At 45.7% G+C, this 72,089-nt stretch overlaps 2 protein-coding genes across 3 annotated transcripts; both read left to right on the forward strand.

Annotated features, from left to right (window-relative positions):
- The first annotated feature begins 24,514 nt into the window (after positions 1-24,514).
- LOC123164478 (transmembrane protein 230) lies at positions 24,515-30,262 on the forward strand. Its single transcript, XM_044581990.1, has 3 exons — positions 24,515-24,893; positions 28,773-29,032; positions 29,796-30,262. Exons 2-3 carry the CDS (start codon positions 28,774-28,776, stop codon positions 29,873-29,875), a joined length of 339 nt encoding a protein of 112 aa, XP_044437925.1. The 5' UTR covers positions 24,515-24,893; position 28,773; the 3' UTR covers positions 29,876-30,262.
- Positions 30,263-31,677: 1,415 nt separating this feature from the next.
- Positions 31,678-34,919, forward strand: LOC123164477 (tryptophan synthase beta chain 2). 2 transcript variants are annotated; one of them, XM_044581988.1, is made up of 5 exons: positions 31,678-31,979; positions 32,783-33,107; positions 33,193-33,947; positions 34,023-34,121; positions 34,288-34,919. In XM_044581988.1, exons 1-5 carry the CDS (start codon positions 31,946-31,948, stop codon positions 34,536-34,538), a joined length of 1,464 nt encoding a protein of 487 aa, XP_044437923.1. In that variant the 5' UTR covers positions 31,678-31,945; the 3' UTR covers positions 34,539-34,919. The 2 variants fall into 2 exon arrangements, with proteins under 2 accessions (XP_044437923.1, XP_044437924.1); XM_044581989.1 differs by having other exon boundaries at positions 32,786-33,107.
- The last annotated feature ends 37,170 nt before the right edge of the window (positions 34,920-72,089 follow it).

The following is a 72,089-nucleotide window of genomic DNA, read 5'->3' on the forward strand; positions in this document are numbered from 1 at the left end:
TATACGATATGCATCAAACAATTTCAGATTCATAATACTCAATCCAACACAAAGAACCTCAAAGAGTTCCCCAAGATTTCTACCCGAGAAACAAGGACGAAAACATGCATCAACCCCTATGCATAGATTACCCCAATGTCACCTCAGGAATTCACGAGTTGAGTGCCAAAACATATATCAAGTGAGTCAATATGGTACCCCATTGTCACCACGGGTATTCATAGCAAGATATACATCAAGTGCTCTCAAATCCATAAAAGTATTCAGTTTGATAAAACGAAATCTTAAAGCGAAAAACTCAATTCATCACAACAAGATAGAGAGGGAGAAACACCATATGATCCAACTATATTAACAAAGCCCGCGATACATCAAGATTGTGCCAACTCAAGAACACGAGAGAGAGAGAGAGAGATTAAACACATAGCTATTGGTACAAACCCTCAGCCCCGAGGGTGGACTACTCCCTCATCGTCATGGTGGCCGCCGGGATGATGAAGATGGCCACCGGTGATGATTTCCCCCTCTGACAGGGTGCCGGAACGGGGTCTAGATTGGTTTTTCGTGGCTACAGAGGCTTGCGGCGGCGGAACTTCTGATCTAGGGTTATTTCTAGAGGTTTATGAATATATAGGATTTTTGGGCATTGGTTTCACGCGAAGATGGGCCACGAGGGGCCCATGAGACACCAGGGCGCGTCTGAGGGGTCTGGCGCGCCCTGGTGGGTCATGGCCCCCTCGTGGCTCTTCTGGCCCTCCCATGAAGCTTCTAGTGCCTCTTTTGTTCCAAAAAAATCATCAAAAAGTTACGTTGCATTTGGAGAACTTTGATTTCTACGCAAAAAACAACACCACGGTAGTTCTGCTGAAAACAGCATCAGTCCGGGTTAGTTCCATTCAAATCATACCAAAACTATATAAAATTGTTGTGACCATGGAATGAATACTTCATAAATTATAGATACGTTGGAAACATATCAAGACTCCAAGAAACTATATTCCCGCCAGCGACGACTGAAAACACGCCAATGGCGACTCCAAGGTCACCCGCCACACCCCGGCCACCTAGCCCTTTGATCCAAATGAAGAACGCCCAAGCGGTTGTGTGTGTGGGGGGGAGGGGGCGGGGCACCCAGTCGGTTGGGCGGCCATCCTCATCATATGCCCTATAGAATGAGCCTGGCAATGCACATGAGCACCGAGAAAACAACAATTTTACATTATAAACGCACCGGGACTACTTGTCAGCGACTACAGAGGAGCTGACTGGAGAAGGACATGCACGCCAAAACAGCCCGACAACGGCTACACAACCATCAGCAAGGCATGCCCGGGCTACAAACCTCGAAAACAGAAGCATATGTGAGAAAGCATAAAAAGCGTGACCTGCACAACCATGCATACCAAAAGCGATTGCATCGACCAAGTAGTCCCAAGTGGTGCACCCCACACCCACCAAGTGGAAGGAAAACAATGCCTTTATGGGCAAGTACCTTGGAGACAAAGAGTGGGGCCAACCCTAGGGGTAGGGCTGCCTATAGAGAGATATTGCCTGCCTAGTTACCCGACATAGCTTCACATGGCCAGCCGGCTACGTGTTTGGCATACCTACCTAGATTTGGGTGGTTGGATTGCCGGTCATGATGAGTCAGAGAATTTACCAAGGGAGGAGGGTTAATCCGACCGAAATCGTCTGGTGGGTGTGGGATTGAACGTGCAACATTTGCTTTAGCTTATTCTTACAATGTACTCGGCGAGCAGAGTAAGATGAGAGGGGTAACCGCCTGCTTTGTAATCCATGAGTTGGGTAGGCACACTTTCTGGCCTGCCTGCCCAGCTTGTTCATGCTACACAACCCTTAAAAGAAGTAAAGAACACAATATGAAACCAAAAGATTGGATACCATCTACAATTTCAGGTCTGGTCGTCGTAGTTGCTTCCTAAAAACAACTGCCCCATTGACAAAGACATAAACAGAGCCGCCGGCGCAACACCCTATGCCTGGCCACTTTTCAACAAGACATTGATAACTTGCGTCGATGGCACCTCATCCGCGTTGCCCCCCATGCCCCCAAAATTGAACTCATCACTGTCACCGTCATGATCGAAGTAGCGGCGGGTCGAGAACCCATGCTGGTACTCCACCGACCGCATCTCTTCCTCCTCTTGAGGCACACACAGTTCCTCCACCTCGCACTCCTTGATGCCTGCCGCCTGCATCTCCAGCTTGTGCTCCTCGGTCCCATAGGAAAGGAGCTCCATCGCCTCCATCACCACCTTGCCGACGACCGTAGTACCAGCCAGTGGCCAAGAACAAGAATAAATGGCAGAGGATGACAAACAAAGCACGAGCTGAGAGAAAATCAGAAGACGCACGACAACAACGCAAAGAGATCGGTGTGGGAGGTGAGGGAAGATGGCACCCCCATATATACTGTCGTAGAGCATGCGAAGGGCCTGCGGCAAACTGACATGGCACAACGTGCCCATACACACATGTGTACATGCTAAAACAAATAGTGTACATGAGCACACAATAGCCGCAAGGCCCGGGCACAACCGACTGAACAGGCGTCCACATGGCTGGCTAGAGCATGGCCGGCTAAATGGGCGTCCGCACGATTGGCTGAAGCGTGGCCGTCTAGGCTACACTCCAAACAGCCGGGTGGCTGCAGAGCCACTGTACGCGGGCGACGCACCACGAACGTTGCACGCATTTGGTCATGTGGAGCCAACGAAATAGCTCGCAATGAGTCCCACGTGAGAGCCGCCACTCTGACCGTGACCCAGCTCACGTGCACGTCCATAACCCGAGATCCTCAAAAATGCGAGATGTGATATCAGAGGCTATGAAAATGCCATGACTATTCCAAACACTCGACCATTGTGTTGCTTCCATAAACTCCAGTAGACAATTGCGGTCAAGGAGTCGAATCCCTTCCAATGCAGCTTGCGCAGAACTTTTGATCATTGCACCACCGATCTCCAATGTAATCCTCGTCCGATGGCAATAGTGATATATCAGTCCATGCCAAGGTGAAGCATTGGAACCAAACCTGCCAAGTGTACACACATTGTAGGAGGATGTGATCCACAATGTCCTCCTCTTGGTCACATATGAAGCAAGGCGAGATTTGATCCTACAGTCTATGACGCAATCTCCTATCTCAGGTCCATAGTCAATATTGAAATGCCAACCACACGAAGATCTTGCAAGATAACGGGGCCCATCATTTCCATATGGCATTGGCATTGGCACATGTGATACTCCTAGCCCACAACATTGCATAAGTGGAAGCCAAATTGTACACTCCCATCACTACAAAAAAATACACTTCCATGATGATACGTGTTTGTCACAGTAGGTCACGTTTTCTGTCATGCATGTACATCCATGACAAATTTATGACAGAATCAAGATAGTCATACATGTGCTGTCGTAGAAGTGTTCCATGACATTACCAAAATTATCATCACGGAAGTGTCCACTTCCATGACGATAAATCGCGCGTCACAGAAGTGCTTTCATCAAGGGTGACCGACACGTGGCATCCACCATAACGGAACGTCGTTAAGCTATCGGGTCCGGTTTTGGATCCAATAACCCGTTAACAGCCTAGACCAATGGGGATTTTCCACGTGTAAAATCATCATTGGCCGGAGGAAACACGTGTTGCCTCACCGTTGGGACATATGTCATCCACTCATTGGACAGGAGGCGCCTATGATAGGTCGACACGTGGCACGACCCAACAGTGGCCCATTCCGGTGAAAAAGGTCAGCCCAGTAAAAATAGCAGGCCGGCCCATATAAGGCCTACTTGTGTCAGGTCCATTTAAGCTCACGGCCCATACGAGATGTGCCAATTCGGCCCGTCAACGGCCCGTTAAAGATTTGACACCATTGTAGCCCATCGTCAGTTCGAGCCCGTTAACAGCCCGCTATATATTTGGGCTCAATATCGGTCCGATGAGATTTCGGCCTGTTAACGGCCCATTCAGTGGATGGGCCAATTTTCATGATGTACATCTTTCGACCTTTTAGCGACCCATTTAAATGTTGGGCTAATTTCCGGCCCGGTGTGTCTTTCAGCCTGTTGACGACCCATAAATCAGTTGGGCCATTTGTAGTCGGACCTGAGTTTCGGCCTTTTAGCGACCCATTTAAGTGTTGGTCCAATTTCCGGCCCGGTGTGTCTTTTAGCCTGGTGACGGCCCATATATCTGTTGGGCCATTTGTAGTCGGACCTGAGTTTTGGCCTTTTAGCGACCCATTTAAGTGTTGGGCCAATTCTCGGCCCTGTGTGCCTTTCAGCCTGTTAACGGACCATAAATGAGTTGGGCCATTTGTAGTCGGACCTGAGTTTTGGCCTTTTAACGGCCCATGCCCTTCATGGTCCAATACCAGCCCGGTTTCTCTTTCGGCCTGCTAAAGGCCCACAACACAGTTGGGCCATTTACAATACGACCTGACTTTCAGCCTCTTAGCGGCCCATGCTCTTCATGGTCCTGTACAAGCCCGTTGTCTCTTTCGTCCTGCTAAAGGCCCACAGTATAGTTGGGCCATATGTAGCCCGAACTTAGTAACGACATGTTAACGGCCCGTGAAATCAATTGGGCCCACCTGTTGCCCGCTTCAATGTCAGCCTGTTAACGACCTGGGAGTTAAGAGGGCCGACCATTAACTTTCGGCCTGGTAACGACCCATTAACTTAATGGGCCCACTAAAGTTTGTACATGTCTTTAGGCCAAATTAGATAATTTGAGCCCATTACGACGAGCAATTATGCACAGGACCAAAACCGATCAAGCAAAGGTACGGCATACAGGGAAAAACGTTGCACATCCAGCATATATTACAGGAAATTACATCCACTAGGCAATCAAAGATTGATGCCAGTGCAAATAAATGAACAGAACCTAACGATCTACAACGTCACAATCTGCAACCTCAGCACGGATGACGCCCATAAGCATGTGGGCAAGTTCTTGCTGCTTTGCTACACTGTCTCTGAAAACATTGATCAGTTGTTGTGTCGCACGACTCTGCACCTCTGATTCCTCCATTTCCATCATTCCTTCAGTCATTAATTGGTTCACAAACATACATTTTTTCTGTTGCATTCGAGACAGAGGATACTGAACAGATTCAGATGGCGATTTTGGCAGGCTTGTATTATTGATAGTGGAGAGTGTCTCGACCACTGCATCATAACATAAATTAGGAGGGGAACCAAACAGATTAATCATGAGTTATTGGCATATTACCTGGCCTAGATTTATTGGAAAGAAACAATGGGGTTGCCTTGCTGTTTCCAGAGTTTGTCTTCTTATCTTTAGCAGCCTGCACCAAATTAAGACACTAGCATTGCTATCATTGGCCAAGTCAGATAATAGGAAAGCAACATGGCCACAACGAACGTTTGGGCAACTAGCCAACACCAAATTAACACAATATGGCACAGCTATCATGAGCCAGGTAAGGTAATACGAAAGCAACATTGACACAATGAATGAATGGGCAACCAGAGCAGCACTACAATTCAGTAGTGTGCATGATATGAGATAGTACACTCATGCAGCTCAGTATGCAAAACTACCAGGCAGTTTTCTTTACAAAAATCAACATTGGCGCCTTTAACATTTTGCTACAACTAATTTTAGATCAGATAAAGGTTGGATTCACGATGATTAACAAAATACATGCTGATGTAAAAATATAGTGATATACAACAGGTACTTACATCAGCATTGGAGCACAGAGAATTCCCGCAAGATATTTTCCTCGAATATAATCCCAATGAAGGAAGTTTTCTATCATTTAACCTTATTTTCTAAAAGAGAGATGGGTAAGAAACATATAGAAAATATGATCAGAATGCTATAAAATTTCATGATGCGAGGATACGCACACGCTTCTTAGAATGGAGTTGACATTCTTTTGCTAGTTGCCACCGTATTTCGCAAAAAAAGTTCCCCCCGCTATCAGCTCGGACCCATCGGAAGTGCCTCCTTATTACGCACAAAAAAATGAATACTCCCCCTGCTAGTTGGGACCCACCTTGGTTGGTGGCTGACTTGTGGGCCTACTAAGTTGACGGGGACGGAGTGCTTTGTCAACTTAAGTCAATATGAATGATTCTAGCTTCAGTGACCATACGATGTCCATCCAACGGCCGTAGTGCTTCTTCAACCTCTGGTCTTCTTGCTCCAGCCGCCCAAAGCAGCGCCGGTCATGCCGCATGCTCCTACCTCCCGTGGCCGGCTGTACTACCGCGGAGGCCTCACCGCCCCCTACTATTCCCACCGCTGGCCAGGCCCTGCGGTGACGGCAGCCTCACACCACAGCCGAACCAGTGAACCCTCGTACTCCTCTCCGCGCGGGCTTCCACTTCCGCGTCTTCCCCGGCTCCGCGTCGTCCCCTTCCTAGGCCTCGCCGTCGTCCACTGCCCTGGTGCTCTCGGCGCGGCATGGTCAACATGGTCAAGGAACGACTTCCATCAGAAGAGTACTGTACGTGGAGAGGCTGACAGCTGGGTCCACAGCCGCAGCAAGGAAGTGCCTCCTTATTACGCGCAAAATAATTATTCCTCCACCTGACAGCGGGACCAAACGGACGGGCCACCGTATTTCGCGAAAAAACATTTCCCCCTGACTGCTGGGACCCGCCAGCTACATCTTCGCACGCAAGGAAGTGCGTCCGGGCAAAAAAAAATGATTCGCCCCCTGACTGCTGGGACCCACCAGCTCATCTTCGCACGCAAGGAAGTGCCTGACAGTCAGGACCCACCTGGTTGAAGTGTACATAGCGTTGTCATTCTGGTCGCGAACGTGTACGTACATACTGGTCGATGTAGAGGCGCGCACGTGTCGTAGTAGAGGCGCGCACGTAGCATGTACACGTACGTACAGCGGCCAGGGTGCAAGAGAGTAAATACGGCTACGTACGTACATACGGGCGGGGTCTCGAACGCCTACTTGCGCGTACGTACGGCCAGGGCTCGTGTACATGGCTGGGTCGGAACGGAGAAACAGCGTCGTCGTCGTGTTCATGGGGAGCCAACCGGCTGGGTCGGAACAGAATGTGTCGCCGTGTTCATCGGGAGGGCTTGGACGGAACAACCGATGGAAACGAGGCCTGGCGTACCGCAGAACAGAGGAAACGGCCTTGTGTTCGACCGGCCACGTTCGAAACGGGATCCTGTTCATTGGGAGGGGTCTGGCGTACTGCAAATCGGAGGAAACGGACCTCCTACGGTCGAAACAGGGGTCCTGTTGATCGGGAGGGGTGTGGCGTACCGCAAAACGGAGGAAATGGACTTGTGTTGGAGCGCTACGGTCGAAACAGGGGTCCTGTTCATCGGGAGGGGTGTGGCGTACCGCAAAACGGGACTCCACGGGATACTGTTCATCTCCACCGTCGACCCCCTCCAGCCTCCACGGGCTACTGTTCATCCACCGTCGACCTCCTCCAGCCTCCACCTGCGATTGTTCATCCACGGGCTCCTGTTCATCCAACCTCCACCGCGCGCTACTCCACCGGCTACTGTTCAACCAGCCCTCTCCACGGGCTCCTGTTCAACCACCCCTCCACGGGCTCCTGTTCAACCACCCCTCCACGGGCTATTGTTCATCCAGCGCTCCACCGTCTATTGTTCATCCAGCCCTCCACGGGGTGGTCCTGTTCATCCAGCCCTCCACGGGGTCCTGTTCATCCAGCCCCAACCGGCTCGATCGATCGGGGTCCTGTTCATCCAGAGGCAACACCACGGGGTCCTGTTCATCCACCCCCACCGAGAACTGTTCATCCAAACCCCCCTAACAATGTTCACTCTTCATCCAGAGGCAGCATCGATCGGCTTCAGTTAGCAGCAGTAGCAAAGGAATCGCTCGATCGGGTTCAGTTAACAGCCATCGATCGATCGCTCGGGTTCAGTAACGCGTAGCCTGCAGTGCAATCGCTCGGGTTCAGTTAGAGCCCAACGCCTCACTCGGGTTCAGTTAGAGCCCAACGCCTCGCACCCACGCGCGTGCGTTTATGAGAGAAACGCGCATCGCTGTGCCCCGACCACCCACCGTAACCGGGAACACCCCGATATTTTCCTCGCCCTCGCTTCTACCATGGTTTTTTCCGTCATGGACGACCCAAAGAATGTCATGCAGCTGTGTCTCCAGCCCGCCCAGGACGAAAAGCCCATTTTCTGTCATGATTTTTTGTCATAGAAGTAGGACCCCACCACATCTATGATGATACCGGGTTTTGTCACAATTATCGTCATAGACGTGTCATAAGTATGACAGAAAAAATTTCGTTCGGCCCAAAAGGTCACGGATGTGTCTTTTTTTTGTAGTGCATAGGGCAACATCTTTTCGCTCCTGATCAAGCTGAACCATCACCATGATTTCCCATAGTCTGGTTAGTTGGACAAGACCATCCGTTGAGAGCTCACCCACAGTGTCAAATGCCCAGCGATGCAGATTCAGACCCTCCTTAAACGTGCGACGGTTTATAGTTTGGGTCCTGACATGCACGATGACAGCGGGCGCAATCTCATCAGCCGTTTCATTAGTAACCCATTTGTCCTTCTAGTGCTCACCGGATACAATTTGCCAATGTACTAAGCTAATGAAAAAACCTTGAACCTGCGAATCCACAACTAAGGGCAGCCCCTACAAGGACCTAGACCGACCAGTTCACTGAAGCCATAACAATGAAGACGAAGAGCAAGCCCGTGCTTCCTGAGATCGATAACTAAGAGTGAAAGTGATTAGGATAATTTTTGACCGAAGCGATCAAATAAAAAATGGAATATGGGAACACATTTTTACTATCTATTAGATTTAACAACTGGTACTAGATATCTCTGTTGGATACAATATAGTATACCATACATACATTATCCAACGGATATCGAATTATCCTTATAGCGGTCTGGTTATCCGACCTAGAAACTTTGGTAAGCATCGGTTTTTCATCAGCTCGATTGTGTTGCCCACACATCCCAATCCAAAAATTGGCCCACAACCAACCTAACCTAGACATGCGCGTGCGCAACCACCTCCCCTCCCCAGCCGCACAGACACATGCCTACATCAACCGGTAAATCTGGTTTGTCGCTCTATTCAACACTTTGATGGGCAAACACATACAAATGAGCGCACTATGATCAGCCCATATTAGCGATCGTTGTATCCTCATTTTTTCTTTCTCCATTGTGTCCTAAGTGTTTAGTGGGGTTTCTTCGTAGTTTTTTGTTTTTTTCTCGGTTTTCCTTTTCTTCTGATTTTTATTTCTTTCATTCTTCCTTTTCTATTTTTTTGTATTTTAAAATTAATATTTTTTATGAACACACAAAAAAATTTAAATACTTGACAATTTTGAAATGCATTATCAATTTTTAAAACTACATGAACATTTTTTATACTATATAACAATTTTGTTGCACGAACATTTTTTAAAACTACAAGATTTTTTAATATTTATTTTTACATGTGTCAGTATATTTACAAGAAGCTATCAAATATTTATTTTTAAGAAAGGGGGAACACTTTATCTAATGACATGTTTCTTTTCAAATGTAAGAACATTGATTTTTATTTTAGTTATGTATTTTTTCTCCTGTTTTAATGTTTAAAGAAAATATGAAAGAAAACCGACAAAATTTATTCGTACTCATAACAATTACAGGTACAATGGTTTGGATCTAAAATCGAAGAAAATATATATTAACTCATATGACTAAGAATTATAATGAAATGTAACACCCCGGATGTAACTTTCCATATTTGTAACTCCAACTCTTGCCATTTTCGGCTATGTGTTATGATATTCCCTTCGTGGTCGGGTTTTGTCTTTCATTTTGCATTTTGTTCTTGTCATGCATCTCATATCATGTCATCATGTGCATTGCATTTGCATGTGTGTTCGTCTCAGGCATCCGAGCATTTTCCCCATTGTCCGTTTTGCAATCCGGCGCTCCCACCTTCTCCGGCGCACCCCTCTTGTTTTCTTTCGTGAGCGGGTTTCAAACGTCCTCGGAATGGACCGAGGCTTGTCAAGTGGCTTTGGTATACCACCGGGAGACCACTGGTAAAGTTTCGTTCCATTTGGAGGTCGTTTGGTACTCCAACGGTTAACCGGGTAACCGCAATGTCCGTTTGTGTGTTGCAGCAAAACCCCCCTCAAAACCAGCCCAAAACCCAGCAAACTCACCTCCATGCTCTAGGTCGTTCGATCACGATCGTGTGGATGAAAACCGCACTCCATTTGGAGCCTCCTAGCTCCCTCTACCTATAAACAAGTGCCTCTCCCGAAATCCTCTCGCAGATCAAACCCTAACCATCTCCCTCTCCGCGGCCGGACACGTCCGCTCCGGCCGGACAAAATCGCGCCGCCGCCCTCGCCCAACCGGCGCCTGCCACGTGTCCCTCCGTACGCCGCGCCACCGCGGCCCGGGAAGCCCGTGGCCGGCCCCCGAAGCCCGTTGCTTCCGCCGCCCGAAGCCCGTGCGCTCCGCCCGAGCCCGCGCCCGTCACCTCCTGCGCCGGCGTCGCCTCCGCTCCTTCGCCGGCCGCGCCCCGCGCGACCTCGCCGCCGCCTTGGTGCCCGCCGGCACCGCCCGTCGCCGTCCTCCCCGGCGCCTCCGTCCCCGAGCCCCGGGCCCCCCTCTCCTTCTCCTCCGCCGTCCTCCCCGCTCCGGTGAGCAGCTCCAACTCCGGCGGCCCGAGCCCGTGCTCCAGATCCGATCCAGAGAAACCCTAGGGTTGACTTTCTTCCTCCTCCCGTTTTTCTCTAAGTCTTTTATCTTCACAGTATATTGCTATGTTCATCGCATCATAACTCTCTACATATAGCTCCGTTTTGCGCGTGTGATATATCGAATTGTTCGTCTCATGATGCTCTTCATTTTGTTCCATTGCACCATGTTCATTAGAGTCCAGCTTGATGCCCAAATCTCTGGTGCAAGAGTGCTAGTTGCTGTTATCTGCTGTTACTTAGCAGAACTTGGTGATTTGTTATTTTTGTTGCATTTATTCTGTGCATCTTATGGGCATGAGCTCTACATGTGTTTTGTTGTATGCCATGCCATATTTACAGAGGTGTATACCATGTATTTTTGTGATCTCTGTGGTGACTAGCACAAGCATGCAAACTAGGCTCCGTAATGTTTCTGATTTCAGGGACTTGATGATTTCTTAGTCTTTGTCTGCTGTTATTTTGTTGCCATGTAAACTTGATGCTACAGAGAGATCCATGCATATTTTGGAGATGTTCAGTAAGGATGTTTTGTAGATATTATTGTAATTGATCCATTCCTGCCCTTGTTTGCAATTATGGAGTGCCATAGCATGACTCAATCTTGCTCTACTTATGCTATAAAATATTTCTGGCAGATTGTTTACGTGTTATTCAATTTTGCCAAGCTTGTTGTAGTTGTTCCATACATGCTATGTATTTGCTCTTGCCATGGATAGCTTCATAAACATGCCATCTTGCTGTAGGTATGCTTGTTTTGTCATGCATTGCTTTGTGGTGAGTGCATCAAGCTCACCAAGATGCCTTCATATTATTGTTTCTGCCATGCTCTGTTTTCTGCAAGTCTGAAACCTGTTAACGAAACTTGCTATGTTTACATGGTTGCCATCATATCTTCTGGTCCTTTTTGGCTTATGGTCAGTAAGGGACTTTTGTCATATGCATTTAGTAGAATACTGCCATGCCTTGTTTTGCCATGTTAAGTTCCTGTAGCATGTTGATTTCGTGCTCTGAACATTGCTACCTGATGCTGTTTCAGGCATGTCCAGTAATTTCACCAAGTCTGTGAACCTGTTATCTTTTGCACTTTTGCCATGCTTGTTTGAACCTGTTATGTTGTGATCTAGCCGTAGCTCAGTGTTCATCTTTTGTCAAGCATCTCCTGTAGATTACTGCCATATGCTTTGTTGCTATGTTGGAGTGCTGTAGCATTGTTACTTGTTGCATTCTAAGTGCTATCATGCTGTTAATCGCAGATTCGTGTCATTCTTGTTTTGCTTGCCATTTGCAAACCGTGCATCCGTTTCCGGTGATCTTTATATCGATTTCGACCGAAATCATCTCATCTTTCCAGTGGCATGCTTGGTTTGCCAAGTTACTGCCTTGTTCATCATTTTCTTCCGGAGCACGCATATGCATCGCATATCATATCTTGCATATCATTCATGTTTGCATCATGTTGCTTGTGCATTTCCCGTGATTGATTGTGGTTCCGTTGCTTGTGTTCTTGTCTTGGGTAGAGCCGGGAGACGAGTTCGTGAACGAGGAACCTGTTGAGTACGCTTACGAGGATCAAGCTTTCGACAACTCTGAGAACCTTGCAGGCAAGATGACCATACCCTCGAAATCACTTCTATCTTTGCTTTGCTAGTTGTTCGTTCTATTGCCATGCTGCGCTACCTACCACTTGCTATATCATGCCTCCCATATTGCCATGTCAGCCTCTAACCATCCTTTCCTAGCAAACCGTTGTTTGGCTAAGTTACCGCTTTTGCTCAGCCCTTCTTATAGCGTTGCTAGTTGCAGGTGAAGTTGAAGTTGGTTCCATGTTGGAACATGGATATGTTGGGATATCACAATATCTCTTATTTAATTAATGCATCTATATATTTGGTAAAGGGTGGAAGGCTCGGCCTTATGCCTGGTGTTTTGTTCCACTCTTGCCGCCCTAGTTTCTGTCATACCGGTATTATGTTCCTTGAGTTTGCGTTCCTTACGCGGTTGGGTGATTTATGGGACCCCCTTGACAGTTCGCCTTGAATAAAACTCCTCCAGCAAGGCCCAACCTTGGTTTTACCATTTGCCACCTAAGCCTTTTCCCCCGGGTTTTCGCGAGCCCGAGGGTCATCTTTATTTTAACCCCCGGGCCAGTGTTCCTCTGAGTGCTGGTCCAAACTAGAGCACCGTGCGGGACCGTCCCTTGGCAACTTGGGTTATGTTGGTACCTGTACGCTTCGCTTATCCGGTGTGCCCTGAGAACGAGATATGTGCAGCTCCTATCGGGATTTGTCGGCACATTCGGGCGGCTTTGCTGGTCTTGTTTTACCATTGTCGAAATGTCTTGTAAACCGGGATTCCGAGACTGATCGGGTCTTTCCGGGAGAAGGTTTATCCTTCGTTGACCGTGAGAGCTTATGATGGGCTAAGTTGGGACACCCCTGCAGGGTATTATCTTTCGAAAGCCGTGCCCGCGGTTATGAGGCAGATGGGAATTTGTTAATGTCCGGTTGTAGAGAACTTGTCACTTGACCTAATTAAAATACATCAACCGTGTGTGTAGCCGTGATGGTCTCTTCTCGGCGGAGTCCGGGAAGTGAACACGGTTTGAGTTATGAATGACGTAAGTAGGAGTTCAGGATCACTTCTTGGTCATTACTAGATGACGACCGTTCCGTTGCTTCTCTTCTCGCTCTCTTTGCGTATGTTAGCCACCATATATGCTTAGTGCCTGCTGCAGCTCCACCTCATTACACCATCCTTTCCTATAAGCTTAAATAGTCTTGATCTCGCGGGTGTGAGATTGCTGAGTCCTCGTGACTCACAGATTCTACCAAAACAGTTGCAGGTGCCGACGATGCCAGTGCAGATGATGGGATCGACCTCAAGTGGGAGTTCGATGAGGAACGTGGTCGTTACTATGTGTCTTTTCCTGATGATCAGTAGTGGAGCCCAGTTGGGACGATCGGGGATCTAGCATTTGGGGTTATCTTATTTTCATTTGGATTTGACCGTAGTCGGTCTATGTGTGTATTTTGGATGATGTATGAATTATATTTATGTATTGTGTGAAGTGGCGATTGTAAGCCAACTCTCGTTATCCCATTCTTGTTCATTACATGGGATTGTGTGAAGATGACCCTTCTTGCGACAAAACCACAATGCGGTTATGCCTCTAAGTCGTGCCTCGACACGTGGGAGATATAGCCGCATCGTGGGCGTTACAAGTTGGTAATCAGAGCCATCCCCGACTTAGGAGCCCCCTGCTTGATCGAATCGCTGGCGTTGTTGAGTCTAGAACAAAAATGTTTTGAGTCTTAGGATTATATATATCGGAGAGTAGGATTCTTTTTACTCCTCAGTCCCTTCGTCGCTCTGGTGAGGTCTCCTGACGTAGAAGTTTTGACTCTTCTCTCCTCAAATTTCACTAAAAAATTTTAGGATCACGCGGGTATCTTAGAATCGTTCCGATGGTTTTGTGACGAGAACATTGTTCTTGGTGCCTCCTGACATTTAGGGGTTGTGGCAGTGTCCCGGGGAGTTGAGCTCCGAGGTGTTGTCGTCACAATTTTATCGTTGCAGTTCTGGAATACCTGAGTTTCGCCGACATCGAAATCTCTTTTATGCAGTTGTTGGTGAGATCACCTCGACGCCACCCAGTACTGGGGCGGGAGTTCGGGAGTATTGCCATAACTCGTATAACGGATGTTTTTCGAAGGTTGAGGTACACGATTTCCGAAGGTTTCTTGGTTATGTGTTGACGGATGGATACAGCTGGATCTAGGGATTGCTAGTTTGGGTGATATATTTTGTGTCCCCTGTATCCCCAACACCAGATTGCATAACCAGAAAGTTTCGGGAGTTTATAAGTGGGAATTCAAGTAGCTCTTAGGATATCTTTCCGACAGACGCATGATATGAGATTGGGGTTCGACGTCTAGTGGTCCGCCTTTCCACGGTTGGTTTTACAGTGGTCTCGTAGTGTCTTAAAGAGTCCTTGGCTATGCCGACTCGGGGACGCTTCGTATGTCATGTGCACTGCCTTGTACATGATGGTGCTGTACGATCGAGCCCGTGTGGGCCCCACCACGAAAACTTCGGACGAAATCTCTATCATATGTTTGTTCCGGCTTATTCTGCAAGCCAATACTTTGTTTTGTTTTGAATTGTGGTATTCGAGTTGCTTCGAAGTCAAATGTTGATTCCATACCTTTTTCTAAGTGGCTTCTCAACTTAATGGAAGTGTGATGATTTACTATGGAATTCATTCGTTCATCCTCGTTCGAATGTTTATTGTGAAGACTATATGTTGCAATTTCTATCCGTTGATTCTACTTGTCTATTTGTCTATCAAGATGCTAACGGATGTCACCCTCTTCAGGATGGCTCCGCCAACGCGTCAGAATCCGGATCGCAATGAAGGGAGTCAGGCGAACCCTCCGCCACCACCTCCGCCTCCGGAGGCATGGCAAGCTATCATGGCAGCCACCAACGCCAATGCTCAGATGATTCTGCAACTCTTGCAAGAACGCACCCAAGGGCAAGGCAATCAAGGAAATCAAGGTCAAGGCAACAATCAGCCTCACTTCGCTACCCTCAACCAGTTTCTCGCAAATCAGCCCAAGTCTTTCAGCTACTGTGCCGAGGCCACGGATGCCGATGATTGGCTCGTGGACATCAACAAGCATTTTGAATGTAGCAATGTCAGGCCTGAGGACTATGTCAAGTTCGCTTCTTTTCAGCTCAAGGACCAAGCTGCTGATTGGTATCAACAATACAAAGATTCCAGAGGAGGTCGTGTGATCACTTGGACTGACTTCTGTCGGGACTTCAAAGCGCACCACATTCCACAAAGTGTTGTTGAGAGCAAGCGTGAGGAGTTCCGCAATCTCAAGCAAGGCAACATGTCTGTGTATCAATTCAACATCCAGTTTCAGAAACTTGCTCGCTTCGCTAAACAAGACGTTCCTGATGAAAAGAGCATGATCTATCACTTCAGAGGTGGCCTTAGAGAGGATCTGCAGTTAGCTCTCGTTCTTGTTGAGCCTACTCAGTTTGATCAATTCTATAATATGGCACTGAAGCAAGAGGCTGCTCAGCTCAAGTGTGAGGCTTCTAAGAAGAGAGTCAGGGACGCAGTTCAGTCTTCTTCTTCCTCACTTGTGGCTGCTAAGCAACAGAAGTTCTGGTTACCTCCTCCTCCTCCGTTTCGTCAGCCTTACCAGCAGAAGAACAAAGGTGGCCATGGATCTTCCCACTCTTCCAACTCTGGCTATCAGAACAAGTCTCAGAATCAAGCTCCAAAGTCCAATGCTCCTTATCATCGTCCACTCTCAGAGGTGACTTGCAACAAGTGTCAGCAGAAAGGTCACTATGCTAACAAGTGCTTCAACCAAAGGCGCCTTCCGCCTCCTCCTCCTGTCAGATCTTCCAGCAATGAAGTGGTCAAGCATAATCCAAAGTCTGCAAAGGTGAACATGATGAATGCAGCTCAAGCGGAGGAATCTACTGATGTGATAATGGGTAATCTCTCAGTTAATGATATTCCTGCAAAAGTTCTTATTTGATACTGGTGCATCGCTTTGTTTCATGTCAAGATCGTTCTTTGCAAAGAATGATTTTACTTGGTCTTATCTGGATAAACCATTGGGTGTTGTTTCTCCGGGGAAGTCAATGAGAGCCAACTCGATAGTTCCGGATGTTTCCATCAAGATGGGAAACTATAAATTTCTGTCTTCTCCAGTTGTTCTTGGCGACTCGGATATTGATCTAATTTTCGGGATGGACTGGCTTTCTAAGCACAAGGCTCAACTTGATTGTGCTGCCAGGGAAATTCAATTGACACACTCTTCTGAGGATGTTATCATTTATGCCGCTCGTGATGAAACCATTCGGTTATTTTCTCTCAATGAGAAGGGCGAATTGAATGCCATCTCTCAGATTCCAGTCGTTTGTGAGTACCAAGATGTCTTTCCAGAAGAGCTTCCGGGTATGCCTCCTCACCGGCCAGTTGAGTTCGTTATCGATCTTGAGCCGGCACTGAACCCGTTTGCAAGCGTCCATACAAGCTTGGACCCAAGGAGCTGAAGGAATTGAAGAAACAGCTCGATGAACAAGAGCGTCTGGGTTTGATCAGACCGAGTTCATCTCCATGGGGTTGTGGTGTTCTTTTTGTCCAGAAGAAGGATGGCACGGACCGACTTTGTGTCGACTACCGTCCATTGAACAAGAAGACAATCAAGAACAAGTATCCACTTCCCAACATCAATGAGCTATTCGAGCAACTCAAAGGTGCTAAAGTATTCTCCAAGCTTGACCTTCGTATGGGTTATCATCAGATTCGCATTCGTGAAGAAGATATTCCCAAGACAGCATTCAGAACAAGCTTTGGTTCTTATGAATATACTGTCATGTCTTTCGGCCTTGTCAATGCTCCTCCAACATTCTCTCGGATGATGAATTTCATCTTCAACCCCTATACCAATGAATTCGTCCTGGTGTATCTCGATGATATCTTGGTCTTCTCCAAGAATAAGAAGGATCATGCCAAACATTTGCGATTGGTGCTCGACAAGCTCAGAGAGTATCAATTCTATGCGAAGTTCTCCAAATGTGAGTTTTGGCTTGATGAAGTTCTTTACCTTGGTCACATCATCTCTGCCAAGGGCATCGCTGTTAATCCCGAGAAGGTGTCCGCAATTGTGAATTGGGAACCTCCTCAGAATGTCAAGCAGCTCCGCAGTTTTCTTGGTCTTGCAAGCTATTGCCGAAGATTCGTTGAGAATTTCTCTAAGATTGCAAAGCCTCTTTCCAACCTCCTCCAGAAGCATGTGAAGTATGTCTGGTCTCCTGAGTGTGACGTTGCTTTCAACACTCTCAAAGAGAAACTAGTCACAGCTCCTGTCTTAACTCCTCCTGACGAATCCAAGCCATTTGAAGTTTTCTGTGATGCTTCTCTCCAAGGTCTCGGTGCTGTGTTAATGCAAGAGAAGAAAGTTGTGGCCTATACCTCTCGTCAGTTGAAGCCCAATGAAAAGAACTACCCCACTCACGATCTTGAGTTGGCGGCAGTTGTCCATGCATTAATAACGTGGAGACATCTCTTGTTGGGAAGACAAGTGGACATATTCACCGATCACAAGAGTCTCAAGTACATCTTCACTCAGCCCAACCTCAACCTCAGGCAGACTCGATGGGTCGAAATGATTCAAGAGTACAATCCGAGTATTGAATATACTCCAGGCAAGCCAATGTCATTGCAGATGCTTTAAGCAGGAAGGCTTATTGCAACAGCTTAATTCTCAAGCCATTCCAACCGGATCTTTGTGAAGCTTTCCGCAAGCTGAATCTCCAAGTTGTTCCTCAAGGCTTTCTTGCCAACCTCATAGTCTCTCCTACTTTGGAAGATCAAATTCGTGAGGCACAACTCCTGGATACCATGGTGAAGAAGGTGAAACGTGGTATCGACAAGGGTCTTTCCAAATACAAGTGCTATCGCATTGATGACAGAGACACTTTATTCTTCGAGGACCGGATTGTGGTTCCTAAAGGTGATCTAAGGAAAGTCATTATGAACGAGGCGCACAATTCTCTTCTTTCCATTCATCCTGGAAGTACGAAGATGTACCATGACCTCAAGCAGTCGTATTGGTGGACTCGAATGAAGCGAGAAATCGCTCAATTCGTGAATGAATGTGATGTCTGTCGAAGAGTGAAAGCAGAACACCAACGACCAGCTGGTCTCCTCCAACCTCTTGCTATCCCAGAATGGAAGTTTGATCATATCGAAATGGACTTCGTGACTGGATTTCCCAAGTCCAAGCGTGGAAATGATGCTATCTTCGTTGTCATCGACAAGCTTTCTAAAGTGGCTCATTTCCTTCCAATCAAAGAATCTATCACAGCAGCTCAGTTGGCAGAGCTATACACCTCCAGGATTGTCTCCTTGCACGGCATTCCACAATTGATTTCTTCAGATCGTGGAAGCATCTTCACCTCTAAGTTCTGGGACTCCTTCCAGAAGGCCATGGGCACCAACATTCGCTTCAGCACAGCTTTCCATCCTCAAACTAGTGGCCAAGTCGAGCGAGTCAATCAAATTCTTGAAGATATGCTCAGGGCTTGTGTCATTTCCTTTGGCATGAAATGGGAAGATTGTCTTCCATATGCCGAATTCTCCTACAACAACAGCTTCCAAGCGAGTTCGGGCAAGGCCCCATTCGAGATTCTCTATGGCAGAAAGTGCCGTACTCCTCTCAATTGGTCAGAGACTGGTGAACGCCAACTTCTTGGCAATGACTTAATCACAGAGGCTGAAGAAATGTGTAAAGTCATCCGTGAAAATCTCAAAGCCGCGCAATCGCGCCAGAAGAGTTACTATGATAGTAAGCACCGTGATGTGGCTTTCGAGATCGGAGACCATGTCTACCTCCGCGTCTCTCCAATGAAAGGCACTCGTCGCTTCGGTATCAAAGGGAAGCTTGCCCCTAGATACGTGGGTCCTTTCAAGATCATTGGCAAAAGAGGCGACCTCGCCTATCAACTTGAGCTTCCTTCCAACTTCGCGAACGTGCACGATGTGTTCCACGTGTCACAGCTTCGCAAGTGCTTCAAGACGCCTGAGCGCACCATCAACTTCGAAGAGATTGACCTCCAAGAAGATCTGTCTTATCATGAGCACCCCGTTGCTATTCTTGAAGAAACTGAGCGCAAGACTCGCAACAAGTCAATCAAATTCCTGAAAGTGAAGTGGTCGCACCATTCCGACCGAGAAGCCACCTGGGAACGCGAGGACCATCTCCGTTCCGAATATCCGGAGTTCTTTCAGTCCTAGATCTCGGGACGAGATTCTCTCGTAGTGGTGGAGTGTTGTAACACCCCGGATGTAACTTTCCATATTTGTAACTCCAACTCTTGCCATTTTCGGCTATGTGTTATGATATTCCCTTTGTGGTCGGGTTTTGTCTTTCGTTTTGCATTTTGTTCTTGTCATGCATCTCATATCATGTCATCATGTGCATTGCATTTGCATGCGTGTTCGTCTCAGGCATCCGAGCATTTTCCCCAATCCGGCGCTCCGACCTCCTCCGGCGCATCCCTCTTGTTTTCTTTTGTGAGCGGGTGTCAAACGTCCTCGGAATGGACCGAGGCTTGCCAAGTGGCTTTGGTATACCACCGGGAGACCACCGGTCAAGTTTCGTTCCATTTGGAGGTCGTTTCGTACTCCAACGGTTAACCGGGTAACCGCAATGTTCGTTTGTGTGTTGCAGCAAAACCCCCCTCAAAACCAGCCCAAAACCCAGCAAACTCACCTCCATGCTCTAGGTCGTTCGATCACGATCATGTGGGCGAAAACCGCACTCCATTTGGAGCCTCCTAGCTCCCTCTACCTATAAATAAGTGCCTCTCCCGAAATCCTCTCGCAGATCAAACTCTAACCATCTCCCTCTCCGCGGCCGGACGCGTCCGCTCCGGCCGGACGAAATCGCGCCGCCGCCCTCGCCCAACCAGCGCCTGCCACGTGTCCCTCCGTACGCCGCGCCACCGCGGCCCGGGGAAGCCCGTGGCCGGCCCCCGAAGCCCGTTGCCTCCGCCGCCCCGAAGCCCCGTGCGCTCCGCCCCGAGCCCGCACCCGTCCCATCCTGCGCCGGCGCCGCCTCCGCTCCTTCGCCGGCCGCCGCCCTGCGCGACCTCGCCGCCGCCCTGCGCGACCTCGCCGCCGCCCTGCGCGACCTCGCCGCCGCCTCGGTGCCCGCCGGCGCCACTCGTCGCCGTCCTCCCCGGCGCCTCCGTCCCCGAGCCCCGGGCCCCCCTCTCCTTCTCCTCCGCCGTCCTCCCCGCTCCGATGAGCAGCTCCAACTCCGGTGGCCCGAGCCCGTGCTCCAGATCCGATCCAGAGAAACCCTAGGGTTGACTTTCTTCCTCCTCCCGTTTTTCTCTAAGTCTTTTATCTTCACAGTATATTGCTATGTTCATCGCATCATAAACTCTCTGTATATAGCTTTGTTTCGCGCGTGTAATATATCGAATTGTTCGTCTCATGATGCTCTTCATTTTGTTCCATTGCACCATGTTCATTAGAGTCCATCTTGATGCCCAAATCTCTGGTGCAAAAGTGCTAGTTGCTGTTATCTGCTGTTACTGAGCAGAACTTGGTGATTTGTTATTTTGGTTGCATTTATTCTGTGCATCTTATGGGCATGAGCTCTACATGTGTTTTGTTGTATGCCATGCCATCTTTACAGAGGTGTATACCATGTATTTTTGTGATCTCTGTGGTGACTAGCACAAGCATGCAAACTAGGCTCCGTAATGTTTCTGATTTCAGGGACTTGGTGATTTCTCCAAGTCTTTGTCTGCTGTTATTTTGTTTTGTTGCCATGTAAACTTGATGCTACAGAGTGATCCATGCATATTTTGGAGATGTTCAGTAAGGATATTTTGTAGATATTGTTGTAATTGATCCATTCCTGTCCTTGTTTGCAATTATGGAGTGCCATAACATGACTCAATCTTGCTCTACTTTTGCTATAAAATATTTCTGGCAGAGTGTTTACGTGTTATTCAATTTTGCCAAGCTTGTTGTAGTTGTTTCATACATGCTATGTACTTGCTCTTGCCATGGATATCTTCATAAACATGCCATCTTGCCGTAGGTATGCTTGTGGTGAGTGCATCAAGCTCACCAAGATGCCTTCATATTATTGTTTCTGCCATGCTCTGTTTTCTACCAAGTCTGAAACCTGTTAACGAAACTTGCTATGTTTACATGGTTGCCATCATGTCTTCTGGTCCTTTTTGGCTTATGGTCATTATGGAACTTTTGTCATATGCATTTAGTAAAATACTTCCATGCCTTGTTTTGCCATGTTAAGTTTCTGTAGCATGTTGATTTCGTGCTCTGAACATTGCTACCTGATGATGTTTCAGTCATGTCCAGTATTTTCACCAAGTCTGTGAACCTGATATCTTTTGCACTTTTGCCATGCTTGTTTGAACCTGTTATGTTGTGATCTAGCCGTAGCTCAGTGTTCATCTTTTGTCAAGCATCTCCTGTATATTACTGCCATATGCTTTGTTGCTATGTTGGAGTGCTGTAGCATTATTACTTGTTGCATTCTAAGTGCTATCATGCTGTTAATCGCAGATTCGTGTCATTCTTGTTTTGCTTGCCATTTGCAAACCGTGCATCCGTTTCCGGTGATCTTTATATCGATTTCAACCGAAATCATCTCATCTTTCCAGTGGCATGCTTGGTTTGCCAAGTTACTGCCTTGTTCATCATTTTCTTCTGGAGCACGCATATGCATCGCATATCATATCTCGCATATCATTCATGTTTTGCATCATGTTGCTTGTGCATTTCCCGTGATTGATTGTGGTTCCATTGCTTGTGTTCTTGTCTTGGGTAGAGCCGGGAGACGAGTTCGTGAACGAGGAACCTGTTGAGTACGCTTACGAGGATCAAGCTTTCGACAACTCTGAGAACCTTGCAGGCAAGATGACCACCCCTCGAAATCACTTCTATCTTTGCTTTGCTAGTTGTTCGTTCTATTGCCATGCTGCGCTACCTACCACTTGCTATATCATGCCTCCCATATTGCCATGTCAGCCTCTAACCATCCTTTCCTAGCAAACCGTTGTTTGGCTAAGTTACCGCTTTTGCTCAGCCCTTCTTATAGCGTTGCTAGTTGCAGGTGAAGTTGAAGTTGGTTCCATGTTGGAACATGGATATGTTGGGATATCACAATATCTCTTATTTAATTAATGCATCTATATATTTGGTAAAGGGTGGAAGGCTCGGCCTTATGCCTGGTGTTTTGTTCCACTCTTGCCGCCCTAGTTTCTGTCATACCGGTATTATGTTCCTTGAGTTTGCGTTCCTTACGCGGTTGGGTGATTTATGGGACCCCCTTGACAGTTCGCCTTGAATAAAACTCCTCCAGCAAGGCCCAACTTTGGTTTTACCATTTGCCACCTAAGCCTTTTCCCCCGGGTTTTCGCGAGCCCGAGGGTCATCTTTATTTTAACCCCCGGGCCAGTGTTCCTCTGAGTGCTGGTCCAAACTAGAGCACCGTGCGGGACCGTCCCTTGGCAACTTGGGTTATGTTGGTACCTGTACGCTTCGCTTATCCGGTGTGCCCTGAGAACGAGATATGTGCAGCTCCTATCGGGATTTGTCGGCACATTCGGGCGGCTTTGCTGGTCTTGTTTTACCATTGTCGAAATGTCTTGTAAACCGGGATTCCGAGACTGATCGGGTCTTTCCGGGAGAAGGTTTATCCTTCGTTGACCGTGAGAGCTTATGATGGGCTAAGTTGGGACACCCCTGCAGGGTATTATCTTTCGAAAGCCGTGCCCGCGGTTATGAGGCAGATGGGAATTTGTTAATGTCCGGTTGTAGAGAACTTGTCACTTGACCCAATTAAAATACATCAACTGTGTGTGTAGCCGTGATGGTCTCTTCTCGGCGGACTCCGGGAAGTGAACACGGTTTGAGTTATGAATGACGTAAGTAGGAGTTCAGGATCACTTCTTGGTCACTACTAGATGACGACCGTGCCGTTGCTTCTCTTCTCGCTCTCTTTCGCGTATGTTAGTCACCATATATGCTTAGTGCCTGCTGCAGCTCCACCTCATTACACCATCATTTCCGATAAGTTTAAATAGTCTTGATCTCGCGGGTGTGAGATTGCTGAGTCCTCGTGACTCAGAGATTCTACCAAAACAGTTGCAGGGTCCGACGATGTTAGTGCAGATGATGGGATCGACCTCAAGTGGGAGTTCGACGAGGAACGTGGTCGTTACTATGTGTCTTTTCCTGATGATCAGTAGTGGAGCCCAGTTGGGACGATCGGGGATCTAGCATTTGGGGTTATCTTATTTTCATTTGGATCTTGACCGTAGTCGGTATATGTGTGTATTTTGGTTGATGTATGAATTATATTTATGTATTGTGTGAAGTGGCGATGGTAAGCCAACTCTTTATCCCATTCTTGTTCATTACATGGGATTGTGTGAAGATGACCCTTCTTGCGACAAAACCACAATGCGGTTATGCCTCTAAGTTGTGCCTCGACACGTGGGAGATATAGCCGCATCGTGGGCGTAACATGAAATCTCTTGGAAACACCTTCTTCGCAGTATCAATCTTTCCTATAAAAAATATTCTAAAGACTTCGGTAAAGAGCCTGCAAATGGACTGGAGCAACGATATTGTCACTTTTTCACTTACACGAATATTACCAATAACAGTTTTTGAAAACGCCTTGAGTCGTCCATCCAAAAGGATGGGAAGCCTTGAGGATGAACACACTTGGACTAGCGATGATCCGCTAGAAGTGGTCGTTGAATCAAGAGGATGGGACGCCTTGAGGATGAACACACTTGGACTAGCGATGATCAGCTAGAAGTGCGGGTTGTTGAATCACAATATATTCGCCATGTTGTTAACGAAAGATTTCAAGTCCATAAAGAATTGAACCGATAAAAAAAGTTTGACACACTAACATAAGCTTATCAGATCCGAAGCGGATTTACGAGGGCAGAAAACTTCTTAATCTCATGGAACCGCCAAAGAATAAGAGTAAATTTATCCTCGCAAAATACGATGATCACTGGACAAAGAGCGCAGAACTCTTGAAGATACGAGCTGCAGCTCTGAACGAAACCGTCGCGTCTCGTATAAAAAGTTAAAAACTGGTGGAGGAAGTAACGCAGGCAGCGCACGCCAAACTGGGCTGGCCCATGAGGCGTACCTGCGCGTTTCGCCACGAACTGGACGCGGTGAGCGTCCAATAGGAGGAGCTCTCACCTCAAGTCATACTCGCCCTAAAAAAAGAGCCATACTCACCGACCAGAGATCGCCGGTCATCTCCCCACTTCGCCGGCCACCACCCCCGCTCGACCCCTTTCCCAACCAACGCATCCACTGCTCCTCCAGCCGGGCAGAGCGGAGGCGGCCGCTCGCGCGCGACGGCGGGTGCCGGCCACCTCCCCCAACCCTTAACCTCCCCAGTCCCCACCTCGCCGGCCACCGCCCCCGCACGGTGCACGCCCGCCTCCTCTCCACTTCTCTGCGGACGTCGCTCGCCGTCTCTGTTTCCTGCCGATCTCACTTCACCATCGACAGCAGGCCTACGGTGAGTGCGCTCTGTTTATACATTTTCTGCTAGATTTAATCTATCTACCTGCTTCGTTCTCTGTCCTGTGATGTGCCATCCCGTTTCTGTTAATTGAGTTCAAATTCCATGTTTTTTCTCTTTCTCTCTACCGCTAATGCCTATAAGTCAGCAACGCATGTAGAAGCACACATCAACCACAATTTAATGAGTTCATAAGTAGATCCATATTGCCAGGAGTACCTTGAGGAACAGGTATGATAAAAAAAAGTAAAAAATATCCTTACCTTGAGTCCATATTCTCCATCCCATAGATTGAACCTGTGTCTATACTGAACTTGTTTGCCATTGATTGAACTTGTGTGCATTTTGCACAGTAAGTTCCATATCAAAGGTTCCGCAAGATCTCACTCACAAGTCACAAATCACTGCTGAGGGATCATCCTTGTTTATCCAAGGCCAGAGTTGACGCCCATATTGATGTGACCAACTTGCTGGACATGTTCCTTATTTATACGAGCAATGAGGGTTTTGTCGATGAGTTTGCTTAGTACTACCTCCGTAACTACATATAAGACGTTTTTGCAGTTCAAATTGATGACACGGGCAACAGTAATTAGTGAATGCCTCATGGATAATAAGATGTTATTACTGTTCTTTTTAATATTAGTTTCCTGTTTTCTCAGTCTTGCAATCAGAGTCGGGCTTATACAGCAGAAATGTTTTGGACTTGAGTCGTTGAATGGTCTTTGTGAACACAGATCGATATATGCTGTAGGATAGATGACACAGTTTGTTTTAACCCGAGATGCATGCCTAAGGTTATTGCAAGTGGTAGCTACTGTGAGAATACTGCTATTTCCTGACTAGAGTTAAATTTGTGCATTGCTGTTATACGCTTGGTAGGAAGAAATGATATCTAATATGTTGTGCTAGGTTTTTATTTGTATTCCAGCATATAAGGTTTGCATGTAGATATGATGTTAATTTCCCTCCTTTCATCCCCTTATGTCATTTGCCTTTCATCCCTTTGCTGAACATTTATACATCACCGCCTAAGCAAACAGTCATCTTTCCAACACACTTAACTAAGAACACATGCCGTTATATCTTTCATCTTTTGAGAGCACTTGACAATGGTTCATATAGCATTGTCTTTACCAAATCCATGGTTTCCTGAACATGAAAACTTTCTTAAACACCATGCCTATCAAAGTATTCCAATCTAAAAGGTCCACACAAAATTTTATGGAACTGGAGGTCGAACTCAACATATAAATGCAAGTTATAATCATGTTTTTTACCATTCACATCGATATACTGATGCATTATATGATGTCTAATGCTTTCATACAGCAATATATTGTTTAAGTGGAAACCATGATACTTCGTCCACTCGTTAAAGAACTCTATCCAGCTTTGACCAAAGATACCATCACGAGTTTCTGGATTACATGTATTAAAAGGAAATGACATCCGTATATTTGAGATATAAATTGAAATCGTACCTTCGTTTTTTTTCCTACTACTTATGGTAGAAGTATTGCAGAAAATTTAGCGATTGAAGCTGCATATTCTTGACTTTGAAATGTAATAAGCACTATTATTTTATTTTCTACCGATTGTGTACCAGAGATTTGGGACTAAAATCATAAGCGAAAGGACTGAATTGAATGTTGAAAGTTGTTACGAGAATCCCAAATCTCCACTCTGCTAAATCTGCAAATCCATGATCCGCTGGGGTTTCAAGTGACAACCCATTTAGCACTGGTGCCAGCCCGTTCGCATGGAGAAGCTGGCCAAGGTCAGGGTAGTCGATTCGGGATGAGCTTGGGAACAGAGGAGAGGCCGGCCGGCACCGATGGCGAGGACCACCCCATCATTGTGATGCTCGGCTGGGGAAACGGAGGTGTCCGGGAGGTTTAGGGCGAAGCACTGGATCGATTTTGTGGGTTTACAGGAAGGCACACGTGGTAGGTTGGGGGTTGGTGACAACGGGTGGATCCGAGGGTCACCTGCCGGAGCGGGAGGACGGTAGTGGTCCTGGGCTGTGCTGGCGTGAGTGTCTCTCTTCCTTACACGCGTTGGCGAGCTAGGGGCGGTTCAGCCGTGGGTGAGAACTTGGCTTCGGGGCACGTCAGGAGCAGGATGGCTGGAGGTCCGAAGAGAAGCTCGTGGCGGCGAGCTCGGAGCTTAGGCGGCGGGTTCGATCATCCGCCCATCCTCTCACGTCGGCAGCTGTTCCTCTTCGTTTCCCAGAAGACGAAGGGCACCGGCGAGGAAACCGACAAGAGTTGTACGGGCATTTTTTTTGCCGCTTTGAGAAAGAAAGGAGAGAATAGGCGCCGAACCGGTACGCTGTTACTTGGCGGTGGCAGCACTTCGTAATCTTTTCAACTCCACTGAAAACGATTTCCTGGATCCAGGAAAATGTCGCTCCGCATTTTTACTGTGGCACTGTTGAAACAATTCCCTGGATCCGGGAAAACGTTTGGTTGGGCTCCACCGAGTAGGCTGAGCACGGAGCTGGAGAACTTCCGAACAGGTCCTTATGGTTTATAATACAAGTATTATGCCATTGTTTCTATTTGTTCTACTTCTACATGTTCATTCAGTTGGTTCTTACATGCAGAAAGGAACTCCTGATGAGCTTCACTGAATAATCTTTATAAATCCTTTCTTGGTCATATACTGAAGAAAAATCTTTATAAATCGTTTCTTGATCATATAATGAAGAAAAATCTTGATAAACGGTTTCTTGGTCATTTAATGAAATTTGAGTTCTTACCTGAGGGTGATCACATGAAATGCCTAATGTCCATTATCAAGCATTACCATAGCATATTTAGATAGTCTCCTATCTGGATGACTTCAATTTTATGAACCATGTCATCATCTGGAAAGCTTTACACAACCAATACAAACTGTAGCTCCACCAGATCCAAATGCTCCTCTTTGGAACATGCTCGAGAATATTGCATTAACACCTGAAGATAGGATGGCAGTAGGGATGCACCTTTGCAAGCCAGAGTTTCAAGTTCATTGTAGCTTCCTTATAAGCATGGGTGAGGATTACATCTCATGTTGGGTGTTGAATCATTTATCCGGTGATGATCCTGCTGATGGCCGTACCGATGATCCTATTGATGACCGTACTGATGATCCTACTAATGGTCGTACTGATGATCCTGCTAATATTTAAGTGATTGTTGATTACAAAAGATAAGTACATGGTTGACGGAGTTTCCTTTTGGTGGACTTCTGGTTATGTGATTGATGCACTATTGTGTTCAAACAATCTAAAGTACTGATCTGGTAGGAAATGTGACTTTTGGACATGTTAGCGGTTAACAATCTAAGTACTGATCTGTTCAATATCTTCAAGGTATGATGTAAACTGAGACCTGAAATGTAATGATAATTGGATTTGGTTATGTTTGGTCTTATCTGATTATTAATTCCTCGTGTAATACGTGACCAACAAGTGGTGAGTGTAACCCAGGGAAAAAATGAACCAAACACTGCGTGGAGCTTCTATCCACAGAGACATATCTTCAGGACATCAACCAAACACGGCCTAGGATTCTTTGTGTGCCTGCCTGGGAAATTTGTTAAGCACACTCAGGTTACTCTCAGGCAGGGAATATTCTCAGGCACGTTGCTCAGGGTAGCAATCAAACAGCCCCTAAGTGATTCATGCAGCCCATATTGGCAAAAATAGCTACTTCTCAGTTTCTTTCCGAGAATGACATTTCTCTGTTTTCTTCATCCTTTGGTGATGATTTCATATTTCGTGGTTTCATATTAGTCATTTCTCAGCTGTTCTGTCTTATCTTGTATAACTTTGGTCATTTTTTGTACTTGTACTCACTGTATGTGTTTCCAATGCTGATACTGCAGTATGGCGGCCAGACGCAACATTCCTTATTCTGTTCTTCCTACAGAGGACAGGGATGAGGACAATATTGACCGTCGGTTCACATACACCCCAAAATCCTTGAGGAGGATCCCATGGAAGTCGATTGCCCTAGCCTTATTCCTCCTCTTCCTGGGAAGCTCTCTTCTGTTCCTTTCGTATTTTATATTCACAGGTCACATGGAGGGTGATAGCACTCAGGTGTATGGTCTATTGTTCCTGGGTATCCTTGCCTTTCTTCCTGGTATGTCAATTATACAATTATATCACTTCAGTTTCCATATTGTGATTGATATGCCACTGTTTCATCTTCCAGAGTGAATATTGTCTTATTCAAATTATTCGATGAATATTCCTATAAAAACAATGGCCACTTTCATATGCTTCCTGTAAAAACTTCCTATGTAAACAATGGCCACTTGCACCACTGGAGTAATTAAGCATGGTGCAGTTTTTTCCTCTTCTCATTACATATGTATATACTTCCTATACAAATAGGACCCCTCTAGCTGGCGACCGTTCACCAGCTAGGGGTGGGTGGCATTTGCGAACTGCCGGGATGGCAGTTTTAGTGTTTTTGGGGATGGCATTTTTGCAAATAGCATGGCATTTGTTTGATTTTAGTGCAGTTTTCATCCAAAAACTGCCACCATCAGATCTTGATCGTGTGACGTGTGGGGCGTTCGTTGGGGGCGTTCCTGGTGACCATTCGCCAGGTAACATTACAATACAAATAATGTGTCCACTTGTATTGATGGAGTATGTGAGACAAGGTTTACTGTTGATATATAACTGTAACTGGTATAGGCTCTTCCATTTTTAGACGAAGCAGGCCTATTTTCGCATCTCAATTAATATGCTGAAAACAGAACTTTTCCCATTCTTCTGCATCTCTACTGTTACGCTGGAACCAAATTATCTCACTCTTAAGCATCTCATCTATAGAACCGTTCCACTTTCCAAACGAGTATAATTTTTACATGTACATATTTACATTGCTTATGCAGGATTTTATGAGACCCGAGTTGCATACTATTCATGGAGAGGAGCACCAGGCTACACCTTTGCATCCATTCCTGATTATTAGCCTTTGATTTTAACTCATCTACTGGGCAGTAAAGATAAACAGCAAGAACAAAAAAATGAAACTTCATCGAGAAAGGAATGAGCACGTATTGTTATGTTAGTACTGCAAGTATTTGACATGTAGGTGAAGCCACCTTCTGTTGACTCTGTTGTCACATAAAGATGTTTCGTCAGGCAAGCAAGACATGTGCTGCAGAGCTAAAGCTGCTCTCTTGTGCTTTGCTTGCTTGTTCATAGCTCTGTGGATTGGTGTTTTGGAGTGACTTAAGATATTAGTGATACGATTTTAGTATATTAACCTGTAAATATATATTCTTAGGGCTTTGTTCTGTTTTGCTTGCTGAAGAGGCTATATTTTACCCCATACTAAATATGTAGTTTCTATCAATTGCATTATCGTTTCAGTACTTTCTTTGGATGCTGATACTTGAACCGTATGTAAGTATGCCAATTCTCAGCAAGATTGTTATGCATTTTTAGTGTAGGACAAAGATTGTATTGCATTATTTGGTTTCAGATGACCTGCTGCACTTGTATTCCTATACAACAGAATTCACTGTTAAGATTGGTACACATCTGTATGTTGTAAAAAGGTAAAAGATTGCTTGTTCTCATTCTTATCCTGAAAATGCAACACCCAGTTTATCCACTGTGCTCAAGAGCATGCTAGGTTTGCCATTCTGAACCCTAAAATGCTAGAGCGATTATGTGACGCATCGGCTTGGAGAGTTTGTTTGAAGTCCATGGAAACGTACCTGCCAACAGTAAGTTTCACCTCACGAGTTACCTGCATTTTTACAGCAAGTTTCATCCGTAGTTGACGCTTTTGTTGCCGGCGCTGGTTTAACTGGCGTTGTCACGATTTAATCTTGGGACAATCTAACGTGTGCTACGACTCTCTTCATGGAAAATTTCCCTGCAGAGAGAGGATGCGCATGCAGTTATATGGCCACACGGACACACCCCAAGCAAGAGCAAGGAGAATTCGAGTAGCTGGCTGGCCCTGGCCGCGCGTTCCATCTCCTGAACGTGTTACGCCATCTGCTAACCACGGGACCATCAAGTTCAACAGCTCATTTTGACACGGACACGCACACATGGGTTAAACTAAGTTATCAGTACTGATGCGATCACTTTCTACTTTCTACCGGTACCAAATATAGTCCGGCAAACAAACAAAAAAAAACTATTCTAAAGGTTTCTTTCTAAAGCTGCATTGACGATTGGGCACATGGGAGACTGGGAATCAAACCAGCAATTGACGATCAATCGGTTGCCGTTGATCTTCATATCTCATGGCGAGAATGGTCGAGAGGGTGACGGGATCCTCCGGGAAAAACGGGATGCAGGCTGCAACCGTGTCAACGCCCCTTTGGAATGGAAAAGAAAAAAAAGCCATGGCATCGAAGAAAACGATGCCTTCAAGACGAGTGCCCAACCAGCTCCATCCGCGGCCCACCGGCTACTGTTTGGCGTGGAGTGTCTCTATTCTACCCTTTTTGTTCCAAAATAAGTGTCGCAACCTTAGGACAGAGGAAGTACTATCTTCACATCCGCATGGGTGAATACAATATTATGTTCACAGTTTTGTGCCATATGGATCGTCCAATATCATTATCATCAATTTTTTAGAAGAGCCCCGGATCTGCTCTTCCTGTAATAAGTGCACCAAGCAATGCTGTCCTTGATCGACAGATCACTTCATGGTTCAGTTTTTAAAAATTCATGGCGCCGGCGGTGTAGCCGCCACCACCCACCCACCCACCCACCAGGTCTTGCAAATCGCATTCAGCCATTGACACCGTGCGCTGTACGTCGTCGTCGCAGGCAGAATCCAATCCATCGTCGCAGAAAAACAAACAGCCCGAGAAGCCCTGCGGCGTTAACTACTCGCTCGACACCACACCACCCGGCGGCAGGCAGCCTCTCTCTCACACACACAGAGCCCGGTGGTTGACTACTACCTACCCACTACTCTACTCACTGAGCAGAGCAGCTTTCGGGGCGCGATCCAGGAAGCCAGGAACGGCAAGCCGGCGCCGCGGCGGCGGCTCCATCGCGACGACAAGAAATGGCCACCGCCCTCCGCCCTCCCCGGCTCCCAGGTGCGTCCGCCCGTGCATGACCCCTCATCCCGCCCGATCCCTTCTCCTCCTCGCTCGAAAGTCAAAACCGTTTCGATCCGTAGGGTTTGATTCGGTTTATGCGGGCTAGGATTCCAAGGATTTTTTTTCTCTCACCATGTTATTTGGTTCTAGTTGTGCTGTTATTAACTTACTCCAGTCCCAACTCCCAGGCTAATCCAACAGCTCCTCAATCCTCAAAGCTTTCTTGTTTCTTTGGAGTTTCAGATAATACTAGATGTCTAGCTTGTTAGTGGATGCAGTTTCAGATAATAGATGAACCGAGAGAGAGAGAGAGAGCATAGGTGATGACACTAAAAAAAAAGGAAAATCTATTATCTGCAATGTGTGTAAGCTGGTTATTGCCGGCCGGCGATCTTTGTTCAAGAAAAGAACGTGAGGCCATTCCCAACACGGGTCGATATCAAGAAGGGCTATCTGTATCTATCTGTGGAGCTGGATACAGATGGGAGATGGCAAAATCATTTTGGTTAGGCGTCAAGTCAACGTCGGTAATGTCGTTGGATGAATGCAGAGCAGAACAGTGTAGATGATGGGCACGCACGCTTGTGTCGTTGGCACCTACCAACAATCCATTCCATTCCATGAAAGATTATCAATATTTTTTAGATCGACAACATTGTCAATGCTTATTATTCGGTCTGAAATCATTAAGCACATCTAATCTGTGTTAATTAGTCATTATACGTAATTGTTTCAGTTACTAGATTTTTCACCCTCGTGATTTCTGAATCCTGGCGTTGCGAACACCACCTGCATTGCAGCAGTCCCGGAGCAAGCTTCCTCGCTTCATCGCTTACCCAAGCACAGAGTTGCTGTCACTGGGCGTAGGAGCTTCGCCGCCAGGGCCGGCTCGTATCCAGGCAACGTGGGCGTCCCGAAGCAATGGTACAACCTCATCGCCGACCTGCCGGTGAAGCCGCCGCCGATGCTGCACCCGGGGACGCACCAGCCGCTCAACCCCAGCGACCTGGCCCCTCTCTTCCCCGACGAGCTCATCAGGCAGGAGCTCACGGAGGAGCGCTTCATCGACATACCCGACGAGGTCCGGGATGTCTACGAGCTCTGGCGCCCGACGCCGCTGATCAGGTACAGAAAAGAACCTGCGCTTTTCGCTCTGGATGCAGGGTTCAGGGGAACGTGGAGTGAGGTGTTTGCGGTGGTGATATGGCAGGGCCAAGAGGCTGGAGAAGCTGCTCGGCACGCCGGCGAAGATCTACTACAAGTACGAAGGCACTAGCCCGGCGGGGTCGCACAAGGGCAACACCGCCGTGCCGCAGGCGTGGTACAACGCCGCGGCGGGGGTCAAGAACGTGGTCACCGAGACCGGCGCCGGCCAGTGGGGCAGCGCGCTCTCCTTCGCCAGCACCCTCTTCGGCCTCAACTGCGAGGTGTGGCAGGTGCGCGCGTCCTACGACCAGAAGCCGTACCGGAGGCTGATGATGGAGACGTGGGGCGCCAAGGTGCACCCGTCGCCGTCGGACGTGACGGAGGCCGGCAGGAGGCTCCTGGCGGCGGACCCGAGCAGCCCGGGGAGCCTCGGGATGGCCATCTCCGAGGCGGTGGAGGTCGCGGCCACCAACGCCGACACCAAGTACTGCCTCGGCAGCGTGCTCAACCACGTCCTGCTGCACCAGACCGTCATCGGCGAGGAGTGCCTGGAGCAGCTGGCGGCCATCGGCGACACACCGGACGTCGTCATCGGCTGCACCGGCGGCGGCTCCAACTTCGGCGGGCTCGCCTTCCCCTTCATGCGCGAGAAGCTGGCCGGCAGGATGAACCCGCAGTTCAAGGCCGTGGAGCCCGCCGCGTGCCCCACGCTCACCAAGGGCGTCTACGCCTACGACTACGGCGACACGGCCGGGCTGACGCCGCTGATGAAGATGCACACCCTCGGCCACGACTTTGTCCCCGATCCCATCCATGCAGGTCTTGATCACTGCAACTCCTGTCTCCATTAAATGGCTTCCTGCTCTGTTTACTGATGCAAAGCCATTTGTGCAGGTGGGCTTCGCTACCATGGAATGGCGCCTCTGATCTCCCATGTGTACGAGCTCGGGTTCATGGAGGCCATGTCCATACAGCAAACTGAGTGCTTCGAAGGTACTGCTCATTAACTCACTTTGTTGTTCTGATCATGATCAGTGAACAACTTTTCTTTAACTGTATGAGATGAAACAGCATCTCTGAATTTTGCTGTTGAATTCTCGTCTCTTGCCATATATCTGAACTCAGACATTCCTTGTGTTCGTTGATGAATTATCTGCAGCTGCATTGCAATTTGCACGGACGGAGGGCATCATCCCAGCGCCGGAGCCGACGCACGCGATCGCGGCGGCGATCAGGGAAGCGCTGGAGTGCAAGAGGACCGGGGAGGAGAAGGTCATCCTCATTGCCATGTGCGGCCACGGCCACTTCGACCTCGCCGCCTACGACCGGTACCTGAGAGGCGACATGATTGATCTCTCACACTCCGCTGAGAAGCTCAAGGAGTCTCTGGGTGCCATTCCCAAAGTCTGATGTTAGAGATTCAGAGATTTATAGAAGAACGGTGTGGGAAGTGGGAATACAATAAGATGAACAATGTGGCGCTTTCTTGGTGCATGGCACAAATAAATTTGATCAATAAATGGCCGAAGCATAAGAATGTTTCTAGAAACTTTTGGAAACGAGCCGAAAGTAAAAAGTCGTGTGTACCAAAAGCCTTATCCCAAACACTTTGATGCAGTTTTGTATCCTTAAGGTTATAAGGTTCCTGATTTTGTCAAATTTAGTGGAGAGGGCACGAAAACAACATGGAAGCATGTTAGTCAGTATCTAGCGCAGTTGGGTGAAGCAGGTTTCATAGAAGAATTGAAAGTGTGTTTATTTCCATTATCTTTAACTGGCACTGCATTTTCATGGTTTGCTGCTTTACCACATGGTTCAATTCTCTTATGGTCGCAATTAGAGCAAAAGTTTCATGATCACTTTTATAGCGGCGATAATGAGATTAAGTTGTCACATCTTACATCGGTTAGGCAAAAACATGATGAATCGGTCACTGATTATGTCAAGAGATTTAGACATATAAAAAACCGATGTTTTAGCTTGGTGATAACTGAGAGAGACTTGGCGGATCTTGTTCTTAATGGTTTAAAAACTCACGTTAAAGAGAGGCTAGAAAGTTATGAGTTTTTGAATATTAACCAAGTCTAACAAAAAGTTTTGGCTCAAGAGAATCGAAGTAAAGAGGTTCATAGGTCTACAACCGATCGTCCTAGAATGCATATGGTTGAATACAATGATGATAATTCACACGATGAGGTTGATGTCTATACTACTGAGTTTGTTTGGTCATTAAAGGCCAAACCCTATACATGCAATGCTCTTAAGCCGATTCGCAAGAATCGTGATGATGAGATGAAGTTCACTTTTGATATATCTAAGTGTGATAGAATATTTGATGCTTTCTTGCAAGACAAGATGATTAGAATATCACACACCATAGCGCCGTTTGAGGAGCTAAAACGGCGTGCTTATTGCAAGTACCATAATTCATTTTCTCATGCTACTAACGATTGCAATGTTTTTCGACGACAAATACAATCAGCCATTAATGACGAACGATTGAATTTTGCTGAGATGCAAGTTGATGAATAGCCCTTCCCGATAAACACCATGGATTTGGAGGGAAATAAAATGTTGATTCGGTCTAGCATGGCCGAATCTGGTAATAAAGATAATGTTGTTATTGGTGAACCTAGGAAAGGCAAGGAGGGCGACAAAGTCTTGGGAAGAGAGGTTGTGCTTGATAAGCAACCCGATGGCAAGGAAGTATTGAAGATCACTATAAAAAATCATGCACTCGGGGGGGGGGGGGGTGGGGGGGCAACCACAAGTACAAGAAGATACTCATGTTAAATTTATCAAGCCCAAGAATTCAGAAGTTGGCAAGTGGGAAAAGAGTGAAGCTAAGCGCAAGCGAATCAAGCCAACTTTTGATATGTTGCTATCCAGATATGCAAGTCAAGCGGCCGGTTCTAGCTCTAATCGATTCTGAAGCAAGAGTTTCGACGCTATGCAAGGTCATATGGGTCATGGACACCGACACCATGGGTGTCACAAACCCCGTATGCGCCATATTACATGAGAGACTTCAGTACAGGATGGGGGCAGGCCCCAATGGCTCCTTATGCTTTTCATATGGGGTGGGCAGCACCTAGAAGGCCTGCTCGCGAGAGGCTTTATTATCCCGCACAAGGCCGTTTGAGCTATGGTGCTAATCGGCCAACAAAAATTTCTCCAATCAAGGCAATAAAAAAGTGTCGCGTATTAAGTCACCTAATGCGGAAATTTCAGAATGCAACAAGCAAAAGAAGATCAAAAGGCCGATTGTTGGTAATCTTGCTACTTCTAATGGTGATATTGTTATTGTTCGGCAGGGTTCCATTGTTAATGATCATGAGGCGAGCACAAGCAAGGCCAGACCTAGGGATCCCAAATATACTCAACCTAAGTGGTGTCCTCCCGGTTTAACTAAGACCATGAAAAGGAGATTACAACGCATGAGGAACCACGAGAAGGTAGAACACAAAGAAGAGAAGCAAAGGGACGAATTGTTCAATGAAATTCGGCCCATGGCACTCGCAAAACAAGTGTGGAGGCCTAAACAAAAAGAAAACGCAGATGCTTCTACATTAACTGCAGCAACACCTTCACCACTAAAAGAGGATGATGCGACCCCTATTACATCGTCCACACCACCTGAAACACCCACTTCAATTGAGGAAACTTTAAGCCCAATATAAACATTGGGAGATGAAGATGAGATGGTGGATTACGAATCTACGCCCGTTTACGAAGTTATGGATATTAATATGATGTATTACTTACCTGCCGAGTTTTGTGCTATAGGTGAGGAAGAGGATGTGGACCAGCTGGATTTTGGTCCTAAGAACACTATCTTCGAGAAGCCAAAAGAACCGGTGAAACACTTGAAGCCATTGTACCTCAAAGGTCATATTAACGGATCGTCGGTTGCTAGGATGCTCGTTGATGGTGGTGTTGTGGTAAATCTTATGCCCTATTCGGTCTTCAAGAAGTTGGGGTTAGATGATGATGCGTTGATGAAGACCAATATGGTACTTAATGGATTTGAGGGTAAAGAAAAGATAGAGGCCAAAGGTGTGATGTGCATGGAACTCACTGTGGGAAGCAAAACTTTGGCCACCACATTCTTCATTGTCGAGGTGCAAGGTAACTATAATGTTATATTAGGCTGTGATTGGGTTCATACTAACCAATGTGTGCCATCTACCATGCATCAATTCTTAACACAATGGGTCAATGATGAGGTAGAAGTCATTCACGCGGATAATTCAGCATGTGTTGCTTTGACCGATGCATCGGTGGATTGGAATCATCCCGATGTTACTTGCTTAACAGGGCATGACCTCTCAGAGTTTGATTTCCTTAGTGCTACAAGGAACGGGTCCATTCCCATATCTTTAAAGCCGATTGGTTGTAATCGGTTCCAAGGTATGATGTAAACAAGAATTTAAAATAAATGGCCGATACATAATTATCGCCCTGAGAAATATAAATGGCCGATGGAGTCTTGACATCGTCCTTAGAACAAACACAGTGTAAATTATTTTTCGGCATTCAAGCTTTGCCAAAAACAGGGGGGCATGTGTTGACACCAGATTCTGGCATCGCATGAAATGCAATTAAGATGGTCTCAAATGGAGAAATGATCTACATGAAAAAGTTTCGTATTGTCGACATGAACATCTTTGAAGTTTGGGCCATTGCCATCCGATCTTATCTCGAAGCCGAAGTTGTGTTCGAAATACTGAGATTTTGTATCCAGAGCACCGTTCGGCCAATTACGCCTCAAGGGAGGAATATTCTACATGAATTGTCTTCATCTCGTCGAAATGGTCGATTTTGATATAAAAATTGTATCAATCCGAGATCATATGTAAAATTTACAGCCACCTGAGTGCGGCCCTGTCAGGGGGCAAAAGTGGCGCGCCCCATCAGACACGGTGTCTGATGGGTAGCGCGAGTAACATTCTGTTTTGCGCGAGCGATTCGGCCCCGAAGATGGCTTCGAATCGAAAAAGGATCAACACAAAATTTCTTCGCCTTGTCGAGACGGTCAAATTTGCTTTTGGGCTCATCTTCATCCGAGGTCGTCTATGGCATGTGGGGCCTAAAAACCGAACTGATGTTCCAGACTTACCTAAATCCGAGTTCAGTTAATTTTGGAAAGATTTGGACGTGATTTGGAGTCCTTTTCTTGTACGGAAAGTCTATCCGTATCTTATATACCTAAGGGGTGATGGCCTCTTGAACAACACACAATCGCAAAACCCATCTACTTTTTACCCTAGTTTTACATCTCTCCCTGGTTCTTTCTCTCTTGTTCTTCGTGTTGAAGGGCACCGATCCTCGAGGCTCTAGGGGCGGACGAACCGACCTAGGGCAGCCCATAGCCGTCGCGCGTCCAGACGGGGTCCCTCTCGGGCGCGTGGGGTTTCGGGTCCTGAAAAGCACCCGCCGGATTGCTTGCGTACCGCGCTTCCGGACGGGTCTCCTTCGACGTGAGCTGCGGTGCATCACCCTCGGTGTTGGAGGTACATGGTGATGTGTTCGTGTGCGAACACACTTTTTGGCGACTCCGCCGGAGAAGAAAGATCAAGAATCATCATCCACCATGTCGGATCTCCCCAAGGCTTCAGAAGTTAGTGCCGATAACATCATTAAGCCCGGTCTTGATGAACTATCGGATGAACATCGTCAGGCCTACGAAACGCTCAAGAATCAGTGTGAAGAGGCTTTTGAGGCGCTCAAGAAGAAGCGTGAGGAGCAGGATTTGGAGGCATTTCTTTCAAGCTTCAAGAAGGACCGTCAAGGCAACATCACCCCGGTTGGAAACATCAATTTCCCTCCTCTCATTGACAAACAAGATGTAATCATTGTGAGTAAAGTTTTTTCTCCAGAGCAAGTGGCTGTGATTGAAAGTCTTGTTAGTAAGGGTAATGTGATGACATACAATTCCTTCATAGAAAATACTAATGCTCAGAAAAATATGCCTCTATCATCTAGTGGTACTGTTGGTTTATCTGAAAACCCTAGTCCAACTTTACCTATTTCATCGGCACCTCCTATGCAACAATAATATAGTATGTCATTGAATTTTTACCCTAGTCAAACCAACCAGCTTGTGGTTGCACCTACATATCCTAATCTTATTATGAGTGTGCCCAATTTGGTGTCAATGCCGAATCACTTTGTCACACCACCCATAGGCGCAAGCATGTTTGGTCTTCCGCCGAATTATGGTTCGACATCCATCCCGCAAGTTGCACCACTAGCTAGTACTCAGGTTGCTCCCATGTCATTGCCACACACATTTTCATCTACCTCGCATCCAATTTTAGCTAAATTAAGGGAGGATTTGCATAAGGTGTTTCTAGAAACTTCCGAAAAGGAGCCGAAAGTAAAGAGTCGTGTGTACCAAAAGCCTTATCCCGAACACTTTGAGACAGTTTTGTACCATCAAGGTTATAAGGTTCCTAATTTTGTCAAATTTAGTGGAGAGGGCACGAAAACAACATGGGAGCATGTTAGTCGGTATCTAGCGCAGTTGGGTGAAGCAGGTTCCATGGAAGAATTGAAAGTGCGTTTATTTCCATTATCTTTAACTGGCACCGCATTTTCATGGTTTGCTGCTTTACCACGTGGTTCAATTCTCTTATGGTCGCAATTAGAGCAAAAGTTTCATGATCACTTTTATAGCGGTGATAACGAGCTTAAGTTGTCACATCTTACATCGGTTAGGAAAAAACATGATGAATCGGTCACCAATTATGTCAAGAGATTTAGAGATATAAAAAACTGATGTTTTAGCTTAGTGATAACTGAGAGAGACTTGGTGGATCCTGTTCTTAATGGTTTAAAAACTCACATTAAAGAGAGGCTAGAAAGTTATGAGTTTTTGAATATTAACCAAGTCCTACAAAAAGCTTTGGCTCAAGAGAGTCGAAGTAAAGAGGTTCATAGGTCTACAACCGATCGTCCTAGAATGCATATGGTTGAATACAATGATGATAATTCAGACGATGAGGTTGATGTCTATATGTGACGCCCGGGTAGTTAAGCTAGAATAAACCTCTGTTAATGATGCCACGTCACGATGGTTACTGTTGCTAATCTCGTGTTAGTTCGAAACCGATTCAAATTTAAATTCAAAATCAAGTCAAACGGTAAGTTTTTCAAACATTAAAACTAAAATGTTCAAAATGGGACAAATAAATCCAAAGACATAATGGTGGAGGAACCACATTTTTGTAAAAAAATATTGGAAGCACTAAAATGATTTAAACAGTAGCAAAACAACTATTTGAACGACTTTGGTATTTTATAAAATACTAAACTATTTTATATGAGGGTAAAACTTTTTATAGTAGTGTATTGTTCTGAAACATTATTTTAGGGGCTATAGATATATTTTGCTAAATTAAAATTAATGTGTAACTAAAATAAAACAGAAAAGAAAAATAGGAAAAGGTAAAAAAAAAGGAATAAAAAAAACCCCACCCACTGGGCCAATCGGCCCAGCTGGCCAGCCCAACTGGCCCGCCTAACCTCCCCTGGCCTATATGGCCTCGTAACCCAAACCCTAACCACCCCGTCGCCCCACTCCCCCACACTCCTCGGTTCCCCTCCCCCCGATCCAGATCGGATCGGGGCTGACCCCGTGGCCATCACCTGAAGCCGCCTCGCCGGCCCCCGCCCTCATCCTCGCGCTCCCGTCCCCTCTCCCTCAGCGGCGCCCCTCGCCGCGCCTGCCGCGTCGCCCCCGACGGCCCGTCGCCGTCCATCGCCGCCCGGAGCCACCACGACGGACTGCCTCCCCGTCAACGGGCGTCCCCGTCTTCCCCCTCACGCCCCGCTGCCCCGAACCCTACAGTCCCCCCGTGAGCTCCCTTCCTTCCCCTCTGTCGTCGGCGCCGTCCACAGCACGCACGCACTCCGCCGCTTGCCTCCCGTGCAGCCTTGCCCTGGCTCCCTCTGGCTACTGCCGCGGCGCCCATCACCCAGCTCGCGTCCGGCGCGTCCACGCCCGCTCGCGGCGCGCACCGCCGCCCCTGACGGCGTCCACCCCGTGCTGCCTGCGCCGCCGCCCGCCTCGCGCACGCGCTCGCCCCCCCCCCCGCGCTTGGGCTTCCCCGCTGCTCGCCTCGGGCCTCTGTCGCGGCACCTCCCCTGGTCGCCGCCCGGCTCCCCTCCGCCCCGCCGCGCTTGCTCCGGCCGGCCATGCCCGCCGGGCCGCGCCGACTCCGCCCACCGTTAACACGGCTCGCCCCCACCGCGCCTCGCCGGCGCGCGCTGGTGCGCCCCCTCGCCCGTGGCCTCGGGCATGGGCGCCCACGGCCACGCCCGTGCGCCCGCGCCCGTAACCCCGCGCGCCCGCTAAGGCCCCTGGCCCAATGACAGCCGGGGCCCACGCACAGAACGGTTCAGAAAAAAAAGGGATTAAAAATAATAACAATAAAATAATAATAATAAATTTAATTACTTAATTAATTAACTAAATTAATTAATCCTATTTAATTAATCTAATTAACCTATTAGTTTAACTAGACAGTAATTAGTTTAACCTAAACCCTAATTAACCTAACAGTGTATGACAGGTGGGTCCCACTGGGCCCACACGTCAGTTTGACCAGTCAACACCTCTGTTGACTGCTGACGTCATGCTGACGTCAGCAAACACTGTTCTGGATAATGTTGTATTAAATTAATTAAATAAATGCTAAAATTAATTTAAATCTTTTAAAATTCATATAAAATAAACCGTAGCTCGGATGAAAATACTTTGTACATGAAAGTTGCTCAGAACGACGAGACGAATCCAGATACGCAGCCCGTTCGTCCGCCACGCGTCCCTAGCATAGTGAACCTGTAACATTTCAGCTCCGGTTCATTTGTCCGAAAACGCGAAACACCGGGAATACCTTCCCGGATGTTTCCCCCCTTCGTCGGTATGACCTACTACCGCGTTAGGGCACACCTAGCACGGCGTATTGTCATGTTACGCTTTGTGTTGCTTTGATTGCTCTGTTATTTATTGTGTTCCCCCTCCGTTACTTCTTTCCGGTAGACCCCGAGACTACCGGCGACCCCCAGTTCGACTACGGAGTTGACGACCCCTAATTGCCAGAGCAACCAGGCAAGCCCCCCCCCTTGATCACCAGATATCGCCTATTCTTCTCTATACTGCTTGCATGAGAGTAGCGTAGCATGTTACTGCTTTCCGTTAATCCTATCCTGATGCATAGCCTGTCATTGTTGCTACAGTTGTTACCCTTACCTGCTATCCTACTGCTTAGTATAGGATGCTAGTGTTCCATCAGTGGCCCTACACTCTTGTCCGTCTGCCATGCTATACTACTGGGCCGTGATCACTTCGGGAGGTGATCACGGGTATATACTATATACTTTATATACATGACACATGTGGTGACTAAAGTCGGGTCGGCTCGTTGAGTACCCGCAAGTGATTCTGATGAGGGGGCTGAAAGGACAGGTGGCTCCATCCCGGTAGAGGTGGGCCTGGGTTCCTGATGGCCCCTCACTGTTACTTTGTGGCGGAGCGACAGGGCAGGTTGAGACCACCTAGGAGAGAGGTGGGCCTGGCCCTGGTCGGCGTTCGCGGATACTTAGCACGCTTAACGAGATCTTGGTATTTGATCTGAGTTTGGCCATTTGGTCTATACGCACTAACCATCTGCGCGGGAACAGTTATGGGCACTCGACGTCGTGGTATCAGCTGAAGCTCTTTTTGACGTCAGCAACGGAGCGGCGCGCGCCGGATTGGACTGGAACGCCTGCTAGGCTAGGTCTGCTTCCGGCCGCCCTCGCAACGTGCAGGTGTGCAATGGGCGATGGGCCCAGACCTCTGCGCGCATAGGATTTAGACCGGCGTGCTGACCTCTCTGTTGAGCCTAGGTGGGGCTGCGACGTGTTGATCTTCCGAGGCCGGGCATGACCCAGAAAAGTGTGTCTGGCCAAATGGGATCGAGCGTGTTGGGTTATGTGGTGCACCCCTGCAGGGAAGTTTATCTATTCGAATAGGCGTGTCCCTCGGTAAAAGGACGACCCGGAGTTGTACCTTGACCTTATGACAACTAGAACCGGATACTTAATAAAACACACCCTTCCAAGTGCCAGATACAACCCGGTGATCGCTCTCTAACAGGGCGACGAGGAGGGGATCGCCGGGTAGGATTATGCTATACGATGCTACTTGGAGGACTTCAATCTACTCTCTTCTACATGCTGCAAGATGGAGGCTGCCAGAAGCGTAGTCTTCGACAGGACTAGTTACCCCCCCTTATTCTGGCTTTCTGCAGTTCAGTCCACCGATATGGCCCTTTACACCTATACCCATGCATATGTAGTGTAGCTCCTATCTTGCGAGTACTTTGGATGAGTACTCACGGTTGCTTTTCTCCCTCTTTTCCCCTTTCTATACCTGGTTGTCGCAACCAGATGCTGGAGTCCAGGAGCTAGAGATCCCGAGGATGATTCTACATGGAGTTCGGCTTCGAGGAGTAGTTAGGAGGTCCCAGGCAGGAGGCCTTGCCTTTTCGATCGTTGCTACTTTTGTGCTAGCCTTCTTAAGGCAAACTTGTTTAACTTATGTCTGTACTCAGATATTGTTGCTTCCGCTGACTCGTCTATGATCGAGCACTTGTATTCGAGCCCTCGAGGCCCCTGGCTTGTATTATGATGCTTGTATGACTTATTTATGTTGTAGAGATGTGTTGTGATATCTTCCCGTGAGTCCCTGATCTTGATCGTACACATTTGCGTGCATGATTAGTGTACGGTCGAATTGGGGGCGTCAGAAGTTGGTATCAGAGCCAACTGCCTGTAGGAATCCCCCTTTCCAACTCCTTGGCCAAAGTCGAGTCTAGTCATTGAAAAAACTTTTACTAACATGGCTGTGTGGCTTACGGGCCCATGTCGCCATTGGGTGGTACTAGGATCTTTTACTCCTCGACCTTACTCTGGGACTCTGATCTCTCTCCTATTCGGGTTAAATGAATTTTGCTAAATCTAACATTAGGATCTCGTAATCACTTTCACCCGGAGAGCCCCTTATTACTGATGATCGTTTGCAGCACGTGAAGACCCTGAAGACACTCTCCGCTGTTAACCCGAGAACTTGTGTTCATCGCTTTTGCAATTCCCTTCCATCGATAAACTCCTATGGATAACCACGTATACTCGCCATTCATACAATGTTTCCCCGTTGATCTTGTTATTACAAGATACCCCGAAATTCTCCCTGTTGTTCCGAGAATCCTTTGAGCTTACTGCCTTGCTGTTCCTTGTCACCTGAATACCCCTACGGATAATTCTCGCACTTACCGAGTATCCGCTCGTCCCCAGTTGATTCAAGTAATTCACAAAAGTCTTTGAAATACTATTTGAACTTCCAAAAATCCTGAGCAGCCTATTGCTCTTGAAATTCTTGCTTGCTTGCATTATGGTTAATCCCATAAGTCTCGTAATCTTATTGTCATTCCTTGTCATTATCATTTTGAGTCGGTTGATTCAAAATATTTCGAATGCTCACAATCCTCAATCAGATCCTAGAATTCTTCCTTCTGGCTCAAACGTCATTTTAAACATGAGCTGGTATCGACCAATCGAATTGCCATCGATTGTACCCCTAAGGCTATTCAACTTATCCATCCTTAATCAGAGCGTTTGCTTCTGATCCCTTGATTTGGAAATCATAATTCCTTTGCATTTGAGCTTTGAGTTAGTCAGTTGTTTCTATAATCTGATCCCCTTGCATTCTTTCTTCCTCTAGTTGAGTACCGATGCTCACATCTGATCCCTTGTGGACAACCAAATCCTTTGTTAGATTATTATCCGACAGTGCCCTCATATTTAATCACCTTGTGAGTTCTTCCCTGATACATAATGCCTTTGGTAAATTGTATCCTCTGCTTTGTCAACCATGCTCTGCTTTTGAGCTGGTGATAATTACTCTTGAAGCTTGTGGTATATGTTCCTAAGATACCCCTATGGGTTGAACCTATGCCTTCCCTAATCCGTGTGAACCCAAGAGTTTTCACGAGTCATACTCTTCTGACTTTTTTCTAGATAAAATTTCAACACTACAACTTCATTGAATGCGAGAAGTGAATGAAAGGTTATGCATTGGAGAAGTGGGAGTCGACCTTGAACTTTGTGTTCATGCCCATGGAAACGATGTAGATCTTATCATGGAAGCTTCTTGTAACAATAATTATTCCCTTGGTATAATTTGATCCTGCATCTGTGATTTTGGCCTTTGCAATCATGGTTCCAACCAAGATTGTCTTCTTTGATCCCCTTTCTCGGACAAGTTGAAGTGCTTGCCTTCTGCATATCAATACACATGTCCAAACTCTAATATGGTCTACCATCGAGTATTACCCCTGGTATCTCGAGAATATCAAATAACTGAGTTGCTTCCAGTGAGTATTCATCTAGTATTACTTCTCCCCGATTTCAGATTTTCCCCCCGGGTTCTGAGTTATCAGTCACTCGAGAACACCGATAAGAGAATCGATCCTGCACTCCGATTCAATAACTCTAAGTAAATTTCGTTGCTTACGAGTTTAATATTCCTTCAAGTCATTCCTAGCATGTATGGCTATATCATTGTCGTGGTGATTTTAACTGTGCTACCTGGTCCTTATTCTTGGAGCACCACTTTGATGATGAGCTAAGCTTACGTCGATTTTCCTTGCCATATCATTTAGCCTTGAACAACAAGCTTGATTTCGAGTTTGTGTCGTACCCCTGGTTCCAATGACCTTTCGCTTCATCATTCCTTTGACTTGATGTCATCGCCGATCAATTACCTCTTCATAAATTCTCGCTACAAATGGTCGTGAACATCATCAACATTCTGAGCTCTTCCAAGATATCTATCGAATTCTGGATGAGAAATACCATCCTTGCCCTCGATGATTTGTTTTATCATCGACCACTTTATTGCCTTCCATTCAACACAAACTTGTTCGTGTTTTGTGTTGTACCTTGATTTCCTTGCTATCCAACTTATGTTAAGTTCTACCGCGGAGTATTGCCATCTTTGATGTCAAGAATGTTATGAGGATTGCTCCATCTCTTAAGAATTCTTGCTATAATGATACTTCTCACCATCACCATTCTTTCTTGGTCCTCGTGTTGATTCCAACCGGGGTACCCACAAGTGAACGGTGTTGTTTGGATTCTGCACTTCTAGCAACCCTATTGCTTTGGAGTTAATGATCGATAATTCATTCTTAGCCTATCGGTTGCTGAACCACCATTCTCACATTGATCATGCTACCTACCCCCATATTTCGGGTGCACCTTTCAACCAATGTTTAATTGTGTATGTTTTCCTCGAGCATACATCATTATACCATTTGATCTGACAAATGTTATCTCCTTGTTCACATAGTTGTGGAAATCCATCTTTTGCTAATCTCGATGAATTGTCGCTGATTCCATCAGCCACCTCCTCATCCTCTCGTTGGTTTACTGATGGACTCTTGTTTCGGAACTCGCTTCCATAGTTCATTTCCCGAGAATCTTACAATGTCATCTCGTCAAATGGTGCCGCACCTTTTCTTCTCAGGCATCCTAAGTCTGAGGTATCCTGACACCAATCAGAACTGAATCTCGGTCAGATACGATGGTTGGAACATATTTCCAAGAGTTATAACATTGGCCTATTTATGACCCAGTAAGGTGATGTCATGCCTAACACACCTGTCCGGAGGACCTATTGTTATAGTTTCCTTTTTGGCAAGGTTAGTCATTCTTCCGTGAGGAAATTGTAAGACTTATTCTAAAATGGATCCTTTGTTTATCCAAGTCCGACCTTTTCTTGAAGACTATATCAATGCTATCGCGAAGCATGTCTGTGGTACTCCGATCTTCAATAAAAACATTTGAAGCCCAAAGCTAATTGTTTCCTGCTCAATTATCCAGACACCGTTGTATGGGTAATGTCATGAAATTGCTCTCCCCTTACCTAAAGGGTTTTCTACATTATATCCTGTCATGGATATCATGCTCTGCTTGTCCTTGGGAAGGATATACCCTTGAAATATGTGTTTAAACACATTTTCCTTTCCATTGTTCTGTTTACTCTGATAATCATATTTTCCTTTCCATTGTTTTGTTTAACCTTTCTTGTAATCTGACTTAGCTGAGCAGAGATAATTCCCTGCTTAGTTGAGCACCTCGTTGTACCACTCTCTCAGTAGACCATGTTACTTTTGTTGATGACATTTCGGTAGCCACCGATGGATGAGAACTTTGCCTATTGGTCCGCCTCGTTTCAACGAGCAGGAAAATGGTTCTCTTCGTCCCTCGCCCTTGGTACCTACATGTTGCCAACATAACTGACAGGGTATTCTCTGACATGCCTTGCTATCATGACCGTGCAAGATGTCACTGCTCCAAAAAAAAACCACATGGTGGGCCCATAACCCACAGTTCCACAGGATCGAAACCTGACTCTTCTATACAACACTGTTTCTAATGGTTATTCCTCACACTTGGCTTCGTATTTAATTCGCGGGCCACCTTCCTAGTGCTCTATTCTGGTATGAGACGCAATACTTACTCTCGCTGCTCTGAACCCCTTTCTCACTCTGGTTCAGACTTCGAGCAACTATCTATCCGCTTGGAACCTCTTATTGTACCTTCGTACCATACTCTCATTGTATTTTATATGTTCAACTCGAGAGATAATCTTATGCTCATTCATGGGTTAACCCCAGATTGTTTCCCTCAAAAGCATTCTGTCGTAGCTGAGCTGCCCCTTATCCTTTCGTAAGTACGATGGAGTTCCCGAAGAAAGGACGACAACTTTACCATGATGCATTGGAATAAAGAATTGAAGACATCAACGAAAGGGATTAACTTCTTCGAGGAGATCCGTTAGAATATCGTAACCAGAACTTTCACCCTTACTCCCCTCTTAAATCTCGGGACGAGATTTCTTGTAGTGGAGGAGAATTGTGACGCCCGGGTAGTTAAGCTAGAATAAACCTCTGTTAATGATGCCACGTCACGATGGTTACTGTTGCTAATCTCGTGTTAGTTCGAAACCGATTCAAATTTAAATTCAAAATCAAGTCAAACGGTAAGTTTTTCAAACATTAAAACTAAAATGTTCAAAATGGGACAAATAAATCCTAAGACATAATGGTGGAGGAACCACATTTTTGTAAAAAAATATTGGAAGCACTAAAATGATTTAAACAGTAGCAAAACAACTATTTGAACGACTTTGGTATTTTATAAAATACTAAACTATTTTATATCAGGTAAAACTTTTTATAGTAGTGTATTGTTCTGAAACATTATTTTAGGGGCTATAGATATATTTTGCTAAATTAAAATTAATGTGTAACTAAAATAAAACAGAAAAGAAAAATAGGAAAAGGTAAAAAAAAGGAATAAAAAAAAACCCCACCCACTGGGCCAATCGGCCCAGCTGGCCAGCCCAACTGGCCCGCCTAACCTCCCCTGGCCTATATGGCCTCGTAACCCAAACCCTAACCACCCCGTCGCCCCACTCCCCCACACTCCTCGGTTCCCCTCCCCCCGATCCAGATCGGATCGGGGCTGACCCCGTGGCCATCACCTGAAGCCGCCTCGCCGGCCCCCGCCCTCATCCTCGCGCTCCCGTCCCCTCTCCCTCAGCGGCGCCCCTCGCCGCGCCTGCCGCGTCGCCCCCGACGGCCCGTCGCCGTCCATCGCCGCCCGGAGCCACCACGACGGACTGCCTCCCCGTCAACGGGCGTCCCCGACTTCCCCCTCAGGCCCCGCTGCCCCGAACCCTACAGTCCCCCCGTGAGCTCCCTTCCTTCCCCTCTGTCGCCGGCGCCGTCCACAGCACGCACGCACTCCGCCGCTTGCCTCCCGTGCAGCCTTGCCCTGGCTCCCTCTGGCTACTGTCGCGGCGCCCATCACCCAGCTCGCGTCCGGTGCCTCCACGCCCGCTCGCGGCGCGCACCGCCGCCCCTGACAGCATCCACCCCCTGCTGCCTGCGCCGCCGCCCGCCTCGCGCACGCGCTCGCCCCCCCCCCCCCCCGCGCGCTTGGGTTTCCCCGCTGCTCGCCTCGGGCCTCTGTCGCGGCACCTCCCCTGGTCGCCGCCCGGCTCCCCTCCGCCCCGCCGCGCTTGCTCCGGCCGGCCATGCCCGCCGGGCCGCGCCGACTCCGCCCACCGTTAACACGGCTCGCCCCCACCGCGCCTCGCCGGCGCGCGCTGGTGCGCCCCCTCGCCCGTGGCCTCGGGCATGGGCGCCCACGGCCACGCCCGTGCGCCCGCGCCCGTAACCCCGCGCGCCCGCTAAGGCCCCTGGCCCAATGACAGCCGGGGCCCACGCACAGAACGGTTCAGAACAAAAAGGGATTAAAAATAATAACAATAAAATAATAATAATAAATTTAATTACTTAATTAATTAACTAAATTAATTAATCCTATTTAATTAATCTAATTAACCTATTAGTTTAACTAGACAGTAATTAGTTTAACCTAAACCCTAATTAACCTAACAGTGTATGACAGGTGGGTCCCACTGGGCCCACACGTCAGTTTGACCAGTCAACACCTCTGTTGATTGCTGATGTCATGCTGACGTCAGCAAACACTGTTCTGGATAATGTTGTATTAAATTAATTAAATAAATGCTAAAATTAATTTAAATCTTTTAAAATTCATATAAAATAAACCGTAGCTCGGATGAAAATACTTTGTACATGAAAGTTGCTCAGAACGACGAGACGAATCCAGATACGCAGCCCGTTCGTCCGCCACGCGTCCCTAGCATAGTGAACCTGTAACATTTCAGCTCCGGTTCATCTGTCCGAAAACGCGAAACACCGGGAATACCTTCCCGGATGTTTCCCCCCTTCGTCGGTATGACCTACTACCGCGTTAGGGCACACCTAGCACCGCGTATTGTCATGTTACGCTTTGTGTTGCTTTGATTGCTCTGTTATTTATTGTGTTCCCCCTCCGTTACTTCTTTCCGGTAGACCCCGAGACTACCGGCGACCCCCAGTTCGACTACGGAGTTGACGACCCCTAATTGCCAGAGCAACCAGGCAAGCCCCCCCCCTTGATCACCAGATATCGCCTATTCTTCTCTATACTGCTTGCATGAGAGTAGCGTAGCATGTTACTGCTTTCCGTTAATCCTATCCTGATGCATAGCCTGTCATTGTTGCTACAGTTGTTACCCTTACCTGCTATCCTACTGCTTAGTATAGGATGCTAGTGTTCCATCAGTGGCCCTACACTCTTGTCCGTCTGCCATGCTATACTACTGGGCCGTGATCACTTCGGGAGGTGATCACGGGTATATACTATATACTTTATATACATGACACATGTGGTGACTAAAGTCGGGTCGGCTCGTTGAGTACCCGCAAGTGATTCTGATGAGGGGGCTGAAAGGACAGGTGGCTCCATCCCGGTAGAGGTGGGCCTGGGTTCCTGATGGCCCCTCACTGTTACTTTGTGGCGGAGCGACAGGGCAGGTTGAGACCACCTAGGAGAGAGGTGGGCCTGGCCCTGGTCGGCGTTCGCGGATACTTAGCACGCTTAACGAGATCTTGGTATTTGATCTGAGTTTGGCCATTTGGTCTATACGCACTAACCAGCTGCGCGGGAACAGTTATGGGCACTCGACGTCGTGGTATCAGCTGAAGCTCTTTTTGACGTCAGCAACGGAGCGGCGCGCGCCGGATTGGACTGGAACGCCTGCTAGGCTAGGTCTGCTTCCGGCCGCCCTCGCAACGTGCAGGTGTGCAATGGGCGATGGGCCCAGACCTCTGCGCGCATAGGATTTAGACCGGCGTGCTGACCTCTCTGTTGAGCCTAGGTGGGGCTGCGACGTGTTGATCTTCCGAGGCCGGGCATGACCCAGAAAAGTGTGTCCGGCCAAATGGGATCGAGCGTGTTGGGTTATGTGGTGCACCCCTGCAGGGAAGTTTATCTATTCGAATAGGCGTGTCCCTCGGTAAAAGGACGACCCGGAGTTGTACCTTGACCTTATGACAACTAGAACCGGATACTTAATAAAACACACCCTTCCAAGTGCCAGATACAACCCGGTGATCGCTCTCTAACAGGGCGACGAGGAGGGGATCGCCGGGTAGGATTATGCTATACGATGCTACTTGGAGGACTTCAATCTACTCTCTTCTACATGCTGCAAGATGGAGGCTGCCAGAAGCGTAGTCTTCGACAGGACTAGTTACCCCCCCTTATTCTGGCTTTCTGCAGTTCAGTCCACCGATATGGCCCTTTACACCTATACCCATGCATATGTAGTGTAGCTCCTTGCTTGCGAGTACTTTGGATGAGTACTCACGGTTGCTTTTGTCCCTCTTTTCCCCTTTCTATACCTGGTTGTCGCAACCAGATGCTGGAGTCCAGGAGCTAGAGATCCCGAGGATGATTCTACATGGAGTTCAGCTTCGAGGAGTAGTTAGGAGGTCCCAGGCAGGAGGCCTTGCCTTTTCGATCGTTGCTACTTTTGTGCTAGCCTTCTTAAGGCAAACTTGTTTAACTTATGTCTGTACTCAGATATTGTTGCTTCCGCTGACTCGTCTATGATCGAGCACTTGTATTCGAGCCCTCGAGGCCCCTGGCTTGTATTATGATGCTTGTATGACTTATTCATGTTGTAGAGATGTGTTGTGATATCTTCCCGTGAGTCCCTGATCTTGATCGTACACATTTGCGTGCATGATTAGTGTACGGTCGAATTGGGGGCGTCAGACTATACTACTGAGTTTGTTTGGTCCTCAAAGGCCAAACCCTATACATGCAATGCTCTTAAGCAGATTCGCAAGAATCGCGATGATGAGATGAAGTTCACTTTTGATATATCTAAGTGTGATAGAATATTTGATGCTTTCTTGCAAGACAAGATGATTAGAATATCACACACCATACCGCCATTTGAGGAGCTAAAACGGCGTGCTTATTGCAAGTACCATAATTCATTTTCTCATGCTACTAACGATTGCAATGTTTTTCGACGACAAATACAATCAGCCCTTAATGACGGACGATTGAATTTTGCTGAGATGCAAGTTGATAAACAGCCCTTCCCGATAAACACCATGGATTTGGCGGGGTGGAGGTACACCAGGGTTAATTCGGCCTAGCATAGCCGAATCTGGTAATAAAGATAATGTTGTTATTGGTGAACCCAGGAAAGGCAAGGAGGGCGACAAAGTCTTGGGAAGAGAGGTTGTGCTTGATAAGCAACCCGATGGCAAGGAAGTATTGAAGATCACCATAAAAAATCCTATACTCGGGGGGCAACGACAAGTACAGGAAGATACTCATGTTAAATTTATCAAGCCCAAGAATTCAGAAGTTGGCAAGTGGGAAAAGAGTGAAGCTAAGCGCAAGAGAATCAAGCCAACTTTTGGTATGTTGCTATCCAGATATGCAAGTCAAGCGGCCGGTTCTAGCTCTAATCGGACATCACATTCAAAGCATTCAAGATTGCCTCCGAAGCAAGAGTTTCGACGCTATGCAAGGCCATATGGGTCATGGACACCGACACCATGGATGTCACAAACCCGTATGCGCCATATTACATGAGAGACTTCAGTAGAGGATGGGGGCAGCCTCCAATGGCTCCTTATGCTTTTCATATGGGGTGGGCAGCACCTAGAAGGCCTGCTCGCCAGAGGCTTTATTATCCCACACAAGGCCACTTGAGCTATGGTGCTAATGGACCAACAAAAATTTCTCCAAGCAAGGCCAATAAAAAAGTGTAGCATATTAAGTCACCAATGCAGAAATTTCAGAATGCAACAAGCAAAAGGAGATCAAAAAGCCGATTGTTGGTAATCTTGCTACTTCTAATGGTGATATTGTTATTGTTCAGCAGAGTTCCTGAAGGAAATAAGCCCTAGAGGCAATAATAAAGTTATTATTTATTTCCTTATTTCATGATAAATGTTTATTATTCATGCTAAAATTGTATTAACCGGAAACATAATACATGTGTGAATACATAGACAAACAGAGTGTTACTAGTATGCCTCTACTTGACTAGCTCGTTGATCAAAGATGGTTGTGTTTCCTGACCATAGACATGAGTTGTCATTTGATAAATGGGGTCACATCATTAGAGAATGATGTGATTGACTTGACCCATTCCGTTAGCTTAACACTTGATCGTTTAGTATGTTGCTATTGCTTTCTTCATGACTGATACATGTTCCTATGACTATGAGATTATGCAACTCCCGAATACCGGAGGTACACTTTGTGTGCTACCAAATGTCACAACGTAACTGGGTGATTATAAAGGTGCTCTACAGGTGTCTCCGAAGGTACTTGTTGAGTTGGCATAGATCGAGATTAGGATTTGTCACTCCGATTGTCGGAGAGGTATCTCTGGGCCCTCTCGGTAATGCACATCACTATAAGCCTTGCAAGCATTATAACTAATGAGTTAGTTGCGGGATGATGTATTACGGAACGAGTAAAGAGACTTGCCGGTAACGAGATTGAACTAGGTATTAAGATACCGACGATCGAATCTCGGGCAAGTAACATACCGATGACAAAGGGAACAACGTATGTTGTTATGCGGTTTGACCGATAAAGATCTTCGTAGGATATGTGGGAGCCAATATGAGCATCCAGGTTCCGCTATTGGTTATTGACCAGAGACGTGTCTCGGTCATGTCTACATAGTTCTCGAACCCGTAGGGTCCGCACGCTTAAAGTTCGGTGACGATCGGTATTATGAGTTTTTGTGTTTTGATGTACTGAAGGTAGTTCGGAGTCCTGGATATGATCACGGACATGAAGAGGAGTCTCAAAATGGTCAAGACGTAAAGATCGATATATTGAATGACTATGTTCGGACACCAGAAGTGTTTCGGGAGGTTTCGGACATATACCGGAGTACCGGGGGATTACCGGAACCCCCCGGGGAGTTTATTGGGCCCTAGTGGGAGAAGAGGAGGGCGGCCAGGGCAGCCGCGCGCCCCCTCCCCCTCTAGTCCGAATTGGACAAGGAGGGGGGCGGCGCCCCCTTTCCTTCTCTTCCTCACTCCCTTCCCTCTCCTCTCCTACTCCTACTTGGAAGGGAGGAGTCCTACTCCCGGTGGGAATAGGACTCCTCATGGGGCGCGCCATAGGTGGACAGCCCCTCCCCCTCCTCCACTCCTTTATGTACGGGGAGGGAGGCACCCCTTGGAGACACAACAATTGATCATTGATCTCTTAGCCGTGTGCGGTGCCCCCCTCCACCATAATCCACCTCGATAATATCGTAGCGGTGCTTAGGCGAAGCCCTGCGTCGGTAGCAACATCATCACCGTCTTCACGTCGTCGTGCTGACGGAACTCTCCCTCGAAACTCTGCTGGATCGGAGTTCATGGGACGTCATCGAGTTGAACGTGTGCTGAACTCGGAGGTACCGTGCGTTTGGTACTTGGATCGGTCGGATCGTGAAGACGTACGACTACATCAACCGCGTTGTTCTAACGCTTCTGCTTTCGGTCTACGAGGGTACGTGGACAACTCTCTCCCCTCGTTGGTATGCAACACCATGATCTTGCGTGTGTGTAGGAATTTTTTTGAAATTACTACGTTCCCCAACAGTGGCATCCGAGCCAGGTTTATGCTTAGATGTTATATGCACGAGTAGAACACAAGTGAGTTGTGGGCGATACAAGTCATACTGCTTACCAGCATGTCACACTTTGGTTCGGCGATATTGTTGGATGAAGCGGCCTGGACCGACATTACGCGTACGCTTACGCGAGACTGGTTCTATCGACGTGCTTTGCACACAGGTGGCTGGCGGGTGTCAGTTTCTCCAACTTTAGTTGAACCGAGTGTGGCTACGCCCGGTCCTTGTGAAGGTTAAAATAGCACTAACTTGACGAACTATTGTCGTGGTTTTGATGCGTAGGTAAGAACGGTTCTTGCTCAGCCCGTAGCAGCCACGTAAAACTTGCAACAACAAAGTAGAGGACGTCTAACTTGTTTTGGCAGGGCATGTTGTGATGTGATATGGTCAAGACATGATGCTAAATTTTATTGTATGAGATGATCATGTTTTGTAACAAAGTTATCGGCAACTGGCAGCAGCCATATGGTTGTCGCTTTATTGTATGCAATGCAATCGCCCTATAATTGCTTTACTTTATCACTAAGCGGTAGCGATAGTCGTAGAAGCAATAGTTGGCGAGACGACAACGATGCTACGATGAAGATCAAGGTGTCGCGCTAGTGACGATGGTGATCATGACGGTGCTTTGGAGATGGAGATCACAGGCACAAGATGATGATGGCCATATCATATCACTTATATTGATTGCATGTGATGTTTATTCTTTATGCATCTTATTTTGCTTAGATCGACGGTAGCATTATAAGATGATCTCTCACTAAATTTCAAGGTACAAGTGTTCTCCCCGAGTATGCACCATTGCGAAAGTTTGTCGTGCCGAGACACCACATGATGATCGGGTGTGATAAGCTCTACGTTCACATACAACGGGTGCAAGCCAGTTTTGCACATGCAGAATACTCGGGTTAAACTTGACGAGCCTAGCATATGCAGATATGGCCTCGGAACACTGAGACCAAAAGGTCGAGCGTGAATCATATAGTAGATATGATCAACATAGTGATGTTCACCATTGAAAACTACTCCATCTCACGTGATGATCGGACATGGTTTAGTTGATATGGATCACATGATCACTTAGATGATTAGAGGGATGTCTATCTAAGTGGGAGTTCTTTAATAATTTGATTAACTGAACTTTAATTTATCATGAAGTTAGTACCTGATAGTATTTTGCATGTCTATGTTGTTGTAGATAGATGGCCCGTGCTGTTGTTTTGTTGAATTTTAAATGCATTGCTTGAGAAAGCAAAGTTGAAAGATGATGGTAGCAATTACACGGACTGGGTCCGTAACTTGAGGATTATCCTCATTGCTGCACAGAAGAATTACGTCCTGGAAGCATGATGTCTACTACACAACCTTCTTCTTGTAGACGTTGTTGGGCCTCCAAGTGAAGAGGATTGTAGGACAGTAGCAAATTTCCCTCAAGTGGATGACCTAAGGTTTATCAATCCGTGGGAGGCGTAGGATGAAGATAGTCTCTCTCAAGCAACCCTGCAACCAAATAGCAAAGAGTCTCTTGTGTCCCCAACACACCCAATACAATGGTAAATTGTATAGGTGCACTAGTTCGGCGAAGAGATGGTGATACAAGTGCAATATGGATGGTAGATATAGGTTTTTGTAATCTGAAAATATAAAAACATCAAGGTAACTAATGATAAAAGTGAGCACAAACGGTATTGCAATGCTAGGAAACAAGGTCTAGGGTTCATACTTTCACTAGTGCAAATTCTCTCAACAATAATAAGATAATTGGATCGCATAACTATCCCTCAACATGCAACAAAGAGTCACTCCAAAGTCACTAATAGTGGAGAACAAACGAAGAGATTATGGTAGGGTACGAAACCACCTCAAAGTTATTCTTTCCAATCAATCCGTTGGGCTATTCCTATAAGTGTCACAAACAGCCCTAGAGTTCGTACTAGAATAACACCTTAAGACACAAATCAACCAAAACCCTAATGTCACCTAGATACTCCAATGTCACCTCAAGTATCTGTGGGTATGATTATACGATATGCATCACACAATCTCAGATTCATCTATTCAACCAACACATAGAACCTAAAAGAGTGCCCCAAAGTTTCTACCGGAGAATCATGACGAAAATGTGTGCCAACCCCTATGCATAGGTTCATGGGCGGAACCCGCAAGTTGATCACCAAAACATACATCAAGTGAATCACGTGATATCCCATTGTCGCCACAGATACGCGCGGCAAGACATACATCAAGTGTTCTCATATCATTAAAGACTCAATCCGATAAGATTACTTCAAACGGAAAACTCAATCCATTGCAAGAGAGTAGAGGGGGAGAAGCAACATAAGATCCAACTATAATAGCAAAGCTCGCGATACATCAAGATCGTGCCAAATCAAGAACACGAGAGAGAGAGAGAGATCAAACACATAGCTACTGGTACATACCCTCAGCCCCGAGGGTGAACTACTCCCTCCTCGTCATGGAGAGCGCCGGGATGATGAAGATGGCCACGGTGAGGGTTCCCCCCTCCGGCAGGGTGCCGGAACAGGGTCCCGATTGGTTTTTGGTGGCTACAGAGGCTTGCGGCGGCGGAACTCCCAATCTATTCTGTTCCCCGATGGTTTTAGGGTATACTGGTATATATAGGAGGAAGAAATACGTCAGGGGAGCCACGAGGGGCCCACGAGGGTGGAGGGCGCGCCCCCTGCCTCGTGCTTTCCTCGTTGCTTTCTTGACGTGGACTCCAAGTCTCCCGGGTTGCTTTCTTTCCAAAAATAACTTCTCCAGAAGGTTTCATTCCGTTTCGACTCCGTTTGATATTCCTTTTCTTCGAAACACTGAAACAAGGGAAAAAACAGGAACTGGCACTGGGCTCTGGGTCAATAGGTTAGTCCCAAAAATAATATAAAAGTGTTTAATAAAGCCCATAAACATCCAAAACAGATAATATAATAGCATGGAACAATCAAAAATTATAGATACGTTGGAGACGTATCAGCATCCCCAAGCTTAATTGATGCTCGTCCTCGAGTAGGTAAATGATAAAAACAGAATTTTTGATGTGGAATGCTACCTTACATATTTATCAATGTATTGTGGCAAGAATATTCAGATCCATAAGATTCAAGACAAAAGTTTAATATTGACATGAAAACAATAATACTTCAAGCATACTAACAAAGCAATCATGTCTTCTCAAAATAACATGGCCAAAGAAAGCTATCCCTACAAAATCATATAGTTTGGCTATGCTCTATCTTCATCACACAAAATATTTAAATCATGCCCAACCCCGATGACAAGCCAAGCAATTGTTTCATACTTTTGATGTTCTCAAACTTGTTCAATCTTCATGCAATACATGAGCGTGAGCCATGGACATAACACTATAGGTGGAATAGAATGGTGGTTGTGGAGAAGACAAAAAGGGAGAAGATAGTCTCACATCAACTAGGCGTATCAATGGGCTATGGAGATGCCCATCCATATATATCAATGTGAGTGAGTAGGGATTGCCATGCAACAGATGCACTAGAGCTATAAGTATATGAAAGCTCAACAAAAGAAACTAAGTGGGTGTGCATCCAACTCGCTTTCTCACGAAGACCTAGGGCATTTTGAGGAAGCACATCATTGGAATATACAAGCCAAGTTCTATAATATAAAATTCCCACAAGTATATGAAAGTGACAACATAGGAGACTCTCTATCATGAAGATCATGGTGCTACTTTGAAGCACAAGTGTGGAAAAAGGATAGTAGCATTGTCCCTTCTCTCTTTTTTTATTTTTTTATTTGGGCCTTTCTCCCCCCTTTTTTTATGGCCTCTTTTTTTTTCTTTTTTTTAGTCCGGAGTCTCATCCCGACTTGTGGGGGAATCATAGTCTCCATCATCCTTTCCTCACTGGGACAATGCTCTAATAATGATGATCATCACCCTTTTATTTTCTTACAACTCAAAAATTACAACTCAATACTTAGAACAAAATATGACTCTATATGAATGCCTCCGGCGGTGTACCGGGATGTGCAATGAATCAAGAGTGACATGTATGAAAGAATTATGAACGGCGGCTTTACCACAAATACGATGTCAACTACATGATCATGCAAAGCAATATGACAATGATGGAGCGTGTCATAATAAATGGAACGGTGGTAAGTTGCATGGCAATATATCTCGGAATGGCTATGGAAATGCCATGATAGGTAGGTATGGTGGCTGTTTTGAGGAAGGTATATGGTGGGTGTATGATACCGGTGAAGTGCGTAGTATTAGAGAGGCTAGCAATGGTGGAAGGAAGAAAGTGCGTATAATCCATGGACTCAACATTAGTCATAAAGAACTCATATACTTATTGCAAAAATCTACAAGTTATCAAAGCAAAGTACTACGCGCATGCTCCTAGGGGGATAGATTGGTAGTAAAAGACCATCACTCGTCCCCGACCGCCACTCATAAGGAAGACAATCAATAAATAAATCATCCCCGACTTCATCACATAACGGTTCACCATACGTGCATGCTACGGGAATCACAAACTTTAACACAAGTATTTCTCAAATTCACAACTACTCAACTAGCATGACTCTAATATCACCATCTCCATATCTCAAAACAATTATCAAGCATCAAACTTCTCTTAGTATTCAATGCACTTATATGAAAGTTTTTATTATACCCATCTTGGATGCCCATCATATTAGGACTAGTTTCATAACCAAAGAAAACTACCATGCTGTTCTAAAGACTCTCAAAATAATATAAGTGAAGCATGAGAGTTCATTTATTTCTTCAAAATAAAACCACCGCCGTGCTCTAAAAGGATATAAGTGAAGCACTAGAGCAAATGAAAAACTACTCCGAAAGATATAAGTGAAGATCAATGAGTAGTTGAATAATTATACAACTATGTGAAGACTCTCTAACATTTAAGAATTTCAGATCTTGGTATTTTATTCAAACAGCAAGCAAGGCTAAAGAAAATACAATGACGCTCCAAGCAAAACACATATCATGTGGTGAATAAAAATATAGCTCCAAGTAAAGTTACCGATGAACGAAGACGAAAGAGGGGATGCCATCCGGGGCATCCCCAAGCTTAGGCTCTTGGTTATCCTTGAATATTACCTTGGGGTGCCTTGGGCATCCGCAAGCTTAGGCTCTTTCCACTCCTTATTCCATAGTCCATCGAATCTTTACCAAAACTTGAAAACTTCACAACACAAAACTCAACAGAAAACTCGTAAGCTCCGTTAGCGAAAGAAAACAAAACATCACTTCAAGGTACTGTAATGAACTCATTCTTTATTTGTATTTGTGTTAAATCTACTATATTCCAACTTTGCTATGGTTTATAAACTATTTTACTAGCCATAGAGTCATCAAAATAAGCAAACAACACACGAAAAACAGAATCTGTCAAAAACAGAACAGTCTGTAGTAATCTGTAACTAACGCAACTTCTGGAACTCATAAAAATCTACCAAAATAGGACGACCTAGATAATTTGTTTATTGATCTGCTGCAATTGGAATCAGTATTTTATCATGTTCTGGTGATTTCAAACAATTGTTTTTGTGAACAGAAAGTTTCTGGAATTTTCAAGCAAGATCAAATAACTATCATCCAAGAAGATCCTATATGTCTTACTTGGCACAAACACTAATTAAAACATAAAACCACATCTAAACAGAAGCTAGATGGATTATTTATTCCTAAACAGAACCAAAAAGCAAAATACTAAAATAAAATCGGGTTGCCTCCCAACAAGCGCTAACGTTTAACGCCCCTAGCTAGGCATGATGATTTCAATGATGCTCACATAAAAGATAAGAACTGAAACATAAAGAGAGCATCATGAAGAATATGACTAGCACATTTAAGTCTAACCCACTTCCTATGCATAGGGATTTTGTGAGCAAATAACTTATGGGAACAATAATCAACTAGCATAGGAGGGTAAAACAAGCATAACTTCAAAACTTTAAGCACATAGAGAGGAAACTTGATATTATCGCAATTCCTACAAGCATATATTCCTCCCTCATAATAATTTTCAGTAGCATCATGAATGAATTCAATAATATAACCAGCACCTAAAACATTATTTTCATGATCTACTAGCATAGAAATTTTATTACTCTCCACATAAGCAAAATTCTTCTCATTCGGAATAGTGGGAGTATCATAAGAGACTTGAATACTATAAATTGTTTCCACATTTAAAAGAGTATTATTCAGAGAAGGGTATTCATAATCATGACAAGTTTTATAAATATAATCATCACTACTCTTTATAGCATAAGTTTCATCACAATAATCATCATAAGTAGGAGGCATGCTATCATTATAACAAATTTGCATACAAAAACTTGGGAGACTAAAAATATCATCTTCATTAAACATAGCATCCCCAAGCTTGGGACAAACATTAATTGCAGAAAATATATTCTAATAAACATCATCTTCTTCAAACATAGCATCCCCAAGCTTGGGCCTTTTCTATCATAAGCATAATCACTTTCATCATTAATAGTATGGATGGCACCAATAGTATATCGATTGTCATATTCCAAGCAAGTGCCAAAAATATTTTCAAGATCATAAGAGGTATCATTATCTTCCCAATCATAATCATCACAACAAGCAATAGGCATAACTAGATCATCATCAAGTGCATCATCTTCCACAATTATTTTTGATTCATTTTCATGAGGCACAACAATAATAGGAGCAACATTATTTGGGAGGGATACCTTTTCACCTCTCTTCCTTTTTCTTTTCTTCTTCTTCACCACATCATATGTGGGTTCAATCCCCTTTTAGGAGCTCCTTATTAATGAGATTGGTTGAATAGAAGGCTCCTCCTCGTTACTTGATTCATCATAAGAAATAATAGGAGGATATTGGGAAGTCTCTTCCCTTTCATTAGTATTTTCTTCATCTTCTATTTCTTTTCTTTTCTTTATGTAATTGGCAATATAAGGGTTTTCAATGCAATTCACCACACAATACATATAAATCTTCTCTAGATCAAAATCAAGAAATCTATCAAGATTAAAATTTGGAATACCCTCAGTTATACGTTTCATTTCTTCATACCCCAAAAGAAGACTAAGCTCTTTATGATGCTCAAGGGTAATCAAATTATCACAATTTTTGGACACGATTCGATCATGAAACAATTTGCATTGGAGATTTAAATGACCATGTTCATTGCGAAGTTCACAAGGATCGCGAAAAATATTGAATTTTTCAGCACCAACATCAAGACTTTCTTGCAACAATTTAGTTTCTAAATGCTTGTGCCTCTTGAAATATCTATCTTCCCTATTTGGTGTGTACTTGCAAACCCAATACACTCCACAAAAACCGACATGCTTATAAGAGATATTTTCATCATGACTACTGCAATCATCATTAGTACAATGGATATTCAAGGAATTCATACTAACAACATTGCAATCATGCTCATCATTCAAAGATTTAGTCCCAAACATTTTAATGCATTCTTCTTCTAACACTTGGCACAATTTTCCTTTCCATCATTCTCACGAAAGATATTAAAAAGATGAAGCGTATGAGACAAACTCAATTCCATTTTTTTGTAGTTTTCTTTTATAGACTAAACTAGTGATAAAACAAGAAACAAAAAGATTCAATTGCAAGATCTAAAGATATACCTTCAAGCACTCACCTCCCCAGCAACGGCGCCAGAAAAGAGCTTGATGTCTACTACACAACCTTCTTCTTGTAGACGTTGTTGGGCCTCCAAGTGCAGAGGTTTGTAGGACAATAGCAAATTTCCCTCAAGTGGATGACCTAAGGTTTATCAATCCGTGGGAGGTGTAGGATGAAGATACTCTCTCTCAAGCAACCCTGCAACCAAATAGCAAAGAGTCTCTTGTGTCCCCAACACACCGAATACAATGGTAAATTGTATAGGTGCACTAGTTCGGCGAAGAGATGGTGATACAAGTGCAATATGGATGGTAGATATAGGTTTTTGTAATCTGAAAATATAAAACAGCAAGGTAACTAATGATAAAAGTGAGCACAAACGGTATTGCAATGCTAGGAAACAAGGCCTAGGGTTCATACTTTCACTAGTGCAAGTTCTCTCAACAATAATAACATAATTGGATCACATAACTATCCCTCAACATGCAACAAAGAGTCACTCCAAAGTCACTAATAGTGGAGAACAAACGAAGAGATTATGGTAGGGTATGAAACCACCTCAAAGTTATTCTTTCCAATCAATCCGTTGGGCTATTCCTATAAGTGTCACAAACAGCCCTAGAGTTCATACTAGAATAACACCTTAAGACACAAATCAACCAAAACCCTAATGTCACCTAGATACTCCAATGTCACCTCAAGTATCCGTGGGTATGATTATACGATATGCATCACACAATCTCAGATTCATCTATTCAACCAACACATAGAACCTCAAAGAGTGCCCCAAATTTCTACCGGAGAATCAAGACGAGAACGTGTGCCAACCCCTATGCATAGGTTCATGGGCGGAACCCGCAAGTTGATCACCAAAACATACATCAAGTGAATCATGTGATATCCCATTGTCACCACAGATACGCACGGCAAGACATACATCAAGTGTTCTCAAATCATTAATGACTCAATCCGATAAGATTACTTCAAAGGGAAAACTCAATCCATTACAAGAGAGTAGAGGGGGAGAAGCAACATAAGATCCAACTATAATAGCAAAGCTCGCAATACATCAAGATCGTGCCAAATCAAGAACACGAGAGAGAGAGAGAGATCAAACACATAGCTACTGGTACATACCCTCAGCCCCGAGGGTGAACTACTCCCTCCTCGTCATGGGGAGCGCCGGGATGATGAAGATGGCCACCGGTGAGGGTTCCCCCCTCTCGCAGGGTGCCGGAACAGGGTCCCGATTGGTTTTTGGTGGCTATAGAGGCTTGCGGCAGCGGAACTCCCGATCTATTCTTTCCCCGATGGTTTTAGGGTATATTGGTATATATAGGAGGAAGAAATACATCAGGGGAGCCACGAGGGGCTCACGAGGGTGGAGGGCGCGCCCAGGGGGGTGGGCGCGCCCCCCTGCCTCGTGCCTTCCTCGTTGCTTTCTTGACGTGGACTCCAAGTCTCCCGGGTTGCTTTCTTTCCAAAAATAACTTCTCCAGAAGGTTTCATTCCGTTTCGACTCCGTTTGATATTCCTTTTCTTTGAAACACTGAAACAAGGGAAAAAACGGGAACTGGCACCGGGCTCTGGTCAGTAGGTTAGTCCCAAAAATAATATAAAAGTGTTTAATAAAGCCCATAAACATCCAAAACAGATAATATAATAGCATGGAACAATAAAAAATTATATATACGTTGGAGACGTATCAAAGCACCGCTAGGTGCCAAACCTGCTGCAGGAGCTGAACCAGATGTTATGAACGTGTGGCAAAGCAAAGCTGATGACTACTCGATAGTTTAGTGTGCCATGCTTTACGGCCTAGAACCGGGACTTCAACGACGTTTTGAACGTCATGGAGCATATGAGATGTTCCAGGAGTTGAAGTTAATATTTCAAGCAAATGCCCGGATAGAGAGATATGAAGTCTCCAACAAGTTCTATAGCTGTAAGATGGAGGAGAATAGTTCTGTCAATGAGCATATACTCAGAATGTCTGGGTATAACAATCACTTGATTCAACTGGGAGTTAATCTTTCGGATGATAGCGTCATTGACCGAATTCTTCAATCACTACCACCAAGCTACAAGAGCTTCGTGATGAACTATAACATGAAAGGGATGGATAAGACGATTCCCAAGCTCTTCGCAATGCTAAAGGCTGCGGAGGTAGAAATCAAGAAGGAGCATCAAGTGTTGATGGTCAACAAGACCACCAGTTTCAAGAAAGAGGGTAAAGGGAAGAAGAAGGGGAACTTCAAGAAGAACAGCAAGCAAGTTGCTGCTCAAGAGAAGAAACCCAAGTCTGGACCTAAACCTCAGACCGAGTGCTTCTACTGCAAACAGACTGGTCACTAGAACAAGAACTGCCCCAAGTATTTGGCGGATAAGAAGGATAGCAAGGTGAACAAAGGTATATGTGATATACATGTTATTGATGTGTAGCTTACTAATTCTCGCAGTAGTGCCTGGTTATTTGATACTGGTTCTGTCGCTAATATTTGCAACTCGAAACAGGGACTACGGATTAAGCGAAGATTGGCTAAGGACGAGGTGACGATGCGCGTGGGAAATGGTTCCAAGTCGATGTGATCGCAGTCGGTACGCTACCTCTACATCTACCTTCGGGATTAGTTTTAGACCTAAATAATTGTTATTTGGTGCCAGCGTTGAGCATGAACATTATATCTGGATCTTGTTTGATGCGAGACGGTTATTCATTTAAATCAGAGTATAATGGTTGTTCTATTTATATGAGTAATATATTTTATGGTCATGCACCCTTAAGGAATGGTCTATTCTTTTTGAATCCCGATAGTAGTGATACACATATTCATAGTATTGAAGCCAAAAGATGCAGAGTTGATAATGATAGTGCAACTTATTTGTGGCACTGCCGTTTAGGTCATATTGGTGTAAAGCGCATGAAGAAACTCCATTCTGATGGACTTTTGGAATCACTTGATTATGAATCAGTTGGTACTTGCGAACCATGCCTCATGGGCAAGATGACTAAAACGCCGTTCTCCGGAACTATGGAGCGAGCAACAGATTTGTTGGAGATCATACATACTGATGTATGTGGTCCAATGAATGTTGAGGCTCACGGCGGGTATCGTTATTTTCTCACCTTCACAGATGATTTGAGCAGATATGGGTATATCTACTTGATGAAACATAAGTCTGAAACATTTGAAAAGTTCAAAGAATTTCAGAGTGAAGTTGAAAATCATCGTAACAAGAAAATAAAGTTTCTACGATATGATCGTGGAGGAGAATATTTGAGTTACGAGTTTGGTCTTCATTTGAAACAATGCGCAATAGTTACGCAACTCACGCCACCCAGAACACCACAGCGTAATGGTGTGTCCGAACATCGTAATCGTACTTTACTAGATATGGTGCGATCTATGATGTCTCTTACTAATTTACCGCTATCATTTTGGGGATATGCTCTAGAGACAGCTGCATTCACGTTAAATAGGGCACCATCTAAATCCGTTGAGACGACTCCTTATGAACTATGGTTTGGCAAGAAACCAAAGTTGTCGTTTCTTAAAGTTTGGGGCTGCGATGCTTATGTGAAAAAGCTTCAACCTGATAAGCTCGAACCCAAATCGGAGAAATGTGTCTTCATAGGATACCCAAAAGAGACTGTTGGGTACACCTTCTATCACAGATCTGAAGGCAAGACATTCGTTGCTAAGAATGGATCCTTTCTAGAGAAGGAGTTTCTCTCGAAAGAAGTGAGTGGGAGGAAAGTAGAACTTGATGAGGTAACTGTACCTGCTCCCTTATTGGAAAGTAGTTCATCACAGAAACCGGTTCCTATGACACCTACACCAATTAGTGAGGAAGCTAATGATGATCATGAAACTTTAGATCAAGTTACTACCGAACCTCGTAGGTCAACCAGAGTAAGATCCACACCAGAGTGGTACGGTAATCCTGTTCTGGAGGTCATGTTACTAGACCATGACAAACCTACGAACTATGAGGAAGCGATGATGAGCCCAGATTCCGCAAAATGGCTTGAGGCCATGAAATCGGAGATGGAATCCATGTATGAGAACAAAGTATGGACTTTGGTTGACTTTCCCGATGATCGGCAACCCATCGAGAATAAATGGATCTTCAAGAAGAAGACAGACGATGATGGTAATATTACTGTCTACAAAGCTCGACTTGTTGCGAAAGGTTTTCGACAAGTTCAAGGAGTTGACTACGATGAGACCTTCTCACCCGTAGCGATGCTTAAGTCCGTCGGAATCATGTTAGCAATTGCCGCATTTTATGATTATGAAATTTGGCAAATGGATGTGAAGACTGCATTCCTGAATGGATTTCTGGAAGAAGAGTTGTATATGATGCAACCTGAAGGTTTTATCGATCCAAAGGGTGCTAACAAAGTGTGCAAGCTCCAGCGATCCATTTATGGACTGGTGCAAGCCTCTCGGAGTTGGAATAAACGCTTTGATAGTGTGATCAATGCATATGGTTTTATACAGACTTTTGGAGAAGCCTATATTTACAAGAAAGTGAGTGGGAGCTCTGTAGGATTTCTAATACTATATGTGGATGCCATATTGTTGATTGGAAATGATATAGAATTTCTGGATAGCATAAAAGGATACTTGAATAAGAGTTTTTCAATGAAAGACCTCGGTGAAGCTGCTTACATATTGGGCATCAAGATCTATAGAGATAGATCAAGACGCTTAATTGGACTTTCACAAAGCACATACCTTGACAAAGTTTTGAAGAAGTTCAAAATGGATCAGGCAAAGAAAGGGTTCTTACCTGTGTTACAAGGTGTGAAGTTGAGTACACTACAAAAAAATACACTTCCGTGATGATACGTGTTTGTCACAGTAGGTCGCGTTTTTTTTGTCACGCATGTACATCCGTGACAAATTTATGAAAGAATCAAGATAGTCATACCTGTGCTGTCGTAGAAGTGTTCCATGACATTACCAAAATTATCATCACGGAAGTGTCCACTTCCATGACGATAAATTGCGCGTCACAGAAGTGCTTTCGTCAAGGGTGACCGACACGTGGCATCCACCGTAACGGAACGTCGTTAAGCTATCGGGTCGGGTTTTGGATCCGATAACCTGTTAACAGCCCCGACCAATGGGAAATTTCCACGTGTAAAATTCTTATTGGCCGGACGAAACACGTGTCAGCTCGTCAGTGGGTCAGATAGGCGCCTATGATATGTCGACACGTGCCACGGCCCACCACTGGCCCATTTAGCTTACAAAGCCGGCCCGTTTGACTTGGTCAAAAGTTAACGGACTGGCCCATGAAAAGCCTGTTAACGGTCTCTTCGCAAATAGCCCATTTTACGGCCCGTTAACTCACGGCCCGTTAGGCCCTAAAGGAAACCGGCCCAACAACGTCATGTGGGCCGTCGAATATAACACCAGCCCATTTCACTTTCGGCCCATGTATGGCCCACGACGTCTTTCGGCCCATATGAGGCCTTCGTATCTTTCGGCCCTTTACAGGCCCACGGTGACTCTAGCCCATAATGAACAATAATTTTCTTTATACCCGTTAACGGCCCATGATTTACATGGGCCGTTTCCAGCCCGTGTTAGCTTTCGGCCTATTGATGGCCCATACGTTCTTGGGCTCCTTTTCGGCCCTCGATTACTTCCAGCCCGTTACTGGCCTGTTCCCCTAATTGTCCAAATTCGGCCCACGGCAAGAGTCGGCCCGTTACTGGTCTGTTCCCCTAATGGGCCAAATTCGGCCCATGGCAAGAGTCGGCCCGTTACTGGCATGTTACCCTAATGGGCCAAATTCGGCCCATGGCAAGAGTCGGCTCGTTTCTGGCCTGTTAACCCGTTGTGTCGTTTCCAGCCCGTCCTATATTCTGGCCCATTAACGACCCGTTATGCCTGTGACAGAATTAAGCCTTTGCTATCCTATGGCCTGTTAACGGCCTATTACCGTGCTGGGCCGATACCAATTACGCCCGATTGCGGCCCATGTAGACCCATTTATCCGACGGCCCGAGGCCCACCGATTACAGGCCCATTTATCGACGGCCCGTAGGAGACCCATGGATCCTACGGCCCGTATATGGCCCATGGTAGTTGCGGCCACTAGCAAACCAGGGAAAAAGAAGACTAGGAAATAAATAAGGCCGAAACTAACGCTAGGCTATTAAGGCGATTGCACAGATTACATCCACTCGGCATCAAAGATCGCCACCAGTGCAAATATAGGGAACACCCTACACAATACAAAAATGGCTTGCTGTTTTCTTCAGCCGGTGGCTGCACGTTAAGAATAAATTTTGTATTGCACCAAAACAAATTACAACTATATAACAAAAGGAAGGTTGGCATAAAACTTAACAGTCTAGCAGATAAATGCACCACCAGAAGTTCAGAAGCTCAGTTCATTTGACCTGACTGTTACGTTTTCATGCTGTATTGTCCGATGGAGCACCATAACCCTCGCCTTCATTTCCCCTAGGCTCCTGAACAACATAGCAAATGTCTGATAGTCTGGTTTCAAAACCATGCATATCTTGACGACATTGAGCAATGTTTCTCCTTGTTTCACAAAGGGTCTCTGTTAGGGAATGGACTTGTGTCTGGAGCGCAGATACAACATTGCTTTGAGCTTGCATATCTTGATCATGAGGCAGTTTGGACGATATTGCCTTAACAACCAACCCAGTATTACGCAGGAACGTGCTTTTGGCACTGTTAGTGGACAGGTACTGACCCACTGCAGCAAGAGCTGACATTGCGGTTATAGTTGCCTCGCCACCTTCAGAAGGTGGCGGTTCCACCATTTTTTCCATAGCTCGCTGAAAAGTTGAGGTTTTACATTAGTAGTACCAGAACAGAAGATATTAAGGAGGCAGCAAAACCAAACAAAATAGCTTTGGTCTATATACAGAACTTATTCTGGTGAACCCATGTAAAATATTAGTTGTATTTTATTGCAAAGTACATAATAAAACCAGGTTCCAAACATATGACCATGTACCATCGCTAATGTATTGTCTATTTCTTCACATTGTATTGAGGGCTAAGGATAAAGAGACGAAGTTTATAATACGGTAAGCATAGTATGACATCATTCATATCACAAAACAACTGAGAACAGACAAACAGGCAATTGTAACGTTGTGTGGGCAAGTCCAGCACGGAACTAGATTACGGGTCAAGATCAAAGGAACATCACTCCTCTCTTTTAAACCTTGTAAGGTGCAATGATACGCTAAGACAATTGTGTATAAAATTGAAAAGAGTAATAGACATTGGCTGCAAACCATGCAGTTCAAGGCACAAGTCAGAGTAAGTAGTAGTTAAAAGGCATGAGGATTAAGGACTTACAACAGCGGCTTTGACTGGTGTAGTCATGCCCTTCTTCTTGCTGGTGTGACAGTCCTTGAAGATTTCCACAGCATTTGGTTCAGGTACTTTTTGGTCCTTGCGGGCTTTCCTCTGCATTTCGAACAAGTCAATATAGATCTGATAATATGGTACAGCGAAAAGAGTGAAACAACAGCTAATTACAAGAGCCTCGCAGTGTGCAATATAGCTACGAGATCCTGTCGTCTGTTGGAATTTCACTTTCGTACGGTTGGCCTTGTTCTTTGAACAGTTCACCTACAAGAAGATAGATTTGTGTGGCACATGCGTAAATAGGACTTCAACATGTGATCTGATCACATATATATAATGTACCTGATACTTCGGATCAGACCAGTGTTTAACAAGGCCCCTCCAGTCTTCATCCGATATATTTTCCACTGGAGATGTTTGGGAAAGTTCACTGTTAGCCTTGCCTTCAAAGTGAGTTTTCCTCAAGTTATACCGATACTGTCGCAGAGCAGACTTGAAAACATGGGTGCAAGCTTGTCTGGTTGCATCATCTTGGCTATCCAACTTGAACCTCATCTGTTGAAAATTATGGGAGTCTCATTATCAGCAACCTAGAAAGTATGGGACAGAGCAAGACGATATTACTAGTTTCCATACATAACCATACTTACAGATAAATGGTCGAGGAAGGTGTTGAACTGGGTTTCATCTTTGTCATTCCTGTACTGAATCCATGTTGGGAGGATACGTACATGACACCTAACGACAACCTCTGCCTCTGATACTAACTTGGCTGACTCTGTAGCATCATGTGGCATTTTTAAACCTGCCTCAAAACAGATCTCCATTCTTCCTCCTCTAGATTTTGTTAACCTATCAAGCATTATCCCTGATGTTTGTTTCCTCTTGCGCTTAGGTGCTAGTCCAACAACGAACATAGGAAGTGTTAGTGTACATCAAACTGTGAGACTACATATAAAGAAGCATGCAACCGTAACTTGACTCCAGCAACTACCTTCTTGCTGTTGAAGCTCACAAGATTCATCTAATATTGCCAACTCGTCTTGTGTCAAGAGTGCTTGGGAAGTAGTGTCAGGTGGCAAGGGAGCTTGGGAACGTGCCGCTAGCTCAGTTGACGCACGATTAAGTCGTGCAGCTGGTAGTACTGTGGTAGGTGTTGCAAGAACTAGGGCTGTCTCTGCTTGTTTGGTGGCAGCTATTTGTTTCTGTTTGGGTTTTTTGCAACTCGTGTAGCATGGGATGCCGTGTTTGTAGAATTTTCCGCTGGACTTTGACCTTCTATTGCACCTTCAGTACCAGCAGAATCTGCAGGATTCATCTGCTTCTCATTCCCTGCCATTCTGTGTTTCTTCCTCTTTCTCTGTGCCATGTTAAGTCAAACCGACAAGAAAAACGAATAACAATTTAGTTCTTCAGAACAAATTGATGCGTGATGCAGACGAACTGAACTTTGATGTTAGACAACCACATGATAGGAGGATGTAATATGTATGAAAAACAGGACGGAAGAGATAACCAGAACTATGATGTGTAAACTAAGAAGAAGACATTTCACCAAATTAGAAGCAATGCAATGGAAGGTAGACACCATATGAAAGATGCTACAAATATCGCTCTGCCAAGTTAACAGTGTCTCATCATAAATGGCGTTTAAACAAATGTGAAGCAGTACAAGAAATAAATCATATGCAAGATGCAAACAACATCACACTACCATGTTAGAGGTCTCTCGTCATTAGTGCCATTGCATATTCACAGCTTATGATGTGTAAACTAAGGAGAAAGCATTTCAACAAATTAGAAGCAATGAAAGCTAGACACCATATGAAAGATGCAACGAATATCACTCTACCAAGTTAAAACTGTCTCGTCATAAGTGCCATTTCAACAAATTAGTAGTACAAGCTAGAAAAGAATGTGAGATGTAACCTATATCACACTCCGAAGTCAAACGTGTCTTATGATAAGTGATTGTTGAAGGTTACACAACAGTAGTAATTTGATGTAAGAACATGGTGTGATAGATAGATATTGTATGTTCTAGAAACAGGAACACGTGTCTTATTCAAGTATAATGTGTAAAGTAAGCAGATGGAATTCAACAAAATTAGAAGCAATACAAGCTAAGCATCACACATAACATGCAACCACATATAACAGTGCCAAGTTAGAGGGAGCACCGGTGATGCTGCACTAGGGGAGACGTGCTCATCATCAACACATCTTTGTTGAGTGTCTATGCATGTGTTGTCTTGGAAATCATCTTG

Source organism: Triticum aestivum, chromosome 7D (genome assembly GCF_018294505.1).
Source record: "Triticum aestivum cultivar Chinese Spring chromosome 7D, IWGSC CS RefSeq v2.1, whole genome shotgun sequence".
Classification (NCBI taxonomy): Eukaryota; Viridiplantae; Streptophyta; class Magnoliopsida; order Poales; family Poaceae; genus Triticum; species Triticum aestivum.

Excerpts from the sequence above, each read along its gene's own strand:
- LOC123164478 (XM_044581990.1), top strand. The coding sequence starts at position 28,774 with ATGGCGGCCAGACGCAACATTCCTTATTCTGTTCTTCCTACAGAGGAC. Across the intron at positions 29,033-29,795 it reads TATCCTTGCCTTTCTTCCTG|GATTTTATGAGACCCGAGTT; the intron begins GTATGTCAATTA and ends TTGCTTATGCAG.
- LOC123164477 (XM_044581988.1), top strand. The coding sequence starts at position 31,946 with ATGGCCACCGCCCTCCGCCCTCCCCGGCTCCCAG. Across the intron at positions 31,980-32,782 it reads CCGCCCTCCCCGGCTCCCAG|CAGTCCCGGAGCAAGCTTCC; the intron begins GTGCGTCCGCCC and ends CCTGCATTGCAG. Across the intron at positions 33,948-34,022 it reads CCCCGATCCCATCCATGCAG|GTGGGCTTCGCTACCATGGA; the intron begins GTCTTGATCACT and ends CCATTTGTGCAG.